Source organism: Myzus persicae, unplaced genomic scaffold (assembly GCF_001856785.1).
Source record: "Myzus persicae strain clone G006 unplaced genomic scaffold, MPER_G0061.0, whole genome shotgun sequence".
In the NCBI taxonomy this organism is placed as follows: domain Eukaryota; kingdom Metazoa; phylum Arthropoda; class Insecta; order Hemiptera; family Aphididae; genus Myzus; species Myzus persicae.
In genome coordinates this window covers 310,071-382,159 of record NW_019101247.1, presented here as the reverse complement: position 1 = coordinate 382,159, position 72,089 = coordinate 310,071, and the positions used below count along the sequence as shown (strand labels likewise).

The following is a 72,089-nucleotide window of genomic DNA, read 5'->3' as shown; positions in this document are numbered from 1 at the left end:
AGAATTTTGAAAAGATTAAGCACATGTTCATAAATAATACCTACGTGCAAATAGTATTTGCCTTAAATAAAGTATCCAAAATTTTACAAAATCCAAAATTTTTCTCGACATTATTACACAAAAATATATTAATACAATGAAAATATCTATAACCTACATAATATCAAGTAGTACCTAATGTCGACTACTGTCTAGGTTATATTATATTTTGCAATCCGAGAAAACAAAGGGTCATAATTAATAATTACAAATCGTCGATCAAATACGCAACAATACAATAATAATAATAATAATATCATAAACCGCGTAATGGTTAATAACCTATGTACCTAGTCTTGAATGAAAATACAATGTCTCCTACATATGTATAATTATAGCGGTATGCAGTGTAGATATTTTATACATTATTATATTATTATATTGTTAAGAATTACGAGAGCTGCCATTGTCGACCTCTGCACGACTAAAGATTCCGAACCATATAATTACTTCTAGGAATGGGCATATGTTTTGTAGAGTGCGGTCAGCGGGTTTCACAACAATAAACTCTAGAAGTTTTGGAACGCGCTCGCTGGCTTTAGGTATGTATATTAATATGTACTTATCATAACGATAATAATATGTGAATGTAAGAGATATCCATAATAGTATTTGTATGAAAACAAAAATGCTTCTCTTCAAATAAAAATGCTATGCCGTCCCCAAAACGACGTAATAATCTGCAAGTCATATGCTGGGTTGCATGAAAAATGTGTTAATTTAACGATCTAATAAAATTTAATGGACCAATCATGGGCCACTAAATCATGTTTAAAGGACCATTAGCTCACTATTGATTCGTTAAATGTTAAGTGATTATTTGTGCAACTCGGCATTAATATATTACCTAATATTATTCGAGCACCGCATCGTAAGCAATAAAACTCTGCATATCAGGCAACAGAAATTAATTTTTCCCTAGATCCTGAATCCATGACTTAAACATTTGAGTGTTTGTATAAAGTATATCATTGTCTTGAACGAGAGGGGAGTGGCACCATTGCCAACCACCCCCAACTGGTGGCCTTAATAGGATTGCTTATATTTGAATTATTTAATAAACATTAAACAGTAATGTTATAATAAATGGTCTCCGCTTATCAATATTGTTTAAATAAATATTAATAGGAAATTATAATACAAAATATATTAAATAACCCAATTTGTATGTAAAATGTACGAACAATCATCGTTATGTGTAAGTTATGAAAATAGTTTGCTAATAATTTTCAATATATGAAAATATTATTACAGTAATTGTTGTATATGTATTAAATTTATGTAGTTAATGTTTCACTAACTGTTGACCACAGACAAATATAAATATAACGCATTATATGAAATAATATTCTTATAGTTAAGATGGGAAACTCGCTTAGTGGCAAGATCTTACAGCGGCCAATCTGACCTCGAGTGTATATTACAGTGAAATCTCTAAATACATGTGACACTCTCGGTCCCTAAAATCGGGTCCACTATTCAGATATAGGTCGTTAAGCCCTTACTTGTTAAAATGCTTGAACGTGACCTTGATCTGGCTCTTGGGTTGCGGCAAGGGGATGGCAGTGCAACATTTTGAAGGCGTCTGGTCCAACCTTTACACACTCATACGTGTATATTGTTACCAGTATTCACGGGACGACGTGTCATTGGCGCGAAATAATAACGACAGGTATATAATTTATAGTTTATTATACAGGCAGTGTGTACCTACGGCGTAAATAATGATAATAACGCCGCAGACGAGGTCGGCGACGATTGCAGTTCTGCGGTGCAGTTGCAGTCCATTGCCGATGCCGCTGCTGCTGCTTCTGCTGCAGCTGACGTTGCTGATGCGACGAGTGCAGCTCGCCGACGACGGTCGTGGACGGAATACATTAAACCGACAACCGTCGGCGGTGGCGGTGACGACGACCTTTATGGGAATAAAACACGTTTGATCCGTCGGAAATTTTCGATTTCTGAGCATCGGGCACATTCCGCGCGAGTCGCACGACAAAAATTCGCAATCGTGGTGTTATATTATATTATTATTATCGTCATCTTTGCGACTGCTGGCACAGATGATGGCCAAGCCAGTTGCAGAGCGTCTTCGTTCCGGCGGACCGAGCGCGATAGACCCGCAGACGCGTATTTACTGTCTACCGACAGGTGGCATTTATTTACGGACGTGGCTTCAAATATTTTCCCGATCAAATACTTAATAAATAATAATCGATCATGATAACATATTATTTGTTTGTATTTGACTTTAAGACGCATCCCCACATGAGGTGCCGTCCCACCACACGTTTTTTTTGTGTCTGCCATCACACGTTTTCGGGCAAGTATAAAAATGCTTCAATTTTCTTCTTCAGCAACTTTTCAGGTAGAAAACTGTTTTTCATTTCGAATGATTTTATATCGTTGAATTCAATTTTGACACATCCATAACAGTGACCCACACAACACCTAAGGTACTTGCCCGGTTTTTTGTATCAATTCATTATTTAAAATTTAAGTGTAAGTATTTTCATATGATTCAAAAATAGTGATAATATATGTATACTCTATATTGTCTTTAACTTGAAGGGCGATGTTGTGAAAAGTCATATGCATAGGACATATCGGTAAAAAGAAACAATAATCACATTCAATAAAATGTATATTTAATTATTAAACAATTATATAGCATTTTCATTTAGCTACACAGTACACTCTTCAGTCACAACAGCCAGATACATTTATAATTGTTGCGTGATACTTTGAAAACTGTCTCTAGTTACATAAGTTTTACAATATTCATCATTCATTACCGACTTTTAAGTCCATCAAATAAAGTATTGGATACAAATAACTTGATTCAAAGCCAGATAATTTAATACATAATTTAATGACTTAAAAAAAAAAACACTATAAAGAAACAATAAATCGTACTTATGAATTTATGATACTATATTATTAATGAAAAAATTAAGCTACTAAATTATTATGCTTAATTAATGATAATATAATAATGATATAATTAACTCTAGGATGATAATTATTGCTTGTAACACAACTTATGAAAACAAATTTGTAACAAATTGTACACATTTCTACATGTGTACGCTAAGTTGTCGATGTATTATGCCTATCGGTATTATTATGGACATTATTATAGTCGCCACCAGAGTGGTTTCGCCACGTACGAATTTATTTACTCTTATAACGCGTTCGCATTGCAGTAGTGCACTTCTCTCGTCTGCCCCGCATCTGTCTTGTTCGTCACTCGTCAGCATAGGACATTTATAATAATAATAGTAATAATACCTGTACTCGCTATAATTATAACTAATCGTCGTCAAGATGTCTACGAAACACGAGTCGAACTAGGATTTCACTCCTCGCCGTCAATATAATTGTAAATGGTTAATAAACGAATAATGATAATATGATATATTTATTTTATACTATGAAAAAAATTATTTTGTATTTGGGACTATTATATTGTGATCTACATATTATTATACTTTGACTAACACCAGCTGTGTTATTGTAGGCATATAGTATAGTAGGTATTTTTGAGTGTGATAAAAATATCTATAACTACGTTTAATATTGTAGATAGACATAGATACCTATTATAGTATTATGGAGATAATAAAGCGAGATGAATAAACCAACTAAGTATTAAATCAATTTCACTTAAACAAAATCTAACTTCAAAAACAATCATACATTAGAGGTACCTTCCTCTAACTATACTTGTAAACATGAGCTTATTAGAAAAAACATTTGGGAGGTGTAATATGTATTACTATTATAATGAATAGTAAAAATAAATTAGTGGATTATAATATTCAAATCAAATTTACATATGGCACACTATTTGGTACCAATGGAACTACAGTACCTTAAGTACTCCACCACTATAATACCTATTTAATGTTTAAAAAAAGCATGTTTCAACGTATGATCAAAGTTTTATTACAGCAATTCATTGTGTATGACAGAAATTTCGTATGGAAACCCACAGTCATCTCAAAACATTTTCCTTAGTATGGCGTTATATGATATGGAGACTGGAGAGACAGGGCCAGAGGAACCACGATAAGAAACATCCGCTGGAACCAGTAGTTAGCTCAGTTGGTAAGAAGACGTCCTCAGGTGAACATCTCCGTTACAGGACTGTACTTGGTAAATCTTTATCGATTGATACTTTAACTTCATAATAATATGAATAAATGATTGATTGATGTATATTACGTTTTTATTGCACAGAAACTGTTACTTATCGCTATTATTCTTCAAACCAAGTTCCAATATGGGTGACATGAGTGTTATGAACTAAATTTCAAACACTAATAGTGAACACTCGATTTAATTCTATGAAATTAGTAAGTTTATTTACAATAACATTCAGTTGAGTACATATTTATACAGTTACGTGAAGTAAAATATATTATAAGAAGTGTGGTATTGTAGAATGTTACACGCGTATTTTACATAATGACGGTATACAGTTTTTGAGAAAGGTGCCCTTTTATTTAAATTCACACAATAGCAATGGTTAAAATTGTTAATTATTATTTTTACTATTTACATTTTAAATGTAATAAACGTATACTTATATATATATATATACTGTACTAAATTTTACTCCTTAAAAAACAAAACAAAATTAAAACCTGAATTAATTGACTTTTTTCACTTTATCACATGATATCAATATTTTAGTAGAACATTTTTTTAAAAATGTATTGCCAAAGTTTTTGCTTTAAAGTATTGTACTTTATGAGTGCTCAAATTAAATGTATTGCTCATCATTTATAGTATAAGCTTACTGCATAATACTGCTCCGTCATAAACTAATGTGATAATTGTATTATAGATTACACTCGCAGCAATCATAATATTATATGCAACACACTCACAATATTGATGTCGTATATTTTATCATTTCAGTATAAGCGGTCGTAGATGTGTGTACTGTGTATAATATGAACATTGAACATACGTATTACTATCTGAATATCGCCTATATAGTATAATCTATACCTACTACCTACCATAAATACAGCGGCGGCTCGCGGGCAAAAAAGGAGTTTCCGGCCGTTAAAAACTCCGTAGCAGAGAAAACGTGCTGCGGCATGTCGTTTAATAATAATAATAAATAGGTATATATATATATTATATAAATTCATAAATATATTACCATTGTGGCGGTCATCAGGCAATGGGTATCATTATACTATCAATAATAATTGGGTTAGGTACTCGCATAAATCGGAGGCGAGCAGTACCGCCTAACTAAAAATGATAAACGAATAATGATGATAGTTAAGTATAATAATATTATACGATCACCATGCGCCATAATATAATTAAGGTAATTTATGCGTAGTTTTTTACCCAAGTATGATGTCCAGGCAGTAGATAGTGTAAAGCAGATGCTAGGGCTTGAGTTTATGTTACCGACTCACGACTTTGCAGTGCTATACCGAGTTGTGCTGTCGACTCGCGCATGGGCCACTGTAAAGAAAATTACGCCGCAAACGATCCTCAAAGTTGAAGATCAAAGCACTTTTTTTCTATATCATGTGTCTTTTTTAACCACACATTAAGACAATAAAATACATATCACATTTTTTTTAAGCTACAAGGAATGCGGCGCGGAGTCCCCTTTGACCCCTTATAAATACGCACCTGCTACTTTCCGACTCAATCCTAATACAACTAAAGACAAATGATATGAACTCAACGTAGATAGAGAAGTTTGTAAACAATATTATTCAAAAAGAAGACTGCATACTGCTTGGTCATCTATAGCCATTAATAACAAGGGAGAGTCTATTTTTAGTCAATAGATACAGGCAATTTCAATGTAAAAAATGGGGGTTCTGAAGCTCCTCTATTTTTTCATATTGTCTAATGGTTATGGATACCTGCATCATGGCTATTAAAATTTTAAATAACATGAAAAATATAAGGGTTCTAAGCACACCCAAGACTCTCCACCCCCCCCCCCCCCAAATTTGACATATGGATAGGGCATAAATGCATAATATAGACATTATCCAGGCAATACTTAACATAAAACAACATTTTTATTTACAATTCTTGAGTTGAACTCTGACTCGTAATATGTTGTAAATTAGGGCAAAATGATCATAACTTATGATTTTTTTATCACCTACATAGGGTTTAATATTTCGTATTGTATTTAAATAGCATTTTTCAACATAATTTTTACGCAATGTAGACTCGTTTGGGATTTTAAATTTTATATTTTTTTCTAAAAAATGTCTAAAATGTGTGTTATTTAATTTAGCAAGTGGAATATTAGCTGCTAATAATGTTTCACAAAGCTCTAAATTAAATGACGATTGATCACTATTATTTTAATTAAATTAGATAATAGTACTTGATTATTTTGTTTCACTTCATTCGGTTTTCGTTGAATTCCACGAACATACTTTCTCGACTGATGTGTTGTTGAATTGTAAATTTCTTTTTGGAGGTAACTGCAACATTATAAACCTTACAAAAAAGCACCAAACTCGCTCGCTAAACTACGTAAACGGCTTCCTACTGATGACTTAATTTTGGCATTTTCTACAGTTAAAATTGGTAGAACCATGTAGTTACGTGTTTAATTCATTACTAAAGCTACTATTGTATACCTAAATAGTCATGGGTTCGTTCGATATTTAATCTTATAGGGTAAATCGACAATAATTGTCGATTTACCTGAAAAAGTTATATAATTAATTATTAATTATATTACTTTTTCAATAACAATGGACTGAAGTAGGTAATTGCCTATAGGTAGGTACTATTTGGGATTACCTTTACAACACATATTAAAAAAGCTTAAAATAAACAAAAATTAGTTTAAATACACAAAATGAACGTAATATTTGTAACACTAAAAATGCAAAAAATACAAAAAAATGCAAAATAAAAACTACATATTTAAATTGTTATATTACGAAACAAATTTAGTTTTTGGTTAGGATTGTGTAACACTTAGAGAAAAAATGCAAAAGTCACCAAAATTCTAGCTCTAATCATGAGGTTTTCCTTGAATATAAGGGCTGGTTTTTTTATGAAGAGGAAGTAGTGTGTGTAATGCGTGTGTCCTATTCTGACTCGGGTAATTATAAGACGTTATTACTTCATAATTTATCTTTAAAATGTAAAGAAATTTATACTCTTTAATGGAAGGACTTTACAATTTGTCTGTTATGATTCCTTTGTAATGTGGTCAATACTATTACTGAGGGACTCTGAGGAAGTTATTAAGTTTATCTCTATGGAATGTTGATATATCAATGCTCATGAAATAATTAATTATACACCTAATGTTGTTAACTATTATCTAAGATCAAGGCTTAAGATGAAACTTGTACTTGTGAATTTAGCAAATGATTGTTATGAATGAAAATAAACGATGGCCCCGGACTGCCGGGAAAGCAAAGCAAAGGCAGTTCTCCAAAGGGTTGGTAGTTCAGGATAAAAAAAAAGTAGTAGTAGTAGTAGTAGTAGTAGTAGTAGAATTGTTGTACATAATATCATTACAGTGGTAATACCTATATTTTACAGTACTTTTTATGTTTAATGCGACAGTGTGCACTAAATATAATAAACAGGGTGATTCACCATGCACATTTTCCAAAGTCACACCCTTTTTTCCCCATTAATAATGCATTTATTCAAATTAAGAGTTTTGGAATTTTCGGCTATATTCGTAGACTGTATTTTAAAATACTTATGTATTCTTTGTATCCCACCCGACACGAACTCCTTTCGTCTTGCACTAGAATCTCCCTCCCCCTTTCATTGTAAATTATTATTTAATTGATAGTTTGTAAGAACATACCTATGTTGATGTATTTCAAATCGAAATAAGAACGAGTACAGTTAGTAATAAGTAATGATCGAAAATCCGAATATTTGAATATATGCCCGCTAATTAACGGGAGAGAGGGGTGCAGGGTAAGCGTGCTCGGCGATCACCCTGTATTAAAGTCTACAATATATATACTTAGGTAGCAGTCGCATACGACGGAAGACGAACTATAATAATAATAGGTAGGCAGAGAGGTAGTATGGGTAGGTAGGTAGGTTATGTTACATTATATACCTATGTGTACATAATAATAAACCGTACGGCAGTATTAAAACACTGTTTATCGCCGCCGTCGCCTCGCCATAAGGCGCCAAGAAGCCGTCCCACACGCGTGCGGTGCAGCCACCGCCACCGCCGCCGCCGCCGCCGCCGCCGGAGTCTGCGTGCGTATGCGTGTGCGTATCTGCGCGTTTTTTTTTCGCCGTCAGTTAAGTCGCAGCCTCACGTTCACAACAATAATATTACTTATCGTTATTATCAACGTCATTATACACGTGTAGAGTAATAATAATAATAATATCATTCCGTACATCGTGGCGACCGAGACGACCGAGACGACCGAGCCGACCGAGACGGCCGAGACGACCGAAATGACCGAGACGATCGAGACGACCAAAACGATGCCGCCGCCGCCGTTGCACCCACAGATGTCTCCACCCACGGCATCCGCAACACCCGACCTCTATTACAATAATAATAATATATAAGTGCTGCGCCGGGTGGCGATAATGACACCTCACGCATAATATATAATAATGATAATAATTTTTTAAAAACGAGCTGATGTGCGACTAGATAATAACATTTATATAAATATGTTACAATTATTACGTTTATCGAACGAAAACAATGATGTCACCATGATATCATAGCCACCTATATTATGCACGTCATTCACCGATATTTGTACCGATTCAAAGGCGATCGGCCGAGCATATTTAAGGTAAAATAAAATAAAGATGAGGCACAGTTTTTTAACAGTGCTCTCGAATATTTTGTTTTATACCGTACATTTATACCGGTAATTTAGCAAAATGCAATATTTCTGAAAGCGATAAAGTGGGTTCCATAATTTATATAGTAAAGTTTTCCTCTGTATAATATAGTTGGCATTCTGATACTTAATAGTGTTCATCGACGTATATAGTATACGTCCTCGTGGACGATTCTTATTTTTTACGAACAGTGCATGGACTTTCAACATTTTCATTGATTTTACTTAGATGAACGCCGCTGTACACGTGATTATTATATTGTAATAGGTAATAGTTTTTTTTTAAACGAGAACATTGTATTTAAGACCGTTGCAGCAATATGTTTACTGACGCAATTACAAAACACACAAGTTCACCGGGTACGACTACGCGTAAGTCCTACGTCCCGCGATTAGTCTCGTCCGAGTCGTGTCGCCGGGACCTTGCAGCGAGCACCGACCTATTACCTATAGTCCTTACACCTATGACGACGTAATATTATGTGGAGGACGACCACCACGCAGCTATTGAGTTGTGTCCCGAAGAAATTACTAGTACACGAGTACCGAACAAATAAGGATAAGTTAGGACACGAGTCAAGTAAATTATACTGAAGAAAAGTCAATTTGTATTTATATTTCTGCCCAATTTTCATTTATTTTTTTTACTTTTAATTCATATTAATTATGAATACCATAATACATCAAGCCCCGGGACAACTTTTATTCCTGTGTAAAAAATATGCGTATATTAACAATAATAATAATATTATAGTATATAAAAAACTGTATAAGTTCCCACACGAGATATAGCAGGTAAAAATCACCAATGAGGATGCATTTGGAAGTTTCCCCACGATAAAAATATAGCCTCACGCAAGTCCCCAATTATAAAAAAAAATTATAACTATTACAAATGTCTTGCCACTTTTCTTTATTCAGACCTAGGACTGACATCTTAAACGTTGTTGGTGTAGTTAAGATATTGTTAACACCTCTTTGGTGTCCAAGGACTACCACGGAACAGCGAGTCTGACACTCTGACGCCAATATAGGGTCTGTTAGATATACCATTAACAAAATTATTCTAATCATGCATTTTAAGATCTCCTAAAATCTCACAGAAAACGATTCCAGCGATATCGCGTTCTAGTTCTCGATAATCAGTATTTTTTCATTGGATTTAAAACGCAGTGTCCAGTGTTGCCACTTGTATAGCAGTAGGTGTTACACTTTTGCAAGTATCATTAATAGGTTTTTTTTATCAATATTCCTTAAATTTTGTAAAACTGTGTTTATGTAGGAAAACGTAAGTAAAAGTTCGTGGCTGCCAAGAAAAAGTTTGAAGAGATATCTTAATATAATAGCTCGTGGCAGTCAACGTGTCAAATTATTTCGGCACTGTCACGCTTATAAATAATTGTTAGTATTATACCATCAACCCAGTAAGTCAGTAACCGAGTAATGAGTACTACCATCAGTTTCATGATCTGGTCGGATCGAAAACTGTTTCTTCGACTACTGAAATCGTGTTACTTCACTTGTTCTCGGACATTTGTTATTTCATATACGTTTTGTAATGTTGTGGTGGTCATATACAATAAAACAAATACAGGTAGGTAGCCGGGTAGGTATGTATTATCACAATAAATATAATAATATTATTAAACCATGAATCGCACACGGTCGGACGTCGGTGAAGGCCTCCGCCTTTACACGATTTTGAATTAATGACATTTGATTGACCTATTATATTATAGATATGCATAATAATAATAAGTATACTTTGTATAATATTTTCTGCAATCTATATAACCGCCGTCGTAAATAACGAATTATTATCATTATTGTTATTATTACCGTGGCGAAACGCATTTCTTTTCGTGATGCCGTCAAATTTTAAATCGCCCATTGTTACCATATACATAATATTATAAAATTATATTATATTATATTGGTAATAATAAAATCGCGTCCAAAGACGGAAGAATGCGGTTATATGAGTTTTATTTTAAAATACAGTTCCGAAGTCTGCAGCGCGAAACAACGCTGCGAAATTTTCGAACAGAATCATGTTTAGTAATTGTAATAATATGTTTCCACTGTTTAAACGGTCCAGCCCGTCGCCAAAATAAACGACGATAATGATATTATATTATATTTTATTATATTATATTAAAGCGTACATTACCGACCTTACCGAATGGTCTCTGACTGAAACGTGAGAAGTATTTCGAGGGTTATAAAAAACGATTTTAATTTTTTTATCTGCAGATCCATCACTGATGAAGAAGACGAACCTTGAATGATCCTTTACGCGTATTGTTTATTGGCCACATTTAACGCAACTCTACTCGCCACGAGCATGCGACTTAACGATCCGAAGGTCGGAATAATATTATAATAATTGTTTTTGGTTTTTTTTCTATTTATATATATATAGCGTATGTATATACCTGTAGAGCATTTTTGAAGATCAAATTTATTCCCCGTAAATAATACCCATACTACTACCATATTAATAATAAATTATATTGTACATCGTATAATATTATAGGCACTATGCTTATATAATTTCAATTTTCCGCCGCAGGTTACGAGTTAGGGCTGTTCGATAAAATGCCTATTGTGTTTTAAACATTTGCAGATCACTGCAGTCACCATGGTTAAATACAGCATTAAGTGATATGAGTACTAAAGTAAATACTTATCAGAATAATATATAACGCATATTCATTAATTTTTTGTATCTAAATATTTTTAAATATTGACTGTTTAAGTACTTTTTTTTTATACGTTTTCAAGTTACATTAGTTATAAATAATATAATAAGAACTCAAGTCAGTAAGTTTTCTGTATGAGATTGCATATGAGCATACGTTAACAATTAGTAAACTATTATTGCCGATGGTTTCAGCCTTTGAAGTACCCCACAGCAGAAACCTACCATTTGTTTCTCAAAATTCCGTAGAATACGCTCAATTACAAAAATGAATTAAAATAATTTAAATGTACACAAATATACTCACTTAAGACCATAGTATTATTAATTATGAACAGAACATATACATTTTTATATGGGTACATATTATTATTATTCGATAAATAAAAGAACATGCAATTTATTAGTTTATTAACTCTGAAAACAAAACTGAGAAAAATATAAACGTCAATAACATATAGGTACAAGAAAAACTCAAAGAATTGCAAACACAAAATATTATTGGTTTAGTTCTTGTAAGGGAATTATCATACAATCGCACAAATCTTTACCAGCTATCTACTTAATTGTTAAAAAATATTAGAACATATAGGTAAAAAATATGTGTTATAGTCAATTATTATAATGTGTATTGATTTGTAAACATTTATGTAAATACGTGTTACATATATTAAGAAAACATAAGAAACACATTATATCATTCAACCTAACCATCCTCTCTTAAAGAAATTTTAAAGAGCTATAAGCTAGAGCAGCGAATCTTCAAGTTCAAATCGGCGGCTGACGACGCTTTTATTCCCAATAGTATTATTATTATCGTTTTCGACCATCCCGTCTCCCGCCATCAGATACGAAGCGTGTAATACGTTTTTTATCCACGCTTGTGGAAATCGGACAGACCATCTTTTTACTACTTGTATGCTATATTGATGACCCGCTACAGACAATGCTCTTGCTCGTACACAGGTACCATAGTCGACATTCTTTGCATTCTCGGCCGTAGATATTGGTAAAATGCAGTATTATAATTGGCATTAATGTTCAAAATATATTCATTGCACCACCGATATATGCGCTCCGGACGCGGAAAACAACGACCCCGAAAATTGTAAATGTGCCTACATAATATTATAATGCATTATTATAATAAAACCGACTAGCCCTTGACCCCACAGGCGCCTAGAGTTGGCCGCTCACAATTTTGTTTGTTTTTAATTGTGTATCGAAAACAAAACAGAAAAATATTCGAATTAATAATCCCAAGAGTTATGTGAAATTTACAAATAAAAAATGTTCGGTAAGCTGGTATAGTTTACAAATCATTTTTTTTTTGTTTTATTATTTTATATATTCCTGAAAATAAACACGCATATATATTAATTAGTCTTTGATGACAACAATAATCTATTTAATATATTAAGTATAGGCAGGCAATATAAATGTATAATAATGAAATATCCCTGATTAAAAATAAATGCATGACATCAACAGTAATCATGTCGAGTCACCATAGTACAGGAAATTAAACAAAATCAAATATAATTAATTACTGCCTTTCCCTCCCGAGTTGCCCAGAGAAATCGAAATCATCAAAACTAGACCAATAAATCGGACACACAAAAGTCCCACGACGATTATTATTGGTTAGAGGTGCCCCGATATGCACTGTTTGAGGGGTTTACATCGACATAAAACAAATTTCTACCAAATGCAGTATAAACGCCCATTACGGAAAAAATGCTATGCTCCTGGATTCGCTCTAGTCATCATACTCAACTAGAGCTTTAAATCAATCCCACCTCAATCAACTTCATCATCTTCACCAACCTACTCAACAAGGTATAACTTCTCCTACTAACGTATTTCCAGCTATTATCGACAATATAGTACATATTTAAGTAGGCAGCCTTATTTATTTTAACTTGTACCTACATATTGCGTTATCTCTCAGATTATCAGACATATTATGTAATTTAAAACATTATAAATATCACTGAACGGCTATTGTTGCTCCGAGCTTAATTAATAAAAAAATTAAATTAAATGTGTTATGGAATTCAAACCGTGTATTTAAGTAACGATATTACGATCACATTTGTTTAATACAGTATTTACTTTTTAAGAATGTGTAGAAGCACTCATATAATATAGGTACTGTAGATGTGCTGTATGTATAGAATAATATAATATACTTCCTACCAAAATAGTGCATTAGTATTTATAATTGGTAGGTACCTACATAAATGTATTATAGTTATTAGGTTTGTGAAAACATTTAAATGAGGTGTCATTTAATTTTAATGACGGTAAAAAAAATTGTTCGCATATATTTACTTTTACCAGTAAAATTTGCCTGTTAAATTTACCGAGCTCACATCTCTAGACTAATTATGTTAGCAGACTGGGCCTATTTCCTTAAATGCTGAGGTGTAGATTCGAGTGCTATCCGAAAGGGGAAGAGATCAGAAACTACATTCAAAAATAACTAATAAGTTATGTCAAAATAATCATTTGACGAGCTATTATTGGATTAGTGGATACATATGTTGCACAGTTGTAGCTGATATTATAGCACACATTTGTAAACGGATGCTTAAATCGAATTCAATAAATAATATTAACACGAGTGTACATAATATATTATAATACTCAAAACGTTTATGATCGTTATTATTCCCGTATTCGAGACGAGTTAAAAATTAAATAATAATAAAATAAAATTATGATAATTTATAAATATTATGTACTTTCGAGATCAAAAGCGCTCAAGTGCGGAAAAATCACGTGGCTGATGTTTTTAGAACGATTTCGATGATATATATTATATTATATTGACGAGGTGGCGCCAACAACGCGTTCTATCGTGGCGTCCGTCCGTCCGTCGCGTCTGCTGACCGCCCTGCCGATGTTTTTGCCAAAAACTACTTTTACTCCGTGGGCAACGAAAATTTTTGTTTTATTATTGTTTACTATAATTATTATTATTATTACTATTATTATTATATTTTCGCCGAGTTTTACTGTTTTCTATTTCAAGTGGCAACCGCGGTGAACGGATTATCTTAATATTATTACCTGGTATACAAAAGTGCACCAAGTATTATATTATTATCACCTTCGTCGACTGCTACTGTAAATCGAAGTCCCAATTTGGCAGCTTTGAAAAGAAAACAATTATTACACGCCGGACGCGATTGCCGTTCAATATTGTTGAATATCATGTAAGTAAATAATTGTTCTTGGACTCGATTTGTGTGAGAAAAAAAGCACGTTCCAAATCTGAATGTCGATGTCCGGTGTTTTACTTATAAATATTATAATATGTATAGAAAAAATACAGTAATTATCAGGTAAATGTGGTATAAAATTATATTGCACGACCGCATTCAGTGGCAGATTTCCTATAAATATTTCCTTGCTGGGAAGTATTCAAATACAAATTTAACCCTCGAACTAATACCGTCGAATCAAGATAATTCGAACATTGAAAACTCGAAAACCTTCATAACTTGAATTTCTCTTGTCACTTGAAGTGTATATAAATTGTGTTTGAAGTACCTACCTATAACTATTGAGACTTCGTCTTTAACTATAAACATTTTCAAGTCGAAATTATTTTTATTTACAGATAATGGACTGTATTGTTACTTTTCAATATTAAAAACAATTATTGTGAAATTTATTTTTAACGCAATCATCAACAATCGATGTAAGGATTAATAATATTAGACCGCCTCTGTTTTTTCAATTAATTCTAAAACAAGTGCACCAATTTTAAAAGGATATGTGATATGGCTATTAGTACCAATACATTTTTACTATCTATTACATAGACCATGGTTTATATAGTTACCAATGGATCACGTAGCTATATACATCGAATATATTTTGTGTAATCGTGTATAACAGTAGGTGGCAAAATGTTGGGGTTTTACGGAGTTTATATTTAAAGTTATAACGTCAACGATATTTTTTTGTTAGTATTTTAGTACATAATATATCTAATGAATATCAATGAAATAGTGTTACTCAAATATATTCCAGATATAACGCCGATATGCCAAATAAATAACATAATAATAAAAATATGTCAACTGAATGAAATAAATATAATTCTTATAATAATATGAGATCACGACATGCTGATTTTTTACGTCCACCGCTGCTGCTGCTCAACATTATTAAAAAGATTTAAATGTTTTCGCTCGGAATGTTGTCAGACGCCACCATATTTTACGTGAGTGTCGTTTCGATTTTACAATATTATACCTACGTATACACTGCACAGATTCATATTTTTTTTTTCACTCATTCTTTTGAACGTTGGCCATAATAATCATTTTAATACACATAATATTATTATAATATGTACATATCATATATAATATATGAGCGACACGTTTTTTACTGTCAATCGGTCCATACAGTTTTTTTTTTTATCGACCCGCCGTTGCTGAATCACCTCAGCGGATGTACGCTCATAATATTATAATATTCGCGTCGGATTAATATACGTTTCAATTAGAGTTTATTTATATATTTTTTTATTCTCCGTTTTTATTCCACCTAACCATCAGATCATTACTATAATATTATATCGTTGTTGTGACCGTGTAGGTTGTTGGAGATTTTTTTCTCTCACCTGCAATCCAGAAACCTCACACCACATAATATTTTAAGCGGCAGCAGAAACTTCTTCCGGTCGGTTCTTCGTTAATATACGTAACCTCAAACTATAATATCCAAACTATACTAAATAGTAAATACTGCTACTAAATATAAAATAAAATATTTTCCTATTTTTTATAGGCACATATAATAATATTGTAATATTATAATAATATTATATTATGATCGAAGACAATGAAGACGCACTTACGATTTTTTTCCACCGAGACACTCATTGCAGATCTTCGGTGTCTTATATAGCTGATATTGTCATATGTATTTATTTTTCAGCAGTTGCGTAAATCTTAGGTCAATGAACAATATTTAAAACAATGTTTACTGCATATTTTGCTTGCATGTTATAAAATTATAACTAGCATAATATTTTGACTTTTTCTTTATTTAAACTTCGTATACAATTATTGAGTTATGTTATCAATAGTAATATTGTGTTAAACCTTCAAAATAATAATTGCTGCTGCATAATACGCGTGGTGCCTATAATGATTGACGGCGGTTAAATTAATATTATTCTATATTAATATTATAATATACGTGTCAGGAATTTTTTTATTTTTTTATTTTTGTTACCCTTTAAATGATATAGTAGTATGTATTATAATATTATTCACTTGACAGCTCGTTTATAGATTAAAAACGATTTAAGACGCTGTCTTTATTGAACCCAAAAGGTATGAACCAATAACTATGATAATATATAGTTATACCCGAATTATTTTATTACAGCATGTTTTTGCTACCATTATTTTAATTTTAATTTTTCACTTAAATTTCGTTATAATTATATTATACAGGTGTTATTATGTGTGTGTGTGAGCGAACACATACCTACCTACCTAGTATAATATTATTTATTGGTTGCGCGCATAATATATTTTTATCGTCTCTGGTTTTTATGCCACACAGGTGCTGCGCGTGTTTTGGTTTTTATGATTTTCATGGTACACATTAAACGCAAATAAATGACTTGATCTAAATTTATCGTGGCCGAAGGGTAACCCAAAACGAACTGCAGAGCTCTGCTGTAGTGGTCATCCTTGACAGCGACTTTGCCGGCATACGCACCTATGTACATATTATTATCATACCTATTGTATAATTATATAATATTATGGTTGGTCTAAAATCGTCTCGTAAAAAATCGCAAAGTATTGTCACACATAAAAAACAACATTATATTATTGTGATAATTTTATACAAGCGTATAATTTTCGCGCGGCCGCAATACTGCTGCAGTAGAGGTTATTTGGAAGAACAAAAAATGTGGTTTTGGAATTCTATACGTATAACACGTGTAATGTATTATGTATATTATACTATTAAGTATAATATTATATTGCTTATTCGTCCCGAACTGCCGATCGTCCATAATAATAATATCATGTCGAACACAAAGGTTGCGCACGACGAAAACAAAAACTCACGAGACAGACTATACATTTTGATATATTATAATATTATAATATTGTGCATATTATTATTACGCATTATTATAGTGTTTTATAATAATATTATTGTGTGCGCATAAGCTATATATTATATTATTGTTTTTAAAACGTCCGTTCGTTGTATTTCAGATGTTTACATTTTTATTGTTTTTTACGACAATACTAAATGACTTTATTACCGACAATAATCATAATAAGCAGCCACAGTGTACAATTAATAATCATAATATTATATACTATTATATAGCTTGCTCGTAAACATTTCGAATTAATTAAACGACGTCACACGATCGTTTTTTTTTCTATAATCATTTTGTTGATAATACAGCGTATTTGATCCTATATGCATTATACTTATTAAATTTGTTTTGATTTTAATTCAAAGTAAAGTAACAATAATATGGTCAGTATACTATGCTGCAATGTATGTATACCTTTACTATGCGTGCAGAAAAACCAGTATTTTTTACCCAAAGCAAAAATCTGGTATCAGATACGTGTGACATTTTAATATGATCTATACCAAGGGAGGCCAAACGGTCGATCACGATCGCTGAGTCGATTTTTGGCGATTTTGAAGTTTATCTCCCTATTTGTTTAAGCTTATTATTATATAATACTTTATGTAGATACAGTTGCATAGTACAAATTTCGGATCCCCGTATTTTTTTGAAATTGAATAATTTTTTCACATGAAAGTTAAAAAAGCACAATACCGAACAAAATTTTCTAATGGTAATATTATAAATCAGCGTCTTCGTAAAAAGCAGTTAGCCACTATTCTCCAGATAATTATTAACTGATCAAAGATATGCAATGACACACTTCTCCCATCTACGCCAACAGTATAATTTTTGTTTGTCTTTTTTACGTTAGTTGATTCTCAAACGAAAAATATATATTAATATATTACTATTCATATTTAAATATATGTTTAATTGAAAAAAGTCTGGTCACCCCTGATCGATACATACCTATACAAAACCTTAAAATCGTTGCAGTCGATAATTTGTTCTAACGCGGACAGCAAAACTCGAGGATGTACTCGTAACACGAATGTGAATATAATACTAAAAGCACAGTTGACTTCTGTGGTATTGGCGGTTGTAACTGAAAAAAACATGATATAAGTATAAATAAATAAATTAACATGAGCACAACACACATATGAAAACTGACTCCTGTAATTTTTCACGTTGAATAAATTTCCTTTGTTATGATCGAAATTCAAAAATTTTTCTTGACACAGATTACAGTAACATAGTCACTGGGTTAATTTGAAATATAAGTGGATGTAATTAATAAATATCTAATTTTATGATTTTATCATGAAATAAAACTAAAATATTTCCAATCACTAAATAAAATTTTTTTTTGTAAATTATTACTTTTTTTACTATTCGTTTTAATATAAGTATAGATACCATAGATATAGAAAACAAATAGATAGCGGACTGCATATATGACATTCCCACAGGAACGTCGAAGTCATGCGGTCACATGTCATCAACAGGGAAATGTTTAAAAAATAACTCAACAGATAAGATGCCTATACATATTTACATGGTCTATATATTACGAATACATGTATATATTATCAATCATGCAATTTTTCCCTGTTGCCATATGGCTACCGATTTCAATAATATTATCCTGCAGTCGGCTATATCTAGTTGTTTTATATGCCTATGGTTGATATAATAATATAAGCTTACATTAATTTTATCATAGCAATCATCGATACCCATCAACTTTTGGAACACAACTGTTGATGTGTACAGTCTGTAATTTATGTACAATTTACAGGTAGCCCGAAATTTCATCCAGCTGGCATCGAGACGCACTATTCGGATTACTCGTATCGAGTTTAGTACCAGCTGTTCTTATGTTGAGACGGACACCAAATCTTCTGTAAGTGTGAAGTGTTACCAACATTTTGTTACTTATATATACCTATTGAATATAGGTATGGTTAATGGTTGTTTGGAAAACAACACTCGTCACGAACCCGGCTTAATCTTTTTTTCTAGACGCAAGTTAGTACAATGAGTCGTCTTAGATGATATAGGCCACCAATATTATCACAACCTATCTATAATATATATCATGTTATACTTTAAGTATTACGAATTTTTGTGGCATTTGCTTTTTTTTAATACTAGTTTAAAACAAAGCGTATTATCAGCTTTGAGGCTATACAATATGTTATTCATATTCTTGTATAACGATACAATTAAAGTAGCACAAATGCACATTATTGTATTAAGTATTCATCCGTTTTTATATTTCATGCTTGTTTGTTATTTTTAATGCTTTTTTCGAGCTTCAACTACCTATTTTTAGCGTACTAATAATTTTTTTGTTTTTGAATTTCAAAATAAAACTGTGGTTGAACTTAATCGTTTGACGTAGAACGAATTTATTTAAAAATATAAACATATTGTACTGTCTGATTATCGACTAATATTTTTGTTCAGAAATTTAAGTATTCAGTTAAATTATCTAAAACAGTTTATTAAATGTATAGATTAACTATAGAGAGAAAAACTATAGCAGTATTAATTTATTAGTACAAACACAATAATTCAATTAAAAAAAATACCTTATTGTGATCTTAAAACTTTTTAAAAGATTCTTAGGGCTTTATTGTCTTATTTAAAATTCTATTGCTATAGTTTTGTCGTACTATTTATAATATAGTTCAAATCAAAATCCAATTCATCGCCAATCGGTTTGCCAAACTAACGACATCTTAAAGAACCTACCTAATAATTTATTAATTGTACGTACCGTCGTATAATGCAGTCATCTTATGCACGTGTTGCACCAACCAGTAACCACGGTATACGCCGCATACGAATCCGGCGCAAACACGTGATTAATAACAACAACAATCTAACTAACAGTCGAAAAAAACAATCTCACATTATACCTAATAGTACCTACCTACCTATTTACCTACCGCTTTATTACTGTGTACTACTACGACTATTATAATACGAAGATTCAGTGGGCACCTGCAGGTGTACTCGTATATATTTATACGGTTTCTCTTTCGTACAGCATATATGCTGTACAATATACAATAATATAACACGTGTGTTATGAGGCAGCCGCCGCCGCCGCCGCCGCCGACCAGCGAGATGTTATCTACCGAATTTTTTTTCGACTTTTTCGAAAAAAAAAAAGATAAAAACCACCACGCTCTCTCGATGGGAATACATTATAACATTATGTATAAATTATATTAATTAAAATAATCTAGAATCCCCCGGCTCGGCCCACGCTTTTTTCACCTATTACAATAAATAACTATTAAAACATTCGCGTCCGGGTTAAACGTGAGGGCGTCAGAACGGTGTGGGTGTCGCGTGTGTAGTGGTTTTTTTCCTTCATATTTTTCTCCTCTCCTCGCGCCGAACGGAGGTAGGTACCCATATATATTTTATGTATATAATATATTATTATAATACGAGCGCACACAAAATGCGTGTAGTACTACAGATATACGCATATAATATAATAATAATATATAGTGATTTTTACCGCGACGACGATGGCGTTAATAAAATTATCGTAGCGGGTCCGCACGCGGGACTGACGAAAATCTGGATTCAACTCGGATGGGTATAAAAATAACGAGCTGGTCAATAGACAGACGACCGTGTTCAGATGATTTCTAGGTTTTCGGGAGTATCTACGTGTGAATATAGAGAAGCTGTTGTTTTATCGTTATTATACGGCTGTGATCGATAATATATTAGAAAAATGAGGATTTCTTAAATTTTATTAACAATAATTGGATCGTCAATATCCTAGAAAGATGTAAAGTACACGCGGTTTGTGAAAAAAAAATCAATTAATTAAAAAATTCCCGGATAGCATTTTCCTATAAGATATATAATATATAGCCTGAAGGTATAAGATTTATTATGATAAATGAACAACTATTTGTGTGCATTATTCAGTTGCAAAAGCAAATGTCGAATAATCGTATTAAAAAATTGAAGATAATAATTATAATAGCCACATATAACATCCAACAATTATCATTATCTAATACGTTTTTAATGTAATTACAGTAATTTATAACTATAACCGCGAACAAAATTATTTTGCTGGAGGGTTAATAATTACCTAAAAGTAATATATGATGGGTATATAAGAAATATTATTGTCAAACAGGCGTTGTGCGTTTGGGTGAATCGACATAAAATCTATACTTTAACATACTTACTTATACTGTTTGAGTGAATTTTCTTTTATCTCTAGGACGAACTTCTACAGAGGGACGTGTACCATTTAAGCGACAACGTTTTCCTTCCTATTTGAACTAAATCTAAGGAATTCAAGTAATGGAATGTTTTTTTTTATTAATTTGGTTTACTGCATAATTTAAAATTGAAACGCCTCCCGATATTATCAATTTTTGAATCCATTATTATTCAATTGAATTAAAATGGCTAAAATTAAAATTAAAAAAACAGCTGGTAGGTGTGGAATTTTTATATGACAGGAGAACAATAATTACTTATCATTACACAGAAGCTGCGTGGTATATAGCTAAGTACAGTGTTGGGGTGAACTATTTTTCTTAAGAAGCCACTAACTATACACTATCTATATATACATAATATATACCGGTCCTCCAATTTTTGCATGCTTTACGTTTCACACGTTTTAAGCACAATTCGTATGTGACTATGTGAGTAGAAATTATGAACCAGTCTAGCTGCTTAGGTGCAGGAGTCGTTGGGACACCCACCCCTCCCCACTTTTGCATGTGGCAGCCGCCTCGTACAATAGCTATTCACGCTTCCACTGTCTACGCACAGGTATCAACCACGCGTTGAATCACAAAACCTAATGAAGTTTCGAACGGTAACAAGTTGGTTACGAGATAATATCCGATAACGTTATTAAGACTGTAAATATTGCAAAAGGGTGTATGTGCGGTTTATTATGAAAATGGTCTATCTTGTTCGTTCAAACGGTGTGTCTAAAACAGGCAATCAAATTCGCATACACCAATCCTTTTCAGTCTAAAAAAAATCGGTTGTGGCTCCTAGATTCACCCAGACAACCACTGCACATCGAAATTCGTGTTCGTGTTCGGCTGGACATCGGCTGATGGAGAATATACCCTAAACTATTTGTAACCACGACACGACGATGGTCGAACGTGACGTGGGAACGAGAGTTGTAAATAATATTATATTATTATCATGCTTTGTATTATAGAGACTTCTAAAAACCGAAACGTTTCAAAGACCGCGACAAGGAACGCGCAGGTCCGAACGTAACAATTTAAAGAAAAAAAAATTGTTTACGTCCGTCAGCACACGCGCAACACACGCTTTACACGCGGCTGCGATCGAACCGCTGACCGAGAGCATATTTTCCACTGCGGCTCACCAGGACGGACGGAAAAAAAACCGACAAAACAGAAACAATAGTAATAATTTTTTGATTTTTTTTTTCTTTTCACACACAAACAATGTGTCGTCTCTCGAACAATCGAAACAGAAATAAAACACTGGCATTTTAGACGACTCGAGCCGCCGCCCACCGGTTCATTACTATTATAATTTTAAATCCGTGCTGCGGTTATAATTAATACGTCATATATATATTATATATATATTATGCGTGTATACTATATATACGACGATAATAATATGATATTTTTTATAAGTTTGTGTTTGGACAATATTACATTGGACGATGTCAATAACTCAAGCAATAGTCGTAAGTTCTTCGTGCAATTGCAAAAATATCAATCTCGCTGAGTTAATATTGATGCATGGAATAATATGTTTCGACTACGCAGAATGTGCCAAACGGTTAAATATAATATTATTATGTTTTTATTGTTTTGCTCAGTTCACTTGTATTATTTAGGCATTTTTTCTTCATATTATGAACTACAGCTTTTGGGTAATTTCAGGTAAACTGTCATTTAAAAATTTGAATAACAAGTGAAAAAGTACATTATACAATCAAAACGCACTTATTTTTGTGTATGGTAAGTATTTCTATTCATCGGGCAACTGATAAATGCAGTCATTGATATTATACACATTTATTTTGAAATATTTTAACATGATATCAATTTTTTTAATTTATTGATTTTAATACTTTTCTCAATGCCACTAAAACTGCCTTAGAAAATATTCTTGCTCGAGAAAATTTGTTGATAGTGGTTCACCAAAAAATGTTATTTTAGTGCGATTATAATTTATAAGACATAAAATCATGCATATTTATCCAATTGTTGGTGCAATTCTTAAGTATAATATATTATAATAACAAGATGAATAATGTGTTTTGTTTTTGTATTGTCATTTATGTATAACTTTGTTATTTACATCATGAAAAATAATTTACAAAATCGTATTACAATTATATATAAACATGTAGGTATCTAATATAATTAGTAATTATAATTTAAATTCTACTCCTGCGTAAAAAGGTTTGTATAAAATAAATAATATGTATAATGAATTAAAATTATAATTAAACTATATATTTCATATTTATGTACAACAAAAAAAAAGATGAAATTACACGAGTGCAAAAAAAAAGGATCAAGAAGCTTTTACAAAATACACGTATAAATATAAATATAAAACTAAAATAATTTAAAGCAAAAAGAAAAATATAGTATAATGCATTATAATATTCGTTTTTCAAAAAAAGTTTGCATCAACGGATATTGAAGGCAAACTCGAATAAAAAACCTCAAGTTTACTCGTATTTTGTATGTTTTTTTCTGCCAATAATTTCGCTCGATGGTATAAAATATATGTAAAACGATATGATATGTAAACCTCAAAGAATGTCGATGATGATGAAATAATAATAATAATAATAATAATAATAATAATAATAATAATAATAATAATAATAATAATAATAATGATAGTAATAATAATAATACGTGAGAGAGAGTGATATTTAAAAAAAAAACTGTCGAATGATCGTGTCTGTTACGACGCAACGGGTGCATCAGTATATTAATATAAATTAATTCTAAATCGACGTTTAATACGTTTAATAGGATTGTATATAATATGATATACAGTAGAAACAGTCATAACTTATAATGACATTGAATCGTAGTTGTTGGGGAGGGGGAGTGTCGGTAAAAATACTTAAACGCCGGTGGTGTTACACGACCACACATGCGCACCTACCAGTAACCGAAGTGATAATTCCCAGAGTTGTGATCGAACAACTTGGCGATATAACGCCGACCGATTGATCGATGTGCGTATTAGCGTATTACGCACTGCAGCTATGTTTATTACATAATAATAAAATTGATCGTTTGGAGCAATAATATATCACTGGTCGATACTATTATAATAGCTGTCCAATCTATACTAGATGTCTCCCTGTGTCGGAAAGACGATCTTAGGTAATAATAGTATAATATATTATGACATATTATGCGATCTCCTCTTTTGAATAATAAAACATAATGATAATATTATACATAGTATGATACGTCGGGACTGACGATATGGACGACGGTGTACACGTAACATTATAAACAATTAGCATAATATTATAAATATATGAAATTCTTAACAACTAATTGGTCGTTAAAAAAAAACCGTGTTTCGTACATTATTATTATATTAAGACTAGTAGTGTGCGACAAGTCGTCCGACTCGTAAAAAAAAAAATTAATAATAATAAATGTTTGGAGAAAAATAATAATGATATAAGGTATACCACTCGTATACAATGAAATAATAATATGATTTAGTTTCGTTCCACCCCTGCAGGTGGGTGCTGCCCAGCCATGTCACTCGGAGACGTCGGTCGCGCAACCGCAACCGCACTCGGTCACCACCGGGTACTCCACCTTGATCCACTGGCACACCTTCATCTGGTTGACCACCGACGCCGTCGCCTTCGTGCCCGGCAGACTGTTGTACTGCAATGCGGCCGACGGGACATTGGGCTGACGGCAATACCACCTCAACAGCGTCTTGTACTGGTTTCCGGTGGCTCGGCAGTACATGCCCGAAGGTACCGAGCACGATGTCTCGCCCTTGGGACAATGACCCTCGAGCAGCCACCGTGGCCAGAACCGCTGGCCCAGGTCCTTCCACTGTCTGTTTACCGGGCACGCCGTCCGGCCCCAGAGGTACTGCTGGATCTTCCGGCGCAGTTGACTGGATATCCGGGTTCGGAGCCGCCGGCCGTCCGGAAGTGAGAAGAATTTGGTGTCCAGCTCTCGGATCTCAGTCGGCATCTTACCGATGGGCACCAGTCGGCCTCGTCGATTCCTCCTGCGCAACACATGGATGACAAAAACAGCGAGTTAGTATTATTATACGTCATTATAGATACTGTAGATACCTACAACGACAATGACAAGAGCATAGGCGTAACTATAGTTATTCAGATTGGTGGATAGGAGGAGTCCTGCCTGTTTTCGATTGATATACACAAGTAAAGACGTGTACATCCTGCACCCAGTTTAAATCGTGTAAGAATCACTAAGTTATTTAAAAACTATAAATATAATATTACCCTTTATCAACTTACCTTTTTTAAATATATATGTAGCAATTATTATATACCCAAAGTGACCTTAAATAACGAGTACAGAACATGTGTAAGAAATGAATGAAGGATAATCATTTCCTAATCCTAAATTAAATCTCCACAAAACAAAAATTACATGGAAAGTATAGTAAAAAGATCTCTTTTCTATTAATGAAATAAAAATATTTTTAATTTTTAATTCTGTTTTTTAAAAAAACAATAATTTAAAAAAAAACACTCGTCAAGGTGTCAAAATTCACGAAGTCAGTTACACACAATGTCATATATATGTAATATATTATATAGGTACTAATGCTATGATATCTTTTGATTATAAATTGTGAAAATATTGGTAAGACTATGACAACTTATAAATTATAGTAAGTACCTATTCAGTAATTACTCTACTTAGCAAAACCAACGCAAAAATCATATTTATCATGTATGTCAAAACGTCAATAAATTAATTATTGTTATTACATAACATATTATATAGGTATTATCAGCTGTGTATTTTATAAAATAAGACTTACACTCCTAATAATTTTTATAAATCAATATATTTTTTGGTGCAGACCTCGTCATACAAACTAAAGTACAAACTTTTATTGATTAAAATTACTATTTAGTAATCATTATATTGTACGTATACTTAACACCATGTTGTATACGTGTATGAGTTGTTAATCGTTTGGAATTAGCAGCTACACAATATAGGTATAATATATTACTCAAAATTATACGTTTGAATAATAATTGTTTCGCTAATTTAAAGGTTGTTGGAATAAAGCCTGTGAAATTAACATAACGTGTTCTAAATATTATAATATCATAATATACCTTCCGTTCGAAACGTAAATAAATCGTGGTTTTTTGTATTTAGTTTTGTTCACGCTTTTTGGTTACAATAATTGAAGTACCTGCGTGGGTACCTATTAAAGCTTAGTTTGAAAATATATAATGTGTTATTCGTGAGAAACTTTATAGTAATATTATCTATATTGGATATATATGATATATTAAGTTATAGTTTATAAACTATAAGTCCAAAATGATGAATAATTATTAAAGACAAAAAATATTCTGCTTTGGAATGAGAAATTAAAAAATTAAGAAATATTATATTTTAAAACTATCGGCGTTTTTAAAATAATGAGTGCCTTGCACATAGACACAATTAAATGGCGGGGAGGGGGTTAGCCAAACCCAGTGTTATCCGTGACAACACCAGTCTTTTTAATTACACTTTTGTTGAAAATATCAACTATCAGGTTCTATAGACAATTTTAGTCCCCCCCTCCAGAAAAATTGTAATGGTCTGGTTAAATGGATCAATTGTTATATAAATATATTGATCTATTTGAGCAATGTTATATAGGTACACAGTACAATGTTGCATACTTTGCGTTTTACGTTGAATTGTATTTTATATATTTTTCAGGAATAGTGAGTGATTTTCTAGCTCAGAGAGAGCTTAGTTTTTTGAAATATATGGAGTATACTCAAAACATTATTAATCAATACTTTCGCTTTACAGAACAATATATATTACCTATATTGTAATAATAATGCAACGATTGAAAGTTGAATCCCTGCACAATTATTATTATTATTAAATTCAACAATCATCACTCTCACCTGAAGGGTATGTCGGGGGCGGGCACCAATTGTTCAGGGGCTGTGACGCTCATGCATTTGGGGTCGAACTTGGCGGCCAGCTTGGCCAACAGCGCCGTGACATTTAGGTCGGCGGGCCTGGGGTCCAGCGCCGGATTGACACTCTCGATGAGATCAACGACGCCAGGGTCGTTGGATGGCACCGGCCGTAAGTCCAGCTGGATGGACGTGCACATGACGGTGCGGTGGATCGAGCAACACGCCAGCGCGACCAGCACGGACCACCATTTGACAGTCATCTGTAAACGATCGAGAAAAAAAAAATTAAAATTCGTAAGTTCGATATCGCGCAGACGAGTCGAATAACCGTGATCGTCATTATTGGGTTTTATATTGTTATTTTTATTTTTTGCTATCGTGAAATGAGAAGCGCCAAATTTCAGTCTACTGCAGTCGATATGTGTAGGCATCACGTCACGACGATAGAACGCCGAGTTACCCACCCACCCACTAGATCTTCTTGAAAATTGCCTCCTGGAGGTATCGATTACCAGCTGGCGCACGGGTAACATTTAAAATTCAACGCCAAAACTTCCGCTCTATACATTTTATGGCTACTTGAAAACTAAAAACATTGCACTTTTACAATACGCATTGGGATATTAAAATTACAATTTTCGTACAGCACTTTCGACACGAGATTTCACCTGCTGTAACCGATGTTGCAACTTTGCGAACAATTAAATATAAACTCATTTGAGATCGCTTATTATAAGAATCCTAATACAACATATTTCATTATTTACTGCCGTTTGTAAGTATGTATACCGCGGTGTGCGACTCTATAAGAGACGGACTGACGCTATACTGCAAGATTTACACCCAAAAACAACACAAAACGATTTTGTACATGTCGATAAGCGATAAGATTAACTTCAGAACGCCGGTCAATACTAATTGCAGTGTATCCACTACGTGTGTAAATAGGTAGATAAACCACTATCCTCATCCCCACTCTATTTATAGACATATAATAATATTGTTTTCCGTTAAATAAAGCATTATATAAGTAATAAATAATTAAAATGTGCGGGTGACACATAAAAAAAAATCATTCATAGCCCGTGATTATGTAATATATATAATCTGATTATCATTGTACCACTCAGATTCATAAACATGCAATCTACTTTTCCATGTACACACAGGTCCAAAAATATATTATTATAATCTGCTATAGGAGTTCGACATAAAATAGCGATATTCTTAGAATTTAATAAAATTTCAACTTGGCTACTGAGTTAAAAAAAAATACAGAGTAATTCGCCGTAAGTATGCTCCACCCATTTTTCCCTATCAATAGTACATTTATTTAAATTCCAATTTCTTGGAATTTTTTAAATATTGAATTGACTTTTTAGTTTTTTGAAAATGATGAGGTATCGAAATGAAAAATGCTTGAGGTATTTAACTTTGTTTAGGTACCAAGGATAATAATATTATAGTACCATGATAAAAGGTTTAGTTTAGACGATCTGAAAATTATAGAAATTAATATTCATATAATAACGAAGTTTTATAATTTATGAACATTTCTGGGACTATAATATTAACATTAAATCTATTTTATAATTTATAATAAAAATAATAAATTGTATTTTATCAAAACATTTTTTTAAGACAACATTCTTGGTAGGTACCTACATACATTTTATTAACTCCGATACTAATGATTTCGATTTAAACTCATCAATATTTAAAAAAAAATTATTTGCTTAACAATTTATAGCAAAATATAAGATTGTTTGCCGTTTGAAATACTATGAACAGTTTATGAGTATTGAATAACCTCTTAATTGAGTAGGTCACTGCAATGAATTTACCTATTGAATTTAAAAACAAAGATGAATCATTCATAGTTCATTACAAATAATGATCCTGTGTGGAGTTTTGGTGTAAAAACTACAAAATTCGTACAACAAAACTGCAGTGTTACAAGTCAACTTTTAATAGTTTTCTTAGGCATTTATCGAAATAGTTCTAAATGTTGAACTATGACCTAATCAAATTTGGTTTCCTGGAGTAAGGTGCTCAGAAAAATAAAATAAATAAACATAATTGTAAAACGAACTAGTAAACTCGCACCGCTCAGAATCGAAAAATGTCATATACCGTGTAACTTGTTCATTATGATTACATATATTATGTATATTCTATGTTTTTCAGATATAAATAAGATATTAATATATATTTTTATTTTCAGAACATACTTGTTTGGTGCAAAATATACGAAAATATGAAAAAAATTATCAAATTTTATTAATTTACGTGATAAACCTTACGAATAACGCAACAAGTTGAATCTTTCTATGTACTATGAGCGATACAAACGAGTGCTTAATATGATATTTCTATATTAGTATATATAATTAAACATACAGACACTGATATCGGTTTTATAAAATTTGTAGTCAATTTGTTCTTAAAATATCATAGATAAGATTTTCGGAACAACATAATATTGGACATTTATGAAGTTTACACGGACTGTCAGTGGATAAAAATACAAGACGTGTTAATAGAAACGATCGAAAAAAAATTGATATCATTTTACTTAGAATTTAGGTGTTTACCTAGGTACCTAAAAAATATACTACCTATAAAAATGATTATAATATGATATAAAGTGAGGTTCCAGAAGGAGCGAAAAAAAATTATCTGCTAGTCGATAGGCGATTGCACAAAATTTTTTTGGGCTACTGGCTCTTAAACATAATTATAAATTATAGTTGAAATTATATTTCAGCAGGTACCAGCGAAGCAAAAAAAAAAACAACTCTGCAAAGATAATTCATCTCGCACCTCGTATTATAAGTTGGCCTCAAAATATGTTTATCAATTAGATGAAAAAATTTACTTTGAGTTTGAAGCGGAAATGTATCAGTATTAAATAAATTAATATTATGTAGTGAACTAGAGCTCTATTACACAATATTAAGTATATCTAATAATACAAATAATATAATAGTTATATCATACCAAAAATTGATTGGTTAAAATGTCGTAATTTTTATAAACAATTTGTCTGCGTATTCAATAAATAGAATACTAAGTATAACATATGATTTATAATATTATGTATACAACCATCAAAGGACTATTATCCTTACTTACTTAGTACCTATAGGTATACACTAATTTTTATAACAACTCCGAAGCTCCTTTAGTTTGAATTCTAACTTGGATACATTGACATTTTATTATTTTTAAAAAGTTCATCTGTTTACGATTTATAGAAATAAGGCTGGTAATCGTTTGAAAAAAAATTAGTTTATATCGCCACAAAACCCTATCATTAAATGGTATAAAAAATGATTTCATAGTAATATTCCTGCCCACGTAGGTATCTGAAATCAATCCAATTTACATATTATAATAGAGTACAATTTATTGCCAAAATATTTACCGTAATGTGATCTTTCCGTGATCCGATACAAAAAATTTACGATTTTCATTTTGTTGATCAAGGTTTATCATTATTATTGTACTTATATTTATATAACGACGTATACATTGTATCTGTTAGATTTAAAATGAAAATTTGTTCACTCATTCAAATTATATGATGGTTAAATTTGATTTGAATTTTGTACCTGTCACTTGCTTTGTTTATAATATTGTAGTACATGCGCCGAAAGTTGTCTATTCATATAATTATATGTCTCATATTATATTGTAAGTATTAAATTTTTGTAAATATCTCTTGACTCTCTGGAGCGTTATCAATAAATAAATAAGTAAGCAGATATGATAATTTCAAAACTCAATATCCAATAAAGGAAAATTTATAGGGGGGGGGGGGTGAGAACACTTGCGGTGAATCATCTAGTATCTATATATTATATATATATTTTATTTAAATCTACTCTTCGAAGCCGACTGAACATAATATAGCACGCCGCAGCTCGTGTTCTCAACACGCGATAATTTTACGTCGTTTTGCGGACACGTTTTGTACATTATGTTTACGTAACTACTCACACAACACAAAACACACACACACACACACACACACACACACACACACACACGCACACACACACATATTATGTATAATATACTTAGGTATCGGGGTATATACCTGGTCGTATTCATCCGAAACGGACGGACGGACAGACGGGCGCCCGCGCGTACTGGGTCATATAATATTATTTGTGGTGTTTTGCCGCCGTCGAGAGCGTCTTTTTTATTATTATTATTATTTTCTAAATCGCCGGTAATTTATTTCGAGTCACGTCGAAAAATAAAATTAAAACGGAAAAAAAAAAATAGGAGAAAAAAACCCGGAGAAAAAGAAGAAGAAACCGGCCGACTGGATTCTTTGCCGGCACATTAACACCTCGGCTCGACGATCCGTTAACGATAATTCGTTCCGTCGGCCCGAGTCCCCGCGCCGCCGGAGCCCGCGTGTCCCGTCCGGTTTGTATTTTTGTTTTTTTTTCACATATTTTCCGTTTCGGATTCAACGCGTCAATCAACCGAAATCGTGTCCGAAAATCTCGGAGCCGACAAAAGGACTGCACGGCGTCCGCATACACACCACGCCGTTTGGCCTCGGCCCCACGCCGCCGCCGACGACGACGACGACGACGACGACTACGACGACGACCACCATCACGCAGCCTCCACCGCCGCCGTAATAATACGATATTATGTATTATTATTATTATTATTATTATTATTACACGTTGTACTCGACGGCGGCGACCACTACCGCGGTATGGTGTTGGGTCGGTAAACCCCCCGTTCCAGTCGCCTTCGGAGGCGTCATTTTCCCTTCTCCTCCTCGCCCTCACCTGCTAACCACCGACCGCGCGGTGTGGACTTTTTTTTTGTTGTTTGAGACCACATAATATAATATATCCGATTCCGTCTTACGGCGGAAACACGACACCCCGCCGTATAATACTCAGAAATCGGACGTTCGGTCCCAGATTCTCGATAAAGACGATCTTATAATATTGTTATAAATACATTATCGCGTCGTCTCCGACTTTGATCCTCACTCTTCCCTGCGCGATCGAATCTGCGATATCTTCTATATACGTTATTTTGAGCGCGACGGCGTCCTTCTATTAATTACTAGTGTTTATTTTTCTAGCGGAGCGAAGAGTAATATATTGATTTTATGACGATGTGCAGTTTATTTTTTAGTTATTTAATTTTGAGATTTTAGTTTATTCATTTTATTTTCATCAATTTTTCTAGTTAAAAAAATATTCCAGCCATCAACTACGAAGAGATGTTTGGTACCAAATTGGATCTAAAGATGGCACTTTTGACAGTTTGAAATGGAGAATTCTCGGTACTTTTAAAAATAATAGGCAAAAACAAAACTAAAAAAGCCGTCAATAGGTAACCGTGAGCTCTGCTGTATAGTTGTATTGTACAACTTATATGATGGTGTCGAGTCTACCACGTGATACCAAGTACTTTATTAGGTACAACTTACTGGGACTGTAATAGTATAATAGATGTGTTAAATTTGTATTCAATGATACTTAATCTTATGGATTCAAAACGATTCTTAGCAAAGACCGTCTAACTTTTCGGTAACCGAGGTTACCAAACAATATTATTTTAACAATCGTGTCCAAATGTTTGAATTTTTTTTTTTTTGCGGAATATTTTAAAAACTACTGAAAATGTTCAAATTTGACTTCCGAATACAAATCATACATATAAACTAGGTCTTTTTCGCTACTAGAAACCTCCCTCAAATATCATGGTGAGATTTTCTTTTCTACAAATACTAAAATAAATAAACACATATCTCTACACAATCAATACATATAATTCTCTCCACTCAGAATCTAATACGAACATTTTTTTAAATTTTAATATTGTTAACCTTGGTTACAAAAAAGTTAAAACGTCTTAACTTAGTACCAGTTTTCGTAGAGTACAATCATTGAATTCAACTTGAACACATCCCTTAATTGACGAAATACACTTCGACATCAGCTACTAGCCAACTGTGCGGTTACCCAAAACCTTCTTGGGTTACCTATACATGTATTTTTTCTTATGATTTCGCCGGATATACGACGATTATAACAGGTTTTTCACACGAAATCTGGTGTACAATGCTAGTACAAAATAATTCGTATAATAAGTACGACGACTCAATCATAAGCGTTGTTGTCGCACTCGCCGGTGCTGGTTCAATGGGCGTCTTTATTTTACTATACGTATCTATCAAAATATAAACAAATTATTGTTTTTAGATAGTGCAATAATCGTATAATGTACAACACCTATATATTATTATAATATTATATGCTTATACTAATATATGACATGTCCAATAATATGTTAAACGGAAATTCATGAGGCATTGAATAATAATATGACAGCGCACGCGTCAGGATTTTAGTACGCATGTTCTATATCTGCTCGACACGTGTCTTTTGGGCCTGGAAACGTACATAAACGCATATATAGATAGGTATAGGCAATAATGATAATAATAATTAGAATATTACGTCCGATACGCGGTGTAATAATAACGTTATTGTTTATTCGAATGCGGCACGTCGCGTTTCCTCGATCGAATCGCTGCTGTAAATCATTTTTAAAAGCGCGCCGTGCCGTATAACAATATATTACCTACCTACCTGTATGATTCATAATAACGCTAGGCCAACTGCACATACTTCACGAGTAACAGAGACGTTCGGTCTATTGTGAAATAATTACCAAACGAAACGTGGCGCGGACGACGACAATAGAACGAGCGGGATAGACAAAAACACACACACACACACACAAGTCGAATTCAAACGGTTTATTCGCTTTTTTCCCGATCATCATATTATTGTTAAAAAATATAATAATAACACTCGCACCTTTTATGCATCGCATATTTACGGCCGAATTTCGTCGGTTCTTTTCATTAGCTCCGCGTCGAGCATTATATTAGTAATATATTATTTCTATCATATTACATTTTTCTTTACCGTAGTCGTCCAAACGCTAGTAGTATATTATTTCGCCTTTCTTTTGATATTTCGGCACGGTGGTAGCTATTCGATGATCGACGACGACGACAATTAAAATTATTATGCATTAGAACTGGATTGATTTGTTTTCCTTTTGGAGGCGGCGCACACCCATCCGACGACAACCGTCGATTGTATCCAACGCCACTGCAGTAGTAATAATGATTGCACATAGTAATGCGCATAATAGCATACAATATTTATATACCATTACTATATTGTGTAATGGATTCCGAAACGCGCAACGATAGTATACTATAATAATACATGTATGTATACGAGAACAGTCCGAAAATCGGAGGAAATATTATACAATAAATTATAATAATATTATATTAGGTACGATTTTAATAGCGATCATAAAAAAAACATCGTTTGTGCATATATATATATATGTATTATAATAAGCGCATGTTCTCAACATTCATTACTGGTCGTAAACATTTTTAGGTGTTGACTAAAGTGTTGTAAATATACGTGCATAGGTGTTTAAACGTGCGATTTAATTTATAGAGAAATCACATATAGATCTGCGACGGCAACCGGCAACACGTAGGTTTCTTCGCTCGTAATAAAAAAGAATAATAATAATAATAATAAATAAAAACGATATAATGCAAGCCATTAAAATATCCACAGACATAAATAGGACGTATTTAAAACAGACTCACCAGAAATGTTTTCATGTACAATAATCCCGCGGGTGAATACCGTCATAATAATATAGTAATAATAGAATACTATTTGTTTAACGAGTTTAAAAAATGATTTCATACATTTCAGAGTAAAAATTCTACGGTTTTAGGGCGCTGATTAAACATTGGGACTTGCTGTCGTTAGGTTAATTATAGAGCTGGAACAATACTATTTTTAAATTATTCTAAATTGTTTTGTTTATCTAATATATTAAATTCCTAAATCTTGTGACTCGTCAATTATTTAAGACAATTATTCTGCATGCACCTATACCAATACACTCACCAATACCAATCGATCTATAACAATATGTGATAACGATTTTGAAAACATATTTTTATGTGTCTGCGTTGGATCGACATTCTGTCTTTTCCTTTTTTTTATTTACCTCGCTTTCCGAAAAATCAGAGGATACGATTTGTCAATATATTCACTTTGGCGCGACGTATATACATAAGAGATATGTTCGAAGAATATGATTTACAATCCGTAACGTATCTTCGGTGCTATCGTTGCAAATCGAATACGTGTTAATTATTTGTACAATTGTACCTAAAAGATTCGGGTGTGATAATATATAGATAGTGTGCTAGACGGAAAAACGGGTTTTTGATGAACAATTCAAATAGTACCCTAAAATCGGAGTTGAATATAACGTATTATAATTGTATGTTTCAACGGATAATATTAAGATTTCAGTTTGTACAACGCAAAAATACATATTATTCAAATACCTATATATGACTATTATAGAGTATAGGCGATCCCTACATAAGCCTCAAAGTGCAATTTTTCTTTACTGGCTGTGGTCCAGAGCTGCGGATTTGTTGGCCACGTCTGTGTGCATGTTTTATTGTTGTAGACGTATACATAAAACCACCGGGAACCATAATAGACATTCCGAGAAAAAATTATAGATTACAAAACGCGAAATTTGTATACTAAACGAACTCAATATAATCTGTCCTCGTGGACGAACGGTTTTTTCTTATAAAATATTCTAATAAACATTTCAGCGATACTCGTTTCACTCATTATTTATATACGCACTTTACATACCTATACGATAAACCTTTATGTTGCTGTATATTATACTCTCGAGTGTTCATAATATCGTATTTCCGTTGGTTAAAAAGCTATAGAGTTGAATTTTTATTTTCTCTACTTCGTCAATTATTGTTGATCTATTAAAAAATGTTCGCGTTTAAATATATACACAGCAAAACACTAAATATAGTATAAGTATTGTAATTCAGGTATTTTTGCTCTACGAGTAACCTATTATTTTGATATCTGCATTATCAACGAAGTTTACCGAAATAACTTAAAACACCACGCATATGCATCTGGGTATAAAACGTATCTGATTTTGATACGAATAAGTTGACTGAAAAGTAATGATGTTGTGCGAGCAAAAAATATTGAAACATCTATTTTACTTTGATGTATCTCCAATTTATAGTATATAATTTATTTGCCGATGATTTTAACAACTGTATATAATTATGTAACAATTTAAACGTAATCGAATCTTGAGCCAACAAAACAAAACACAAATCAAACTATCCATAAACAAAAACACCTACAAGAAATTCTTCAAACACAGAAAAAAAACACAATAATATATTATTTAAACTGTATGGAATACATATATTCTACGCAGACGCCTCCCAGTTAGAAATCGCAATTTTATCCACAAAAACATAATAATCTCTGCAGATATGGAAATTTACCTGAAAAGTGTTTCATTTACACAGCTGCGAAAGCCATAGTAATTTTAAAACATTGGGACACATAAATTACCAAGGAAATAAACTCAAACCCATGCACAAATAGTTACTAGTGAGCTTAGAAAACAGACACAACAAACACTTTATTCAGACGTTGAAAAACTCATATAATAAAAATACAACACAAATTCGAAAAATGGAAATAAACATAAAATAAGTTTGGATAACGCAATAATATAAAGGCAGTGGCGTAATAATTGGGGAGGGGGTGGACAAATGTATCATTTTTCCGGAGGGGAGAGGGGCTTCATGGTTTTGATCATGGAGGATGGTATTCTTCAACTTTTTATAATTTACACTTTCCATCCCTTCACTAATTCTGTTTAAGTGATATATGTGAATTAAGAACTATATATAATTTATGAAAGTCACCCCTCCACTTATTTTTAGCCATTTTGATTACCACTGCTAACAAAAAAAATATATAATAATGATAACTGTAAAGCCGAAATTAAATTTTTGATCAATAAAATGTATACATTATATATTCAGTGGTATATCATATTGTTATCAGATGACTTAAAATAATATTTTTAATTCTTTATCCCCGACCTTGCTATTTGCATGGGTTAAAAGTATCTACACATAATAATAATTATACATGTCCATTAAAATAGTATATTATTTTACTATTTGAAGGTTATGCGAATGTCAATGACGATTTATATAGTATAACGTATAATATATGTATATTATTTGTTACAGTGAATTTCTAGACTCAAATAAAATAGTTTTTTTGTATTATGCAACATTTGGTTACATTACGCAGCAAGAACTGCAATAGTAATATTTTACACACGTTTTAAACAACTCGATAAATCAACTAAATTCTTTGTAGTAATGTGACGAATCTTGCAGAGTATAATATATATGAGCGCGTGCAGATTCGTCAATCATTATAAACGAACCCTTTAAATTTGACTGGTGGCCAAAACAATTTTTTTTGCACTCATGTGTTGAAAGTACCTAATATTTAAATATCTCATTGAATATTGCAGTACACTAAAGAAAATATTTAAGAATTAATTAAGCAAATTACTTGGTAATTCATAGCAGGTATATGTATATTATATTTACAATATAGGTAGGTACTGGCAAGGCTTTTAACTTGAATTCTTTTTAACGTGTTCCATCGGATTTAACAACTATTATATAGATAAGACATAATATTAATTATTATTCAAGTTAATGCATTCATTATTCTGTTATTCAATTTCACCGATTATGCTTAGCTTTTGCCATACTGGATAATAATATATTATGCATAATATGGTCGTAATGTTTTGCAAGAGAACGCCATTATATTATTTATTGCTTGTTGATGGTACTTTGTTTGAGTCTCTATAATAATGCATCACAATTGAAATCACCGTCACTTTGTATGTTACTCTACCAAATACGAATTGTTTTAGATCCACGATAGTCTGTAATGTGAGTGTGTCGTATACCGTTAAAATTAGACGTTTTCTGTTTCTATTGAAATTTATAGAAAATTCACTGCAAGCGAATTTCTGTATTATTTCGTTTATTTCACACGTGCTGAATAACCGCAGAGCACAACAAATTCAAATACTCGTTCAGGGCTTAGAGACTATTCGCACATCTATGTAATACGACGAAATCTAACAATAAAAATTAGAAAATAAAGAATAAAAAAATTGAAAATTAATATATGATTTTACTATGATATCGTTGAGTAAAGTAATTGACCTAAAGTCCTTAAACGCGTCGTTACGCCTTAACGTGTACAACGTTGTATATTATAATCGGATGTTGTCAAGATATTATATTAGGTATATGTACAGTTAATAATATTATTATACTATAATATATTATAATATAATATGCTACGAGAGAATTCTTTTTTCTTACGAACGCGTGGGGATAAAATATAAAAATGTCAACATTTTAGGATCACGTACCCGTGCAGCTGTAAAGATATTATTAAATTATTAATATTATTATTGTGCATTGAATATTTACGCGACCGTCGTATTATTACGCGTACCTACGTGTGTATATCATAAGTTTAATATTATTGTATATATTATAAAATGTCGAGATAGAAAAAAAACCGGCGCTCGTTAATTCGTTCTTCGGTCGTATACGCGTATTAACGTGAGATGAGATTATAATAAGAATGAACCAGTTTTCACATGTCAAACATATACGGTTTTTTCTTTTTCTTCTAGACGAGGAACACAATGAAATATTATTAGTGTGATGGAACGGCCAATCGAAAAGTTTACAATATAAACACATAAAAAGGCTGTGTGTGTGTCGGATACAATTTTCGTCGTAAATTACCCGCAAAATAGGCTCGTTCATTTGTTTTATCCTCTCGCGAAATTTAGGCCAATTCTGATTGACCACTGTATTGTAACCGCTAATAAGTAAGTATACAACGATAATGTCCCAAGTGAGATCCAATAATAATCATATGTGTTCAAAAAACAGAATTATATTTATTCCATTCTTTATTTGCATTCTTAAGCATTGGAAATTATAATTTGAGTTTGACCGACAGTTTTACCTTTATGTAGAGTAAAATAAAGATGAACTGGTTTGATATATTATATTCCTGGATTCATAATTTCGTGAGGCACTGGCACAAAGTAAAAATCTCAAATCAATATGCCTACCTTGAGTTATAATTTGTCTTAAATTTTTTAATCATAATTAAAATCTTAAAAAAACATTATAACATCATAACGGTTCTGAGAACATATAGCGATAACTAATATAAATCGCGATCAGTCGAAGGAATCGCAACCCTTTGGGTAGAGATATGATAATCACATTATTATTATAAAATATAATATGGATTGGATAATTCTGGTCGTCTGGTCTTTTTTATTTATTTTACATGCCACTAACTCACAAGATCACCAGGACCGCGGTATAAACGAGCTGTTTTTGTTTATTGTACGTAGTATGTGTGTGTGTGTGTGTGTGACGTACGCATTACATAACAAGGGTTTGGACAAAACTCTAGAGATCTAAACACAAATTGATCGGAGAAGTATAATATGACGAGAAAGCGGTGGAGGAGACGACGAGTGCCGACCTGGTCGCACCGTTGACAAATTCCATGGGTTGGTCGCACAAAGGTCCGCGGCGTGCATGGGAACGGATAATAATGCGCGTACCTACCTCTATATGATATACATGATATACGATTTCGGACGATCGGAATGCCTCACAAAAATAATAATAATAATAATAACAACAATAATAATATATATATATGAGATGTTCAGCTTTAGGTTTATTGCGGCCGGGACGTACCACCCCCGACAAACAAGCCGCGCTGCACGCGCATATATAGTATATACCTATATCATAATATATTATTATTATTATTATCATGTATAAAAAGACGATGTACTGCAGTGTGGTGTGTATAATATGTATATATATATATATATATATATATATTGTACTTAAACGACAATGAAAAAGAATGCGCTCGGTCGAAACGCGTTTATATATAATAATAATAATAATATCTTATGCCGCGGCCCGCCACGACCCCGAGTATCCGACCTCTACGGCCGTTGCCGACACCTAAATAATATAATATCGCCGAGATTAACACATTCCACCGAGCGAGGCGAGCGCATATATTATAATAATGTACAATATCACACGCCCGTCGGACTCGTATATTACGTGTGTATAATACGAGCATTAATGCGTTATATTATATATATAGGTAGGTACGACTCCTCTGTATTCTGTGGGTACGAAGGTATATAAAGTACTGCTGGCCACCGTCGAGTTATTATTATCGATGTTGTTATTATTTTTATTTTATACGATCGCCTTGCACAATATGGAAATGGGTATTTCGGCGTCCTGCGCTGGGATTGGCCCGATACAGTGTTGAATAGAATGTAAAATAGGAAGTATTATTATTATTCGAGCAAAGATCATGTGCTCCAATATAAATGGTAATACGACGTGTAATTAATAGCCGATAAAAAACTTAAAAAATATTTTTCATCTATAATCAATATATAATATAATATACGAATCTAACCTTTTACTTATTATTTCTAAACCCAATAATGCTATGACTAAAAGACTAAGAAGAATCACGGCGGTGGTTGCAGATTTCAAAATGTATGGTATATTTAATTTTCAGAAAATAGAAATGAACAAACTGAACAAATGTCATATTTGTTTTTGTGGTATGAGCTTGCAGTTCTTAAAAGTAGACAAATGTTTTTAAATTGTTGTTGTAATTAACAGTGTATAAAATAAAATAATACTTTTTTTCGGAAAAAGATCGGACAGCTAGTTATTATAAAACAACCTTGGATATATATGTTTTAATTTTTATTGGTATTTATTAATCATTTAACAATTTTTGCAAGCCATAGTATTTTTTTTTTTTTAATGTCGGTTTGACGGAGGATGTCAGCACACATTATTTATTTTTTCTACCTGACCCGCGAGGGACATGGTAGAGTTTTAGTTTTGCAATACTAAATATGCGTTGTCACTTTGTAAGCTTTGATATTATTGAGTGTAAATATAATCTATTGTAAATGTTTAAAGTTAACATCATTATCCGTGTTTGCACTTCTGCATTTATTTAAAATTTTTTGAAATACATAAGTATCGAAAAGCATTATCTACGTGCACCGGGCTCGTAACAAATATTTCAATCAATTATAATTTTAAATTTATTAAAGTTTAACTTTAATTTTCCTCATGAAAGTAAGTTGTATCATTTAAAACTACAACGATTTTCGATGATTTAAGCTCTGCGGGTTCGGAATTTCAGCCTCGATAAAATCGGTCTGCACCAAACATTTAACCGGACCATACAGATCTAGTGTGGGACTGTGCCTCGACTCAATGGACGATCCTCTTAATGTTTAAATCTGAATTAATTCGGTAGTCAAATCAATGGGTATTATGAGATAATAATAAAACAATTCGATGTAATATTTGGAACGATCATACGTATTGTATTGTGAAGACGTAACAGCCACTTCCCGTCTAACTCGTGCGAGGCGTAGTTATTGTCGCGGGAAACGATTTTCCGGCCGGCGTTTCGAGATGCGGTTCATATACCGAGACGCGATCGTTCCGGTCCACTCGTCGATAATCTATATATATATATAATATATATACATTATGATAACGATAATACATTCAATTACGTTTGATTACTATAATATTATGGTCGTCGGCCGCCACCGCCACAGTCACGACCCTGCCCGAGGTTATCCGCTGTGGTTTGACGACGGGCCGCGAAGACCAGCGCGGCGAGAAGAACCGTGCATTGTGCGCTCCGCCACCGCGGACGAGCGGGCGGCGGCGCGTGACAAACGATTTCACGGCCGACTCCGGTATACCGTACCTACCCGTACACATATATATATATATATATGCATCAAACCGTATACACGAGGTACCTACGTATACCTATACTCGGGTATAATAAACGATAATAGTAACGTATAATAATAATAATAAGAAGTGTGCGCGGCGCGGCGTAATCGCCGTGAACGGTGGCGGTTTAATCGGAACGACGACGACGACGACGACGACGACGATTCTGCTCGATCCGCGGACAGGTATGTTAGGCATAATATATACCTATGTGCGTATAATACGTGCGCAGCAGCTGTTGTACGGACCGCGATCGCCGCAGGTAAAATATGTCACACATATATCATAATATATTATATTAATTTTATATATATATATATATTGTAGGAACGCGCGAGATGCGCGGCGGCGTCGGTAGGCGTTTACACACCGCGTTATGGTCTTCGCGGTGGTCGTTCACATAATATATAGGTAGGCAACTGTATATAGTACGTTTTAATATTATAATATAGGTACATTATATTCTCTCGCCTCGCACATCCGGTCACTGCGCAGCCTATACCAGTGTATATAATATATAATGATAATGAAAATTATATGTAGGTACTCACGCGCACACGCACACACACACACACACACACATCATATTAAATTATCGTGGCCGTCGTAAATGAGTCGCGCGTGTGTGTGTGTGTGTGTGTGTGTGTGTGTGTGTGTGTGTGTGTGTGTGTGTGTGTGTCGTACATTAAATGCGTTACGGAGTGCTGCAGATATTAATATAATTTATATTGCGCGGGGGCGGTGACGATGCTCGCCGCCGCTGCGGGACGGTTTCCGGAAACGCTATCTTATATTATTATTATTATTATTATTATTATTCGAATATAATACAGCAACACTGAAGCTGCTGCACTCCGATCTCACCGGGTGATAGGCCGATTTGTGGGCGGGGGGAGCTCGGACACAGTCGGATTGCTGAAATATTGTTTTTTGAGCTTTCGTTTCGCTATTAGTGATTCTCTCGATATCACCGCGCGCGTGATTATCGTAATAATGACGTGTTTAAAAATTTCATCAGCTCGTGAGCGTTTAGAAGTGGCTACATCGACTTTTGATGTAACGCATGTCACGTATCTAAAAAATGAAATTTTTTTTAAAAGTAATCTACCAGCAAACCGTTAAAAAATGTAAAGCCCATGTATTGTAAGAAACATAATATGTTTATTGTTTGCTGCAGTTGTAGCAAGTCGTCTTGTTCCAACATAATTCTGTTCTCATACCTTTTCTAGGATGGCAAGTTGCAACGTCCCGCCTATCTATAAAAGAAGTGAAATTTCTTCTAGAAGGTCGGAAAAGTTTATTCAATGTTTATAGGCATAATAATAATAAATGTAGGACGTTAGAACTTTACAACTGGTTACATAGATTTTAGATGGGGGAGATATCAACAGTGGACAAGAGCCACATGTATAGACAATATAGGTTTGTTTTTTTGAGATTCAAACGTCCAATAGAAACTCAGTGTTTAATAATGCAAATTCTTAATATTCAAGTTTATCGTGACTTTAAAATTCTAATGAGTTAAATGTGTAACCTGCGATTAGACGTGTATGTAATGAGATGGTAATACGACCAGCACATCACAATTTAATGATATATTTTGGTATCAATCACTTATTTATAATACCTATTATAACTGTTGTAATAACAGTGTGACGACGGTTGTACGACTATTATTTATTATAATTTATTATACTACAATACTGAGGCAGTACATATTCTGTTATCACAAGTTCACGATTCGACATAAAAATGGCATATTATTACTATAATGACGACGATCGGTGCGCCACATCGTATAATATTATAATATTATTAATAATGACGTAATAGTAGCATCGGCGGCGACTAGCGCATCCGCATCGTTCACGTTCACAACATTATATTATTATATTAGAATATATATTTTTTAATGGCAGTGCATTGTGCATTGCATTATTCATAGCGAAAACGATTCACACGACTACGCGACATTATACAATAACGTATGGTCATTCATCATTAAACGCTCGCACACGCGTTATTATAATTATATTTTAAACGCCACCGCCGAGCCAAACCAAACCGTTCGACGGGGGCCAGCGCGGGCGACAGACTTTTCCGCACCACGATTTGATGTATTATTGCGATACGGTTTCGAGGCGGGCAGAGGTCCAAAAAAATTTTTTTTTTAATTTTCCACTCCCATGACCACACGCGCGCAACACAACGTTTTAAAATGTACATGCGTGGACCGTACAACAGATATTTATAATTTATATGAGTAGAAAGCCGTCAACCAATAATAATTGTAGTCGGCAACGTACAATGTTTTGAATCCCTGAAAATAGGCGACTCTCCTTTTCAGAGAGGTCGGTTGAGGTTCACAATCACGTCGCATTGATGGCTTTACGCAAAATCGAATTTATTTATTTATTTTGGTTATTGTCTGCACGTCCATTTCAAATTTCAATGACAAACTGTAAACACGGTCCTCTTTGGTTTAAGACAGTCGGCCATTTTACAGACTTGAATACATTTAAAGCTAATAGTCAGCTGTCTATATAGTCGTGTGATATATGTATGGCGCAGACTGTTGCTATATCTGTTGGCTCTTGGATTTTGTGTGCGAGGGTCTCGGTTTTGTTCAAGTATGAATTGTTTGTCGGAACGAACGTTGTAATTTATTATTGTAAGCACCATCGTAAAAAATATTACGCCGCCGACCATATGTCAGCGACTAGAAAATTAAGGGAAACAAAAATTCGAGTTATCGAAAATGTTGTGGTATCCAAAACCTGCAATATTATGAACGAAGTGTACTAGGTATAATATGATATAGACTATGGAGGTAATTATAAGTTCAATGGTATAGTTACCGTCTTACCGAGAGTCGATTGGATTATGTTTAGTTACACTCCGAATGTGCTCAGACCAATTTTCGAGGTATAATATCTACCCACGGGTTTCAAGTACAACTGGTGCCTCCCGTATATTTTGTGAACAAATCGAGTCTGTAAAATGTACCAAATTCACTAAAAGTATCTCGTTTTTCTACCGTGATGTTCAACAAATTGTTATTAATACTTATACGAGTACATATTTTCATCGTACCCCGTGTTTTTGACTATATCGATTGCATTATGAAATTAAAATATATTCTATTATAGTTAAGACACTACCAAAATAAGCTTTTAGGAAGATGCAACTATTTGAGGTCAATAAAAGGTAACCCTTCTATTTTGGACAAGGCTTGTATTACGTTATAGGTACGAGTGATAAGAAGAAAGCAACCGATTTCGTTGAACATGATATTACTCAATGCGCCTGCAGGTAAACAGTCGATTGTTATGACTTATGACATTGCAATCGGGTTACATTGATTATTATAATAATGAATTATATGATATTATTTGCATTTTACTGCTTAAACTAATACCTATTATTGAGAATATTATGATTTTGCTGTAGGCACAGCACAAAATATACAATATTACATATCGAATAGATAGGTATAACGTACAGAGCTAGGAAAACTGCAGCGTTGTTTCGTCAGTACACACGCACTATATGCCTTGTAGGTTACTTAGGTTAGGTAACACTTTATATTGTCTGATATAAAAAGACGTACCTACTCGAAACAGAATAGTATGTGGACACATGCGTGTTTAAGTATTATGTGAAATTGTATAGATATAGTGTTTTAATAATCTTCTCCAAATTCATATGGCTTAGCGAATTGGTGTGATATCACAGGGACTGGTACCTATAGACAAATGTAAGCATATACAGTTCATCATCTTGTAGACTCATAGCAATTAAGATTACTCAGTTGTAAACCGATTTTTGTACATCGAAATACACGAGTCGTGAAAACGTCGTTTAGGAATATGTAGGTAATTAAATTGTGATCAATATATCGCGACGTCTTCGAATCGCATAAATGAAAGAGTATCCGCTTATATATATTTTCAAAAATGTCGAGATAACGGCGAGGTGTTTACTGTAAAAACAATCACCCAGTATCATATGTTATTAGATAAATATTTTGTGTTCGACAGTCGTTGCAGTGTCGGCGATATCGCGTAGCTGTGGCATGCGACTGTGTGCACGTATAGGCGTCAACAATCGTCGAGCAAAGACAAAATAACTGAGCTAAATCGATCGTTCTCGCACAGATTTTCCGCGTGTGTAGATCATTTACACCTAATGTTGTCACCATATTATCTGGATAATACATATATTATATAATTATTATAAATTTTGTACAGATTATGATTAGCGATTATCGCGGAGCTCGCAAGCGATAATATTGTAATGTGTCTTTAGTGTTTGCGAATTAAATAACTATTGAAACACAATTATAGTTGCAGTACCACCTACCTATTTTATGTTATTATTTTCATTATGGTTGTGATAGTTTTCGTTTACCGGACATGGCTAATACGAGTATATAGCACTCCGAGTTCCAACTTTTTAAATACTTTTTTTTCAAAAGTATATTTTTCGAATTCTTTGATGGTCAACTTTATGGTAATAGATTCATCGTACCTACTTAGAATACTTTTTCAAAAAATTATATTCCTATCAAAAAATACCTCTTTTTTATTACAATAATTTTCTTATGCTTAGATGTTAACCCAGAAATTATATCAATGTTATATGCATTTTAAATATTTAAATTATATTTAATCTTAATAATATTGTATAATATGTTCATTGTATTTTTACTAGCTATATTTTTTTTTTAAGGAATTTGTATACCTTATTACTATTATTAAATATCCAAAAATATTATCATTTTACCTATAACTCAGCATGAAAACAAATCAAGAACCTATTTGACACGTTGAGTTAATACTTGTTTAAAAATTGTATTTTTTATTAAATAGGTAATAATAATAAATAATTATCCACTAGTTGATGAGGCACCTATCAGGGTAACCGCGAGGTTTAGTGTTTTCATACAAATTCTTAGATTAAAAATTTTAAAGCCCAAAATTTCAATAAAGGCATGATTAAAAGGAATTGATAGTGATTAGGGCGAATACTGCATCGCCTCCATTCAATTATACATCGACGATGCAAAGGAGATATCTTGAAAATGTTGCCACCGACTATACACTGCGCACATGCCATAAAACTTTCTTGGAGAGTAAAAAAAATGATGATGATAATAATGATATCGTCATCCCACCCTTTTTTTTAGGTTTGAATTTACATTCCAGTCCATATGGGCGTACTGTACCGACGAATATGGGTTGTTTCGTAGGACGGGTCCCTCCGTGATATGCGCGCCGATACTACGCATATTATATTATTATTATTATTATTAGTAGTAGTAGTAGTAGTATTGACATCGTTCGAGTGAGACGGTGGATAACAACAACAACAACGCGCCGCTTGTATATCAATATATTATAATTTATAATATTATGCACGTAAATAGTATTTAGTAATATAGTATTTAGTAAATAACATAATATTTTCTCGTATACATAAAACGTACCGTAAGCCTACGACTTTGTATTATTTTTTTATGATATATTTTTACCGAGTCGGTTGTTATTTTCCCTTCGCTGCATCGTCGTCCCGGCGATAGAGTGCGTCCGGTCCGTATATTGCACACACGATATATCTATATAGGTGTATATAAACTATAAAGTGCAGCAGATATAGGCACCTATACATAATAATAACTGTAGCAGCAGCAGTGTCCTTGCAGCCAGATTGCAATTATATTATGTGTACTGTATAGTCACCGTTCCCCTGCAAGTCCCCTGCACACACACACGACATCCCGGTACATTCATAGTGGCATTTATCCACTGGAACTAGAAAAACGATGCTTCAAACATCTAGTCAATAATATAAATGATAATATTATTGTAGTGTTATTATAATAATTGACTTTATAATCGTAAAAAAAGGTGCTAAAATATATGATTTAAAAATGTGTATAGGTAGCAAATGGTTATTAATATTTTAAATCACCTGGAAGGATCTGAAATTTATTATTTTTGTCCTCAGCATAAAAATGAAATACAGTAGAAAATTTTTTTAGACTATTCGCGTCGCGGGTGTAGCAGATTCAGCCGGAGCTACTCATCACTCTAACCTGGTTTCTCTTCGTGTAACCTGTTGGACTGAAAAAACACTACAAGACTTACAAAATGATGAGGAATTTTAAAAATTGTGACAGATTCTAAAGAATTTTAGGTATAGAATCACTTACAGCACCTAGAATCACAAACAGACAAAAAGGAAAAAACAATAATCCTGCAGAGGCAGCTAAAATATATTTTAAATTAAATGTTTATTATCCATTTCTCGACCATGTAAACCAGCAAACTAGCAGCCAGATTTTCTAACCATCGTGAAAAGATCGGGAACCTCTAAATCTTACTGCCAAAATGTATGAAAAATAAAAATGATGCAAAAAAAAAATTGTCAGAAATCTATGATGTATGTGCTAAATGAAAAACTTGAAAATCTGTTAATGAGTATCAACTATGGTCAAAGAAGTGGGAAGAAAAAAGTGATGACTTACATGCAATTTAAACATCGAAAAAGTGTGATGAACCGTTTTTTCCTCTCATTTATACTCTTCTTAAAATGTTAGCCACTCTTACAGTTTTCACTGCAAGTGCAGAACTTTCCTATTCTACATTGAAGGGCTTAAAGACGTATTTGTCAAGAACGACTTATTGAACTAGCTGATCTTCTAAGTATTTATAGAGATGTAATTGTTGACCCTTTACACATAGTGAAAGTATTTTATTAATATTCCTATATTTGTATTTATTTTTTTTCACTTGAGTCTATTACTAATAACTTAAAGTCGACCCCTCCCCCCTATTAATAATCTATACCTACGCCACTGTTAGTAGCTATATGATAATAATGATGATGATAATTTTACGACTACACATTTATATACGATTTCAACAAATTTCCTGAAAAATTTCCTTGCACCACACCACACTCAGTGCACTTAACCGCATCGACTCTGCGTAGACAACAGACGGAATCCCCTTGATCACACGAAATGGGGAAGATCGGCGAAGAATTGCTGATAAAAAGTGCGTCGTCTAACATTATGTTGTTATAATATAATATTAAAATATTATCTCGCACAGACGACCTATTTCACGTTTTATTTTTTTCACGTATTATAATGTGCAGCGTATGTAACATACCTGCTTGATACTGTTATAACATTTTAACACGAAAACGTGGCGGCGTGCAACAGAAATAAACCGAGACGATAACTGATCGGTGAAATAAAAAATAGGGGGGTACCAGTTGTACGGTACCTATATATTATTATAAAAACGCTTGGCTGTAAAGAAGACTCGGCCGCGAGAGAATACCGATTATATCTGTCTGAGGAATGCGTGGTGGATTTGAATAACACTCGTAAGTTATAATACACCAAATGGTAATAATAATAATAATAATAATAATAATAATAATAATAACAACGCAATAATATACACTACCAAGCTATATAAATACGTTTGATGTAGGTAGGTACCCGTTAAAAAAAACGGACGTCGATCGATTTCTAGTTACGGTTTTGGGTAATACAATAATATAATAATATATAGCTGGATTGAAATTAATATCGTTGACAATAATATATTATGTACCTAGTGCCTACTATAAATCAGCTGTTTAAACTTGTTCAATATACCTATAAACCTAGTGGACGAAACCGTACAAGTGTACAATATAATAATTTTGAATCGAGTGCTTGTTGCGGACTGCAGTATAATATAAAATATATATATGCGTGTAATCAATCGAGTGGAACATAATAATTTGAAGTACATATAGTAAGTAATAGCTAGCTCTAGTATTTTATTGGGATAACCCAAATTTCAAAAATTGCCCAAGTTATGTTATTTCCGACACTGCGCGAGTTGGATCCAAGCCTATTAATTTGGGAAAACTTGTTTGGGTTATTATTGTTAAGCTGCGTTACACGCCACTTGGAGGTTGCCTGGAAAGTTTCCCAAAAGTTTTATTTTTTGTTACTTTGATGTGTAAAATAAATATACAATTTTTCTTTCTCTTAATATTTATATTAAATAGCTTGAATATGCCCAATATATTACTTAAATAAAATTAGAAATTTAATTATAATAGGGAAAACATTTAAATGACAAATATTTCACAAAATTTAGTCGGGTAAATTCTGTATTTGTAAGACAAAGCATGTTCATCGTCTTAATAGAACTTAATACTTAAATTTCTTTTGTTTTTTTGCATGGATGTATGCCTGAGTTCGAAATTAAGTATAAATTAAGTGAATAATAAATTATAGTAAATATAGGTTGTTTAAGATTAAATATTACAACGAGTACCTGCCGTGTGAGTGGTGTGATTGCGGGCCCAATTCAAGTATTCTCAAATTACTACGTCGACTCAATGCGTGTTTAACTTAGGAGATCAAATATCTCAAGACCCAACTCTAGTTTTCCCTTTTATTGTTGTTATCACCTAAGAGACGATCGTCTGATGACTATACTTCAATGTTTACCTACCACAAAATCGTACTCGGCAGGCGCAGAATTCAACAATAATAATATACAAATTACCTCTAAAAGATTCATATATGGAGTCAATTATTCTGAATGATATTATATGGCTATTAAGTTAGAGCATCAAGCGCAAAAAAATAATACAACGTCAGATTCAAAAGCAAATTTGCCTTAAAAACGTATTGCAAAGTTTTTATGGACTAAGTTACAGACTAAATTTGTCTTAGGCTTTTTGATTTTCCAATCGAACTAAAATCGACCCGCCGGAAAATATACTAACTATTACATATTTGCACTGCACTTCTGTATCTTACTGCACTCGGTTTTAAGGCTGTAGTAACGTTATATTTTACTCTCAAGATATTTAGTTAACTCTTTCTTTATTGATTATCCTCATCAGTTATAAAATAATATAAACGTTCGCAAGACGATTTTATTCACGGCAGTCAATGTCACAACAGCCGAACCAGAATGAATAAAAGTGGAATTTTATTACGTTTTCCGTTCAGAACCTAAGTAGCTATTTTATAATGACTAAAAAAGAAAAAAAATAAGATTAGAAATGTATTAATTCAAGGATAAACATAATAAACATATTACATTATATTATTATTATATGCATAATATATTTTTATATATATATATAGGTGGATACGCAATGACTCACTCGCAAAATGTATACATGGAAATATGTTATTACTTATTACATTATAATATTGTGTTTTCCTTATTTTGCTCTCTCAATGTAGGTACCTACGGTTTTTTTTTTCATTATACATTGATAATTCATTATAATATTTACATTTTATTTTATTCTTCAATAAGTAATAATAATGTACACATATTGTCATTAAAATTATAATCACAACATAAATTATATACTGCGAGTGTAGTCATATTATTAACTTATACGATTTATCGGCTTTCGCACTTTTTGACCTTAATTGAACTGAGTCGTTTGTGTATATTGCAATGGTTTTTTGCAGCTAAATAATTGAAATTCTGTCATATTGTAATGCATAATATGTTTTGTATAATAAACATTTTTAACTCGCTACTTAGTCTGTAGCTATAGAATACCGACATCGAAATAATAATCGATATTGCACATTTTAATTGCTATTATTTTTACCTCACACTATATAGTTGCAAACTAAGAGTATTATAACACGACATGTAAAAAAAAAAAATGCGAAACTAATAATAATATGAAAACATTAAGCACAAAAATCAGTTTTATTTCCTAGGAAACAGTGTTATGAAAATCTCATTTTAATAGTTTTTTCTGATTTAAAATGTTAAGGAAAGGAATCATGTATTCAATGTACCAATATTTTGCAGTCGCTAGTCAATAATACCGATTAACTGAATTATACAGTCATACTTTTGAAAAACGATTTGATTTCGTTAATATATCGATAAAATAAGATTTAACATGAGATCGATCAGCCAACATTTTTAATTTCAATTTCAAATAATCAACGTTTAAAATTTCACGAACTTTAAACATTCAAACCTAATATATAAACGAGTTGGGGAATGAAGTTTTAAGAAAGTGGCCTATATCAAGTAGACATAATAACAAATTAATATTAGTTTCAAAAAGTATAAACACATTACTAGCTCCATCAGTACGTTTTACAAAATATTGTACATTTTGGTCGAAATAATAATTGATCATTTGCAATACCCTTAATAGTGTAATTTAGTAGATGAAGTTTTGAAATAAAATTATTATTATTATGGTTATTATAATTTGACTCGATTGGTTCGTTGTGTGTCCTTCCGTTTGTTTACTCTCGTCGTTCCGAAATCGCGGGTATGTAGAAAGTTAAAAATTAATATTTATTAAAGCAAAACAAATTGACCGCGAATTTAAAAGCAAGTCATGCCAAAATAAATCACGGTTTTCGGTTCGGGTTCACAAGAGTGGTTAAAAATATCGAATAATCTAGCGAATTCCGTTCGTATATACTATTGAAGTCTCCGCGAGTGGCGCCGACATCATAGACGTTTGGCCTATTGCCCGCATACACGACGAGCACCCCATAACATTTAACATTTTATTATTACTATTATTATAATTATTATTATTATTATTATTCTGTACGTATAATATATGGAATAACACGTGTGGCCGTTTGCAGCTATAAAAAGTATTGTGAATTACAATATTAATAATATTATATTACCACGTGTCGGCCGTGAATTTTTCAGGAAACGTTAGAACTTGCGAATCTCGCGCCAGTGTTATATATAATTATATTACAATATTATATACCATATCGTTATAGGCTACCTACCGAAACCGCGTTACAGATTTCGCAAACGATCGTAAATCATGTTTATGATATTATTATTACTATCATCATTATCATAAAAAATCTACACGCGTGCACGTGTACCAGCGACACACCGTCGCCACCGCGGCACACGCACAAAGTACGGACTCCGGTGTTCTAATCGTTTTAGTTTATTCACTAGATATATCATAATATATAATAATATGTTTTCGTGCATATTACTACTACATCAACACTTCCGTCCAAGTCGGCTGCTTACTATTTTTTTTCCACGCTCACACACATATTATTATATTATTGTACACGCGTCGCCCAACAAGTAAATATAAAATCACGACGCACATTAATGCATTATTATGCATATTATTATAATATACTAATGTTATAACGCAATTAAGCAGTTCGTTATGAGCGTTCATCAAATCTGCCACTGTCGCGCGTTTGCTACACACACACACACAATTGAAATACAGTACAATGTAGGGCTGTTCAAATTAAACGTCCTAAACTTTGCACCTAGCTTTATATATAGGTCATACTTGACTATGTGACTATACTTCTTTCGGGCACATGACGTGTTAAAGATACCACTCACTTACCCCCATGGGTGGGCTTGCACAGAGGAGCTGCACAATTTACCGTAGTCAGAGTCTCAGAGAATCGCTCATCTTGGTTTATACCCATACGAAAAATAATAAGTTGTTTTCTTTTGAACTCATTTTTTGAAATCGTATCACATAAATTTACCCTATCATATCACTATATACATATAGTATTCTGTAATCTACATTTTATGTATTCAATTTTTATAAGATAAGTTGATGGTTGAGTTTTCATTTTTTATATTTTCCGAACGAATAGTTTTAAATTAAATAAATTCAACAGTTTTCCACCATTATTCAATTTTTTTTTTTGGTGTGCCTATGGCTGAGAACCTCTGCCGTAGTCAATTATTACAACATATATATATTATATTGGAATGCATTTGAATTTCGATTTGAAGTTGTAATCGATCGATCGAAGGAAGCCATACAAAATAAAATATATATGTAAAACCATTTTATTACGAAATAACCCGGTACTAACTACAGATTTTGTTTTATTAAGGATGAGATTCCGTTATAGGAAGACTAAAATATTGTACAGAATCGTTGTGATTTTCCATTGTACTGACTTCTAAGGAGTTTGTTATTAGGATGATTTACGGTACTATTATTTTATTAAAAGCATCGCATCGTATAATATATAACTCGAAACTTAAAATCAAAAATATATTTAAACATTGGAAATCGGATAAATCATTTTGAATAACTCCCGGAGATTTGATTATGATTGTTATTATTGTATTTTTTTTTTTTATCAAAATGTGTATTGCTATCGTTGCGACGGCGACGATTTAATGCATTTTTTTTTCTACCGGTATCGTTTCGTCTCGACATGTGATAATAGTAATAATAATAATAACAACGTAAACGTCACAGCAGCAACAGTCGTCGTCGTCGTCTTCTTTTTCGCAGTAGGTATATATTATACCGTTATCGCGGTACCTATACCTAGTACCTACCTACCTATATAATATGGGTGAACGTACTGTCGCGTATGTCTCGAGCGATTATCATGTGTATGCGCGCAGAAAGAGAGTGTTGTGTGTCGTGTGTTTTCGTCTCGCCTCTACCGGGATCGGATCGCGCACGCGAAAAAAAAAATGAATTAAAAAAAAAATCACTCCACGAACGTGCGTGCGTTGTATAATATACGCAGACGATTTGTTCAAAACGCCTTTCCGAGACACGAATTTATGAGATTTTTCCGTTTCATTATTATTATTATTATTATTAATTTTAGGAACGGTATGCTGCTGCGGCGGCGGCGAACGTAGGTAACGTGGGCGCCCACGCGCTCTCGTATTATACACCTATATGTGTAATATTATGTATGTGTGCGTTCACCGGGCATGAATGGAAACGACCCCGAGGCTCCGTGGGAAGTCATGAATGGAACACGCAGAGAGAAAGACTCCTTAAAAAATATGTGATATTTTTTATTTATTTATTTATTTATTTTTTAATCCTTTTCTAACCCTATCTCGCGGCGCGTCGCGCTTAATTCGAATTTTATTGCCGCTGGAAAAACTCGTCCGGTCGACGCGTCGCGGTCATCGTATAATAACGACCTCATTATACGTGTATATATATGTATATTATGTACATCATTATATTATTATTATTACGTATTAAAATACCCGTATACATAATAATAATAATAATAATAATAATAATATAAATATATAAATACCTACGTTTACCCGCGGTGTTTTACGGCGGCCGAGAAGGAAACCGACGTTTCTGTGCGCGCGCGTTTTTCGTTTGTGCCAAACTACCGATCTCAGACGGTGATTTGGACAGACTACGACTACGCATAATCATAATATTATAAATAAATTACAATACATATAGGTAGATACCGGCAGTCTATATATATTACAATATATGTGGACGGTAATAGTTTATTTTTTTTTTTAAACGGCTGTTTACGGGTTTAGAGTGTTTATATTCGAAACACTTTCACACCTGTAAATTGAACCACATGTATAGGTATACTCGTTATACGCATTGTGTTTAACGATATGAGATACCTAAGGCTTTTATTTACATTTAATACATCATAATAAAATAGATTTAACAAACATTTTTAAATACGGTAAAAAAAATTTAATTAGAATAATAAAACGTACAATACAGGTGCTTTTATACACTACAGTACCTAGTTGAATAACAGATTTTTTAGAACACAGGACCACACTGATCACAATTTCATAATTAATCGGTTGATTTATAGGTATTGTTTACGTCTTCCCACTGGAGCATGTAGGTATATAATATGTATATTACTTATAAAATGTTAAAAGTTTCAATTACATTTGTATACGAATCTGCGATGAGTTTCGTCTATGTGCAATTGCGCCGTTGAAAACGTATTTCCAACCCGATAAATTGTTTGCCGATTTTCATGCAGCCTTATGAACGCTATGCGTAGGTACTTTTAAATAAATGTCTTTCTAAATTATACGACCAAGCAATTTTTTTATTATTATAGACGACAATATTTTCGACTCTCTTCGACAAACTATACCTACATGTGTAATAAACAAAGTATTTGTGTTTATGTTTGAAAAACCATAATAAATATAAGAAGTGAAATAAAAAAGTTATGTTTATTATCTTACCTACGCAAATAAAATGTATTGCTGACTATACCATAAAATAATAATATAATAGTATTGTTCCAGTGAATTATATATAATATAATGGAAAACGTAATTGTAATTTTTTTGTAAATTACAGTGAGAAAATGAACAATTGAAATTGTCTTCATACATACGTATATTTGCACAATGGAGAGTAAAAAAATAAAAATGACTTTGTGGAACCATAATAATCATAATACGTATAGGTATTAAGGTATGTCTAGTTTAAAGTGGTAGTTTTATTTTCTTAACTTTCTATACGGCGAAATAACAGTCAGCGTTATTTTCGAAAACTAAAAGGTGCATTCTAAAATAAGTTTCCCTGTGTAATATTATTTTGTCATTAGGACCTCCGGCACACCGGATATTATTGTTAACATAACTGTTGAAAATCTGTCGGTTTGTCAATTAGGATTCACACGTCAATATCAATCAGGCTGCCGGATGGGGTGCACACATATGGTTATTAAGTGGTGCCAGAAACAATTGGCCAATCTCTATTATTAACCCGCCTGCTGGCCGAGTGACGAGTTTTGAAAAAACAAAAAATAATAATAAACCGAAAATTGGAACACTGTCAGGGTATATTTCTAGAAATTCGTTGTTGAAAATGAAAATTCGTTTTTTGATATAAGCATATAAATACAATATATACATATTATGTATGTGTGTGTTATGTAATATTATATATATATAAATAATTGAATGCAAATCGATCATTCCTCGAGGCCAATGAAATATTATTATTATTACTATTATTATTATCATTATCATCATCATTATCATCATCGTCATCATAATCATCATCCGATTTGCTCCACGATGGGCGTCGGGACGAAGCACAATATAATAATAATTTTTAAATTACGTCTGCCGTGGGTGATTTATGAGTTACGGCGCGCTCATTTGAAATTGGCTTGTACGCTCGACTGTAAAACGGTATGGGTAAATTAGAAAATATTGTATACAGGGTGATTCTCTTTAACGACATGTTTATCGTTTCGTTATGTTTTATTATATTACATAATTGTATTTCCACTTCTAGACATGTTTCGAGATTTATAATAATTCTTTCCTATTTTATAAACCTATTTGTCATATTTTCATTGACGGTACAATATACAATATATTATTCCAATAAACATATTATTATAGAGATGTAATTAACTTCAAAATAACTGAATTTATTTTATGTCTAAAACTATAAGTATCTACTTGGAAATATTTGGTACGTAAACTTTATTTTTATAACAATATAGTACAACACACAATTATTGAGTAAGTTGTTTAAAATATAAAATAGTAGATTATTCAAGAAAAATGTTATAAGTTAACCTATACAATACATTTAAAACTGAAAGTGTAAACATTTTAATGTTTAAGATATAAAACTATGACTTTGTTAATAGCCACTAATTATATTTTATCCACTAAATGTTATGAATAAAATACCATAGGCAATTGAAGATGGAATAAAATAAAAGTTAATTTATCAGTCGATCAAAAAATAGTTACACAAACGTTTGGCAAAATATAGTTACAATATATTTTTAATTAATACCTACGATTACGACTAAATAAGTGAAATCCGGTAACAGTTCCAATGTTTCTACCACGAAAGTTCTGAGTTATACGTTTATAATAGGTGTTGGTCATTTATTTAATAATAAGATAATGTTTAATTCATATAGTTATAATTTACTAAATTACTTATTAGTTATTTTTTTTATATATATTTTTCATTTTAAAATACAGCTTTTCATTTAGTTGTAGGTATGTATATTATTCTTAGGTGAAAAGCATCTATAATCCTTATAAATCGTATTGAAATAAAAATAGTATTAAAATGATACAATAAGTCACTACACTATAGCAACCATTTTGGTGATAGGTCTATAAAAATTATGAATAAATGACATTAATCTATTTAAAAGGGATGTATTTATGTCTTTGAAATTATTTTTTATACATGGACTTACCATACCCTCAAATATTATAAACGATCCCCTGTTTCATCAACGTCGATGTGCCTCGTATAATACTCATGTAATGTATTATATAGGCGCCTATTATTATTATTTATTATTGTGACTATTCATGCTCCTGTTATTCCCACGCTAATCACACGGTCCAAGTGAACCTGCTGCACATACATCCCTTGGGTGACGCAAATACTACATCACTACAATAATGGTAATAATAATAATAATATTAAATAATAAAAAAAAAAATCTATTATAAAAAAGGAGGATAACTTCTGTTGACAGTTTACCTGGTCACCCCTTCTCATATATATATAATATTTTATACGCAGCGGTTAACGTGCAGCACAAAGGCCATCACTGCCTAAATTCGTCCAAGCTGGGTTTTTTTTTTGTGTGTAAAAGACATATATTATTATTATACAGCTGAGGCGAAATAAAAAAATTACACTGCACACACGCAGGCATGTATCTACACATATATTACATACACTCACACAAATATAATATTATAACAATAAAAGGAGCATTAAAACGTGACCGTACCGCCAAGGCGTCGGATTACTCGAAATTACCTGGTTGCCGACCGACAAATTGGTCCCCATTAAACTCGGTCACGTAATAGTGCATACTTGGAATTTTATACCTATGTATAACGTCTGCACACTATTTTCGTCGGAGTGTACTGCAGGTACTACATACCTATATATAAAACGATGGAAGCGATATTATAATATATGTTATATTTTTATCGTGACGAACGATACACAATAAATCGAGGCGACGGGCTCCGCCATCCGAACTTGCTGTGTGTGGGGGGGGGGGATTCGAACTTTCGAACGATTCGAGTTCCACAATATTGTGTTACATTATCAATATGAAATAGGTATATTTCACTATATTTTGACGTCGCACGTTTACAATAATAACGCTCGAGTATACCTACGGCGGCATTTACGCGCTTCGTTATTCGTGTCGAAATATCATTTTTTTTTTTTATTATTATTATTTTACCCGCCGCCGTTGTTTTTATCGACGGCGAGCTGCAATATCGCTTCGCAGTGTCCCAGCGGCTATTATAATAATCTGCAGTAACACTGCTTTGTAAACAATTTGCAATATATGTGCACGCGTGTGTTTGAATCGACGACGCGTCGAAAACCATATATGTACGGAATGCGTGTACTCTGCACCGATACGTGCCATTGTTGTAGTTTGTTTGTCGTTAAAATTGTCTCCGAGTCGAGGCAACAATATCAATATATACTTATATATATTATTATTATATGTGCACGTATAACCTACCTATTACTGTATTGAGCACTTCGCGTATAGGCATATGATATAAGTATATATGGGATAAATGTGATTTTAAATGAATCCCCCCGACGTACAAGTTAACTGACCTGATAATACGTCTATTATGATATTTTATGAACGGCATACTTAACTATAAGCGTTATCAATGGGACCTGCAGGCTGCGGTGGCGGTAAAAATAGGAAAACTGCAGTTCAATATATTATATTATACGTCATAATAGATTGCTATTGTAATCTCACAAAACAAAACCGTTAAATCTAACTATAAGCACACAAACTATTTTCTTATGATTAGTATAATATTTTATTACTTGTTTTAATACTGCTCATTTAAATCCATACGCCATATATATATACATACTACATACTATTTACTATATATATATAGTTTAAATATTTTAAATAAATAAGACAAAGCAATTTTTATTTATAATATACTAGCACGTGGGTTCTAAATATTGGATTAGTAAACTACTTGTAACTACATAAATATACCCATCCAATCTAAAACATGCATCATTTTTAAAATCAATTTTTTTTCAAATATACGTCAATTATTAGTACACAACGCGCGTCCATTTAAATCGAATACAATATTACACGAGTTTGTTTACGCTATACACAATATCATAGTAAAAAATATTGATTCAAAAATATGTATCTATCATACCTTAACGAATACTTGGGTGTACGAGCGTAGGTGAGAATATAATATATATTTTTTTTTACAGTTATCAAACAGATCCAACGCAAGTACTTACATTATAGGTACGTTCAAGGTAAACTGTCACCGAACAAATTCTTTTGTATAATATACCGTTGGCGTCTTAACATATTTTTATTCGATTAAACATACAGCACACATCCAATATCATACAGCTGCTGAACTTCGTAAATTTGTAACGCCCCGTCCTTAACGTTTTAGTTATAAATGTTATAATTTAAATATATAATACTAGACAGTATTATCCATGTAACATATTAAATCTGGGCAATAATTGGTATTTTTAAAATTAAAATATTGACCTCGTATAATCGTATGGGATATTTGTTGACCAACAGTATAGATATTGGTCAGATGAACCTTATCGACTGTTGATCATATTATTTCAACGTAGGTATGAGGTACCTATCTAGATATATTATATTTAGGTAATATTATTATTATACAAGTAATATGTCATCAAACGGAATAAAAAACATTGTACAATAATCGTACCTTTAACGTCGGTCGTTGTGACAATTTTTCTCAGGGCACATGGTCCGTTGATCCAAAAATATGAGAAATTTGAGATTTGGAAAACGCACTCGATTGACCGGCGGAAAATCGTCCGAAGATCCGTCCGTCTTCACAGCTACAGTCGTACGTTTTTTTCTTTTTTGGTGGTTTATTTTGTCAAGGAGAACTCGACGGTTATTTAAAATAACAATAATAATAATAAACTCGAAACACAGACCGAAATCGACGTCGACCGCGCAGCAGTTAATTTCGAAACGGATTGACGGCGGTAGAGAAGGACGGAGAGAAGATTAAAAAAAAAACCGATTCGACGGTAATATTTGAATATTATAATATTTTGTGTTCAAAAATAAAAAAAAAGCTCGTAATCCGACTCGTACGAAAAACGTTTCCGATCGACCGTGTGGCGCGCGCGTACGTCGTCCGTATAAACAGTGTGTGCGCCCTGGGCCGGTGTGCCGTAGTACTCTGGCGCCAGGCGCTCGGCCGCCGGCTCGTCCCCGGTCGGCACCGGTCGGCCGGCCCGTGTCCGCCCCCGCGCCGATTCGGCTCCGCCCCCACCGGCGCGGGGCCCCCATCGTGGAACAATTTTTTTTCCCGGCAGGCGCCTCCGCCGACATTAATGACAAATATAATAATATAACACCTACCCGTGTCAGTGTGTGTGCAGACGATGTCCGAGACGAGAGAGAGAGAGAGAGAGAGAGAGAGAGAGAAAGATGATTGTGAGAGACGACGGCCGAGAGAGAATAAAAAACACACGACCGGCACGTTATTATAATCATTATTATTATTATTATTATTATTCAAAACGTTTAACGAGCGTTAAATCGTTGGTCGGAGAGCCACCAAAGCGAAAACCGTCAAAACGGACGCGAGTACGCATACATGGGTACCTATATCGTATGTGTTATATAATAATATTATTAAATTATTATAACGCGCAATGAAAATAATATGATTGGTATAACCTATACGGCACGAGAGATGCATTTTTTTAAATTAATGAACCGGAATACAATCCGAAAGAATAATATACAACATTAAAACAACATAATTTATAACAGTAAAATATATTAACACGATAATATTTACTATTTAGCCATCTATTATATACATATTATATATTTTATTATTAGGTAATATCTAATACCTTATATAAATGAGGCGAGAAGTATAAGGTTTGTGGGTCAGTTTTTCGATCAGGAAAGTGCTGCTTATACGCCGATATCCTCTGATTCCTGTTTAAGAGTTAGAAACTATGTTTACCGACTCATTTTTTTGAAATAGTTATTCCCAATATGTAGACCGCTGCTGTAACACAACATACATTTAGAGTTAATTTAGTAGTTGTTTTTGCTTTAAAATACGCATTTACCTTCTCAGTTTAATTTAGACGAATTCACATTTTTTTTTAAACCTTCAATAAAAGTTCTCTGATTTATATACACTTTTTATACATTCGCCCCCGAATCCTATTTTATCTATGTTTTTGTCTGTATACCTATGTAAATACATTCTTTTCGGTTTGGTATTTAATATAAACTGCAATCTTCGCTTCCACTCTACAACATCATTTTTTATTTATAATTTAATTTGTTTTTGCATTTTAAAATGCATTAGTCTGAGTGTTCCGGTGTTCTTCACTTCATTTTTTCTTTTTTTTATATTTTATAAAAAAATAAATAAATTTTTATACTTTTTCCAGTAAACCTCAAAAAACATCTGAATAATCTTTAATTTTATTAACTTATAGTTGTAGTTTGCTTATTGGAATAGATTTCTGTCTCCTTTAAGATTTGAACATTGAGTTATAGCCCATTCAAATTCTTTTTTTTTTTAAAGTACATATCCGTGGATTTCTTACCTTTTTTTTTATTCATTTAATATCTAAGTTCCTTACCTTTGTATGCGTACATATATTATTAAAACTTTTTCTCAGCAATCACTTAGTAACATCATGCACTGACTATTCTAATGATTTTAAATTATTGCGGGTTTTTATAGCGGAATATATATCAATCTTCAGCTTCCATTACAAAAGAATAAATTGTATTATTCAATTTATATGAATTTATTAGCTAATTTTGGGTTGAATTTATTTAAGTAATTGTAAAATTTTAGATACTATAGATATATTATAGTTAAATCAAAGCAATAGTTTAATAAGTCATTCGCGGTGCATAAATCAATTTAGATAAAGAGGAATTAGGGTACTAGAACTCATAAACAAAATGAGTTAAGTCAAACCATTAAATTGACAAATGGGTGTAAAGTCATTGAAATCATGTAAAATAATAGAGTTTATATTATAATTTATAACTTTTAAGCATTGTGTAATTCAAATTACTCTAAACTAAACTCATTCATCCTTAAACATAACCACGGCATAGAATCTTCTTTTAACGCCAAACTTTCAAACATATTAAAAACCATACTAAAACTTTTATGATACCTGCAATCTATAAAGTCAGTCCTTTTGATCACATTCCGAATACATTTAAGTCGATAATATGTGTTGTAGGTCTGTACATAATACTAAAATAACAAAAACAATATTTTATAGTTAATAATTTATGTCAGTGATTATAACAAAATGTTATTAATATTACATATTTATATACTTAGTACTTAATACTATATACTCGAGTTTCTGCAGAGACTCAAATTGTGTGTACAACACACTAAACTACTAAAGGCTCTACAGTTGGTCTCTCTCTCGATTGATTTTGTGGGAAACGTTTTAATAGTTTTATAAGAAGAACATAATACATTTCTAAAAATTCAAAAAAAAAAAAATGTCATTTATTAATCGAATATCGACCAGAAAACATCAATAAAAAGTACTGTTGAATTATGATTTGCTTTCAAATTTAAAAACGGTGCACTCTAAATAAAAAAAAAAACTTTAAAAAAACGTTATCTTAAAAATGAACGATACATCTGCTGATACAGCTCTTAACAGAGTTCAGACAGACTGATATATGATATAATATTATGTTCGGTCGGCTGTTGCACAGTATACATTGTAGGTACAGTGTACACCGTAAATTATTATCTTGATGACGATATACATAACCTGATGATGGTAAACAACGTTAACACTAAACATGAATGCGTTTACTCGACATTTGTGGGATAATACTGATTGGAAGGACACAATGTAATACAATAATATAATATTATTGATACGTCGACTTCACTTTGAAACTATAGCGTTTAATTTTAGACGAAATATCGTATAATATTATTATATAGTATTTTAATACCCACGCCCGCACGCGTAGGAAAGCATGTCAAGTAAAAGTCCCACAACAGTATTCACATTATGAAGTCTGGTTATTGACCAAGTAATGTGCAATAAAATTATATTTATTTTTTACTCTTAATCCTGCTTGGACAATATCCAAGTATGAAAAATGTGCACATACGTAAGTAAACATATTATTTCCAATGCGCTGTGTCTCGGATGAAGAGAAAAGAAATATAATGGCTGAGTTTTAATATTATACAATTGAATGACTTACATTAAAAATTTTTCTTTACTTTTTATAATAATAATATAATATAGAGATAATACAGGGAGGTTCATTAGGATTGAAGTCAACCCGGATTTCACTTTTTAGAATTAGAATTTATAAATTTATAAGACACTGATTTTTTGGGATTTGTAAGAATATTAAAATACCTGGTTCTCATTTATTTAGATTGTTTATATAATCATACCATTTAAGCCTTAAGGAGTGTACTATGGCGATACTAACTTTTATTTTTCAATAAGAATCACCCTTTTTTTCTAGCAAATTGTTAAGCAGTCGATTTGTTTGAAAAAGTTTTAGTATTAAACCCAAATGCGAGTAATTTTATAAGTTACTGAGATGTTAAAAAGATAGTCCTCAAGTAAATACATTAATTTAAATTCCATAAATCAATATCTGACACAACGTATTATTAAAGAAACAAATGAGGATGAGTATGCTTTAATAAATCCCCCTACCTGTATTTCTAGTTTTTACTGTTTTTGTCAAAAATATATTAGATGTTTATACGTAATCATAGTTTTGTACATAATAATATACAGTTTGAAGTTATATTATCAATACGGGTATAATGACAAGTTATAGTGAATACAACACATTATATTAAAACAGTGTCATGTCATTGTATTATTATATTATATAGAATACATTTAGGTATATATTATTAAATATACACGTTTTATAGACTTATCTACTAACAGTAAGTTATCAATAAACCAAAATGGGTATGAAGTATATGAGTATATGAAAGTAAAGTAAGATCAGTAAACAATATTATTGTATTTAAACGACTATTCTTCCATCAAATTATTGAAATTAAAAAAAAGATAACTAAAAAAATATAAAATGCCTGGGGTTTCAGACTGTCAATGAAAATTACATTAAAAACAAATGTTAGGTACACGTTTAGAACTCGTGGATTATGAAAACATTAAAAACAAATACCTAAATCGAATATCAGTAAGTTCGAAGTTTGTCGTTCTCACGAGGTTTTAAGTATTAATTCATGAGGTAAAAAAACTCGCTGGTCGTTGCGTATTCCGTGTTTAATACAACAGTAAAGTTGTAGTGAGTATTATTAGTTTTAGTAGGTTGCATGGACGGGCGATATACCATAAAAATAATATGACGAGAATAATATCTCGGGTCCGAAAATGTATATTTAAAAAAAATTATATCTTAAATAATTTTCTTTTTTTTCTATTGTAAATGACTAATCAACAAATTTAATTATTTTAGCCATGATAACATAATTAAACGATAACATTATTTTTATAATTTTTTTGAAACAATTTATTATTATTATTATTTTATTTTTTATGAATGTAAATTTAATGATTAATGACCTTTAATAATTAGCTTGCACATACACATTAATATTATGAGATATAATCCATTTTTGGATTCTCTGAAGCCCAAATTATGTCGGACATTTGATTTGTTATGATGCATTCATGAAAATCAAATGAAAACCAGTACCTAATAGAATAATAAAATTATTATTTTTAGTAATAATGACTCAATTATTGTTTTTTTTTTCAGCGTTTTACAGTGTATATTTTTATAATATTATAATTTATTTAATATGGCAGTATATTATATGCTTTGAAAGAGTTGTTAATATTCATTCGAAGACCCATCAGTGGCTCGATAATAAGAGTTCTGTGTTATAAGTAAATAATATTAAAATAATTTCAGTATCTCGTACAACTGTAATAATTATTATTATTCACACGTCATTTTGAACAGTTGTTTATAAAATAACAATAATTATGGTCATAAATATTAAATACCCAGAAAAGTCTAGTGTTGATACTTTTCGAATTTATTATGCAAGATATTATAATATTATGTTTTGTGCCTTTATCAATAGCTATTCATGATAATATTTATAGTTTAAACTGATTGAACATAAAAAAAAAAAAACAAATCGTTACAATGTATCTTATGAAAATGTAAACACGTCATATTGTAACATACGAGTAGTCTATAATTAATTGTTTTTATATGCACTTAAAATTAACAACAATGCGAGAAACACCATAATAATATTATAAAATAAACACGATATGAGTTGGTTTCGGCTTGTTTTTTTTTATCTAATACTATTTTTCAATAATTTAAATTAATTTTACAAAACAACATAATTGTCCAAGTTTTTGTACCTCGACATTTGATACGAATAATATATATTAATATTGTGTTCCATAGGTAGGCATCGACTATAGATAAAAATATAATTATTGTACGCTTGCAGTACCGATTTTTGCATATTTTTTATCTTTAAACATATAATATAGATAACTAAATTATATTGTGTATACATGTTATTATGATAGGGATACGCGTATGCTGTAATAAACGTTCATGCGTCACAATTTTTTATGTCTGGAAATGAATTTATTTTTCGTATTAACGAAAAAACATTTCTCACAGTATGCCGATATTATATACCTACCTACAATATGACTGTAATACCTACGTCCTATAATGATATTGTACTGAACTTCAATAATAATACGTTTGACTAGGCTGTAAAATGTGTCCGACTTATGTACCAATACGAGTAAGAAGATTAGGAAAATAAGTTGTTCAATATTCAAACGTCGTGTAAACCGTAGGCGAAGTTGTTTTGATATTTTAGCCTCGAGTTTTACGATAAAATATTACTGTACTATAATAATATAATGAAATAGTGTCGCGTACTGTTTTTTAGTTGTTCGTCAAATAAAAACTCATAACGTCAACTGCAGTCGACCGAGCAACGATGAAATGGAACTTTATTCATTATTATTATTATTTTCATTTGGAGAATTTTGTACGGCGTGTCGTCTTTGTCGATCGAATATTTTGTCGAAATGAAATCGATACTTGAAAAACTGAAAATTGTCTCGAATGTACCGAAATAATCGTAGCACTGCAGCTGCAGCTGTTGCCCGTCGTACTTAAATGTGCACAGGTATTATTATGATTCGAGTTAAACGATCCGTACACTATATTAAATTCGTTAAAAAAAATGTATAACGCATAGAGATTCAAACCCACGTTTTCTATAGAGATTAAATTTCACGCCGACGTCCTGAAATTATTTCGCTATCGGATTCGATGTAATATTATGTTCAGATGTCTAAAACGAGCGTTGTTCGTATCATAATATAATTGATAGGTAGAACAATTTTACACCGGTGTAAGAAAAGTATAATAGGTATCCGTTGTTTCGATGGCCCACGCGTACAACACAGCCTGCAGTAGTTGTTATCCGGCCTGAGCTGCGTTTTAAGACTTGTAATATTATTATGTTTTTTGAAAACTGGTCCTTTGGTAGGTTTGAGTCGTCTCCGTTTCTGGCGAGTTTCTTGCAATTCGATATAAATACACCGCGTGCACTGCAACGAACAATATTCAGCTGAATCATTTTTATTTCAAAGGAGTGGGGGCGGGAGGAGAGTGATATTAATACGCTACGGCCATAAAAATTAGCATTTTGATTTTTGAATAGTTATTAAACTTATTTCAAAAACGAGGGTAGGTACTGTTATATTATATTTCAGAGAGAGAGTGAGAAAAATTAAATTATTATGAATGATCCCACATGTTTCATGAATATCCCGTCGGCATAAATGCCCGACTGTCTTGACTTTTCTCGAGTTTCTCTGCTCAGGGTCGATGTTTGATTTTTCGTGTTGAATATTATATCATATTGTGATATATTATTCATTTGACCTAGGTATTATATTATACATGAGTTTATTAAATTATTAAATTATTTCAATATTTGGGTATAAATACTATATTATCTGTGTTTTTACCCGTTTTTAAGTCACTATAGTAGTGTGGTACCAATCCAAATGATCAATTATTGAATTTAAAATAAAAATATAGAAGTTAATATTATATGTTTTCCGAATTTGTTTATTCTATATTCTATATTTATGATATTAAATTTAAAGTGGGAACCAAACATCCGATTTTAAGGGGTTCTGTATAGGCAATTTCAATTTAGAAATTATAAAAGATATGATGTACCTACTTATTAAAAATAGCCTCCAAAGTTTTGAAATTAGAACCTCCGTAATTTATGCCATTCTTGGCATTTTTTTTTTAATTATACTGCTGGTCGTCAAGTTTGATATAGTTCATCTATGTGTCAATAATTATTTTAATAATATAATATGTCCTAATTATTACATGTCCACTTTTTTGTTAATCGTGCCCTTGGCTTAAATTGTTAGCTGAAAGAAGAGTTGATAATGACCTGGTGTTTTGTCTAAAATTATTAATTCTAACAGATGCTACAGTAACAGTATTACTAAGGAATACTATCGACAATCAATTTCCTCGTCCTTCACAATTTATATTATTTTTCTATTCACGTTATCAAAAAAAAAATCCTTTGTATAAGAGGACGAAGCTAGCCAACGAAGACCAATCATTCCTCATTTGATTTATTATTATTATTACTATTATAAGTGTTGTTAATATTATTATTCTCATATACATATTATTTCAACGTAATTTTATTACCACTTTTATAACGTTACTTTTTACAAACTTGCTAAATCTTAATTTGTCAGCTTAGTATTAACAGAGGTACCATTTGAATACCCCTGAATTGGGTTCAACCCGTATAAATGTATAAATAAATAAATAAATATAGAAGATAAAATATCCCGTATAATATTATATTGTAATATTCATATTAATAATTTATCACGACCCCACCAATGACCACCGTAGTTGAATAATTTAAAATTCCGTTTCGTCGTCGTTCGTATAACAATAATCTAATATAATATCATGTAGTCTGTATATTCATTCTATTATATCGACTCGACAAAAATCGGTATAATCGTCGACGTGCTTCCTCCCCGAATAAGACGTATATGCAGTTCGCTGCTATTTATGATGCGTATAATGGGGAGGAAAAATTCCACGGGGGCCATATTGTAATGCATTATTATTGTGATTGTTATTATTATACGCACTCGGACGGACGACCGTTGTTGTGCTAATAAGCCACCTGCAGCGGAGGGGAAGGAAATATTAATATATATGGCATTCATCGTCACCTCGTCGCCACCGCCACCACCGTCGCGCGTCGTCTTCGTCGCTTTCAGAGTACAGGCATTATATTTTATACGTACTACAGGTAGGTGTGTGTAGGCAAGGAGGGTATTTGAGTGTCCGAGTAGTATAATATTATACGCGTATTGTGTGCGCCGCGTCGACTACCCCGTCGAATTTCCGGCTTAACGCTCACGCTCGCACCACGATCATACAGTTTATAATAATAAACGTCTCCGTTGTTCGGCACCACCTCACGGACACGTACGATCGGGTTGTTTATTTTTAATCCCGACGCCATCGTTCTGTACAGGGTGTGTCGAGGTATGAAGTTTTCAAATCGATATTGCCACCCAGATATGAATCGTTCTTGCGCGTGGGCATCTGACAGACGTTGAAATCGAGTGTAGTGTAGTTCGAAGCAACCGACTTGTATAGCAAATCAATCGTCTGTAACTTTTAAACAATATTGTGGTATAGTAACTGCATAACAACAACATCATGATTTTCCATGGCAAGGATTGGGTGTATGAAAGTTAAACCTGCCTACCCATGAAACAATAAGTAAAATAACTATCCGATAATTGGTTTTCGGTGTGTAGTTCATGGTTGTACGAAAACGTCGAATTACTTGAGTAATTAATCGGAGGTCCAACCGGATGGTCTATTTATTTGTTGACATTACTCGAGGGCTGCGGTAGTCCAATGGGTGGTGGTTACATTACATTTTAATGTATTTATATAATATCACATAAAAAAAAAACAGTTTTGAAATAATCACAAATAATGGACATTTAACAAGACATAATAATAGGCGTGTACAATAATGTTACGAAGACGAGAGAGACGGTTCTTTATTCGCAATACCCGCATCGTCCCAACAAGGGGCTCTCATTAGCAGCTGCGCAGTTTGTGGTACCTACATAATAATATAGTGCCGACGAGGATAATGTATAACTTATTACGTGGAGAAAAATAAAGGACTTTTAAATGTTAATGCAACAAAGGAGATAATAATATTACGCGGAGATATTGCACCTGAGAAGAACTTGCTAAGAAAATCTAAATTTGCCTGGACTCTTGTATCTGCAGGTTTAGGCATGTATAAACCAGGACAAAAAAGGCGCGCCCAGACACCCTGTATAATATTTATACATGTATAAGTAGGCTCAAAATGTAGGTATGTATATACAACACGTATGTCGTATATTATATACAATAAAGCGTACGACCACGAGAGGTGATGGTATTTTATTTCTCCTCCTTACTGTCATATACATAACAATATGTACCTACAACCACCTGCAGGATAATCGCGGCCGGAAAGGAATACAATATAATAATAATAATAATAATAATAATAATAATAATATGATATATGTAAGACCGCGGCGGCGGCGGAGAGTGCATGTACGTGGCGTGGAATAAAATAAAATATAATATTATTTTCTCGGTGTTCGATCGAACACAATGCACGGATTTCTGTCTCGATGATCGAAATCCCGCGCGACGGACATACGTGTTAAATTGTGTGTGTGTGTGTGTGTGTGTGTGTGTGTGTGTGTGTGTGTGTGTGTGAGAATGCGCCGATAACGTACGTACAAGTATACATATAAAATATATTCAGCCCGCGACACTCGTATCGAGTGTGCACACTACGGGTACATGGATGCTACGACCGACCGTCTCCCATTGGTGCGACGACGGCGGCGGCCGATCGTCTCCAGGCCCGGCGGATCACAACCGCAAGCATGCCAGACGACTCAAGTATTTATACGGGTACAGGGTGATTCACCGGTCATGCACGTCCCCATTTTTTCGTTCCACTATGATTTGATTCAATAATAACGATTTTTATAGAGACCGTGTTTGATAAGTTCTTTACGATTTTCTTTTTCTACTATACTGCTGTCTTGAAGAATGCCCCGCGGCGATACACACTTCTGTTTTCGAAATGACAACCCTAATTTTTTTCTGTAAATTAATTAGTAGA

General features: G+C 32.5%; 1 protein-coding gene across 1 annotated transcript; it reads right to left on the bottom strand.

The window, feature by feature from the left end:
- Window positions 1–24,474: 24,474 nt before the first annotated feature.
- Window positions 24,475–61,941, bottom strand: LOC111028384 (noggin-2-like). Its single transcript, XM_022307011.1, has 3 exons — window positions 61,473–61,941; window positions 27,945–28,222; window positions 24,475–26,047 (listed from the first exon to the last, which is right to left on the bottom strand). Exons 2-3 carry the CDS (start codon window positions 28,220–28,222, stop codon window positions 25,558–25,560), a joined length of 768 nt encoding a protein of 255 aa, XP_022162703.1. The 5' UTR covers window positions 61,473–61,941; the 3' UTR covers window positions 24,475–25,557.
- Window positions 61,942–72,089: the final 10,148 nt, after the last annotated feature.

Bases quoted from the DNA above. Each gene is read 5' to 3' on its own strand.
- LOC111028384 (XM_022307011.1), bottom strand. From the start codon at position 28,222: ATGACTGTCAAATGGTGGTCCGTGCTGGTCGCGCTGGCGTGTTGCTCG. The intron at 26,048-27,944 runs GTGAGAGTGATG...TGTGTTGCGCAG, and splicing joins GCCCCCGACATACCCTTCAG to GAGGAATCGACGAGGCCGAC.